Source organism: Cucumis melo, chromosome 4, assembly GCF_025177605.1.
Source record: "Cucumis melo cultivar AY chromosome 4, USDA_Cmelo_AY_1.0, whole genome shotgun sequence".
In the NCBI taxonomy this organism is placed as follows: domain Eukaryota; kingdom Viridiplantae; phylum Streptophyta; class Magnoliopsida; order Cucurbitales; family Cucurbitaceae; genus Cucumis; species Cucumis melo.
In genome coordinates this window covers 27,445,584-27,516,231 of record NC_066860.1, presented here as the reverse complement: position 1 = coordinate 27,516,231, position 70,648 = coordinate 27,445,584, and the positions used below count along the sequence as shown (strand labels likewise).

At 33.3% G+C, this 70,648-nt stretch overlaps 7 protein-coding genes and 1 long non-coding RNA gene across 10 annotated transcripts in view; 5 read left to right on the top strand and 3 right to left on the bottom strand.

The window, feature by feature from the left end:
• LOC103502685 (GDSL esterase/lipase At5g14450-like) overlaps positions 1-3,225 on the bottom strand; it is a 4,173-nt gene extending 948 nt beyond the window's left edge. The window contains exons 1-4 of the mRNA XM_008466712.3: positions 2,036-3,225; positions 1,708-1,917; positions 1,059-1,231; positions 250-523 (exon numbers count right to left, since the gene is read on the bottom strand). Coding sequence (XP_008464934.1) covers positions 250-523; positions 1,059-1,231; positions 1,708-1,917; positions 2,036-2,264 — 886 coding nt within the window. The 5' untranslated portion in view covers positions 2,265-3,225. The remainder of the gene's footprint in view (positions 1-249; positions 524-1,058; positions 1,232-1,707; positions 1,918-2,035) is intronic.
• Positions 3,226-4,275: 1,050 nt separating this feature from the next.
• LOC103502686 (GDSL esterase/lipase At5g14450-like) lies at positions 4,276-6,942 on the bottom strand. Its single transcript, XM_051083336.1, has 5 exons — positions 6,553-6,942; positions 6,165-6,367; positions 5,894-6,079; positions 5,328-5,601; positions 4,276-4,563 (listed from the first exon to the last, which is right to left on the bottom strand). The coding sequence occupies exons 1-5, from the start codon at positions 6,815-6,817 to the stop codon at positions 4,307-4,309; spliced, it is 1,185 nt and encodes a 394-aa protein (XP_050939293.1). The 5' UTR covers positions 6,818-6,942; the 3' UTR covers positions 4,276-4,306.
• A 17,744-nt stretch (positions 6,943-24,686) lies between these two features.
• LOC103502687 (uncharacterized) lies at positions 24,687-28,576 on the top strand. The gene is made up of 5 exons (XM_008466715.3): positions 24,687-25,008; positions 25,516-25,613; positions 25,769-26,062; positions 27,972-28,059; positions 28,168-28,576. The coding sequence occupies exons 1-5, from the start codon at positions 24,692-24,694 to the stop codon at positions 28,244-28,246; spliced, it is 876 nt and encodes a 291-aa protein (XP_008464937.1). The 5' UTR covers positions 24,687-24,691; the 3' UTR covers positions 28,247-28,576.
• A 4,544-nt stretch (positions 28,577-33,120) lies between these two features.
• On the top strand, positions 33,121-35,559 carry LOC103502688 (uncharacterized). The gene is made up of 2 exons (XR_540627.3): positions 33,121-33,527; positions 34,254-35,559. It is a non-coding gene; the product is annotated as an uncharacterized LOC103502688 (long non-coding RNA).
• A 4,065-nt stretch (positions 35,560-39,624) lies between these two features.
• LOC103502689 (E3 ubiquitin-protein ligase RGLG1-like) lies at positions 39,625-44,390 on the top strand. Of its 3 annotated transcripts, none has more exons than XM_008466718.3 (11): positions 39,625-39,966; positions 40,689-41,008; positions 41,282-41,507; positions 41,598-41,711; positions 41,805-41,902; positions 42,595-42,674; positions 42,757-42,862; positions 42,975-43,102; positions 43,203-43,380; positions 43,813-43,869; positions 43,950-44,390. In XM_008466718.3, exons 2-11 carry the CDS (start codon positions 40,739-40,741, stop codon positions 44,028-44,030), a joined length of 1,338 nt encoding a protein of 445 aa, XP_008464940.2. In that variant the 5' UTR covers positions 39,625-39,966; positions 40,689-40,738; the 3' UTR covers positions 44,031-44,390. The 3 variants fall into 3 exon arrangements, with proteins under 3 accessions (XP_008464940.2, XP_008464941.2, XP_008464939.2); XM_008466719.3 differs by having other exon boundaries at positions 39,776-40,155; XM_008466717.3 differs by lacking the exon at positions 39,625-39,966 and having other exon boundaries at positions 40,062-41,008.
• A 4,894-nt stretch (positions 44,391-49,284) lies between these two features.
• Positions 49,285-53,867, top strand: LOC103502690 (pentatricopeptide repeat-containing protein At4g35850, mitochondrial). Its single transcript, XM_008466720.3, has 13 exons — positions 49,285-49,442; positions 49,538-49,676; positions 49,768-49,930; positions 50,041-50,106; positions 50,204-50,301; positions 50,478-50,595; positions 50,681-50,890; positions 51,193-51,269; positions 52,144-52,237; positions 52,555-52,620; positions 52,701-52,778; positions 52,919-53,020; positions 53,483-53,867. Exons 1-13 carry the CDS (start codon positions 49,418-49,420, stop codon positions 53,573-53,575), a joined length of 1,329 nt encoding a protein of 442 aa, XP_008464942.1. The 5' UTR covers positions 49,285-49,417; the 3' UTR covers positions 53,576-53,867.
• A 1,385-nt stretch (positions 53,868-55,252) lies between these two features.
• Positions 55,253-62,180, top strand: LOC103502691 (PH, RCC1 and FYVE domains-containing protein 1-like). Its single transcript, XM_008466721.3, has 10 exons — positions 55,253-55,382; positions 55,594-55,844; positions 55,942-56,028; positions 56,588-56,677; positions 57,094-57,180; positions 57,285-57,386; positions 58,309-60,384; positions 60,463-60,609; positions 60,968-61,386; positions 61,539-62,180. The coding sequence occupies exons 2-10, from the start codon at positions 55,797-55,799 to the stop codon at positions 61,717-61,719; spliced, it is 3,237 nt and encodes a 1,078-aa protein (XP_008464943.2). The 5' UTR covers positions 55,253-55,382; positions 55,594-55,796; the 3' UTR covers positions 61,720-62,180.
• Positions 62,181-62,875: 695 nt separating this feature from the next.
• On the bottom strand, positions 62,876-70,171 carry LOC103502692 (rhomboid-like protein 20). Its single transcript, XM_008466722.3, has 8 exons — positions 69,990-70,171; positions 69,785-69,885; positions 67,101-67,241; positions 66,858-66,924; positions 65,089-65,240; positions 64,901-65,002; positions 63,774-63,896; positions 62,876-63,378 (listed from the first exon to the last, which is right to left on the bottom strand). The coding sequence occupies exons 1-8, from the start codon at positions 70,012-70,014 to the stop codon at positions 63,214-63,216; spliced, it is 876 nt and encodes a 291-aa protein (XP_008464944.1). The 5' UTR covers positions 70,015-70,171; the 3' UTR covers positions 62,876-63,213.
• Between the last annotated feature and the right edge of the window lie 477 nt (positions 70,172-70,648).

The following is a 70,648-nucleotide window of genomic DNA, read 5'->3' as shown; positions in this document are numbered from 1 at the left end:
ACACAAGAACATATAATCCTAAAGTCCTCTAGTTCATTATTTCACTCTAGCTATCCATCCGATAAAATAGCGAGGAGGACTCCTTTTCAAGATAATACAAGGGATGAGCATAACTAGGGGTATTTCTATTCTTTCATTCCTCACCTCACAATTCTAGGCAATGACTCTCAATTCTTTGTTTGCTGGAAGAAAAACAACGAAAATGTGTAGCAGAAAGTGTTATTGATGATTAAAAGAAGGAAGAATAACCTTGAGTTTTGCCGTTGCTGATTAGAGCATACTTGGCAGCATAGACATCCACATAGGTAATGGCAGCATCCGGGAGCTCTGCCCTAAGCTTGTCCAATTTTGCTTTGAGCTGATTATTTAACTCCATTGAAATATCATTTTGAGCCTTGATACAACCATGCTCATCAAGGATGCCAGGGGGAGGGTTCAGATTGTAAAATTGGTTGACTGGGAGGCAACCAAATGGCCCTGTATTGTGTATCCAAAATGATCTCCCTCCTAGCTTGTATATTCTCTGTAATGAATCAAATGACAATCAGATTTCACATTCTCAGAAATAACAACAAAACGAAACTATGTTCTTCATCAGTTTGAGCTTGCTTTGATTACAGGGGTGCAAACAGAGGTATCTTTTTCTGGTAAAAATCCAGGCTGAACGACTCCAAACCGAGATTTAATTAGGTTCAACACACGTTTTGAGTAACTGTTTTCTAGGGCTCATCTCTCTTATTTTTTTCCCACAAAAGACTTCTCTAAGCACAGTCAGAGTTTGTTTCTCTTCCTCTATTGCACTACCTACAATTGAACTTTTTACTATTAAATCACTGATTCACCCAAGATTAACTTAATATTATATCAACACAATAACACTTACCTAAACCTAAACGAAAGAAAAAGAGAAATCTCACCGGTTTTTAAAACAACTCTATAAAAGTAGTTTAAAAACTAAATAGCCGACACCAACATATGACCACATGGCAGACAACTCGTATCAAGAATGACAAGGAAACAGCTCTGTGAGAAAGAAGGGTGAGTTTTCTTCTGCTTACTTGAATTGCAGAGGCAAACTGGTTAACGATGTCAGGCAAAGCAGCACGAAGTTGATCAATGCTCAGCTTTCTAAACCCAACAGCTAAATCATTCTGCCCAATATCAAAAGTGTAGAGTGCTTTGGAGTAATCCTCTGGTCTTGTAAGTTTCTCTCTGTCATATGGGTTCTTGGCTAAAATCATCAACAACAACAAATTTCAGTATAGAAAAAGAAAAGGTCAACTTACAAATTACGATTTTAATCCCGAACTTTGACAGTTGTGTCAATTTAAACTTTAGTCTTTTCAAAACGAAACTTCAATTGTATTGTTCTATTAAATCTACTTCATTAATACCACTATTTAGTACGTTAACAATTAATTTAGAATGGTGACTTGACATGCTTATTGGTCAATGACCTAATTCCACCAAGTAGGTTGGCATAATAAAAAGATTTGATATGTTGACTTTACAAAAATAGCAAATGTTAACTATATTTAATTAGAATAACAACAAGGGTCAATCGTTTTAATTTAGAACACTACCCCATCCAAATAGTATACACTTGGATAAAATCATCAGTCTCAATAAAAGCTAGTTCACCACTAGATTTGTCACTATATCACATACAAAATTAAGTAAATGATTGAAGTTATGAGTCTTTGAAACCTTGATTGTAGAGATCATTGGAGCGAGCTTTGAATTGTTCAAACTGTGTAACCTGCATATCAAGAAAAAACGGACTAATTCCATATTCATAAATCGTTTCATTCGGCTTCCGTACAGTCGATCCCCCGGTAGCGAAATTGGCGCCGTGCCGGAAATTAGCACCAAGCGAATTCAGATAAGCACTCAAATACGGCAATCTCAACTTCTCGGCTACAAAATCATCAAGAAACCCCAAATCAACATCAAAAATCCCACTCGGAAAGTCTGAAAGAGAGAGAGAGAGAGAGAGAGAGAGAGAGATAACCGGAATCAATGTTACGTCACTCACCGATGAAATCAATGATCAGACGACCATCACTATCCCTTCCGGATGGCTTGTTGAAGAATACATCACCATAGGGCCATCGAATGGGCTCGAAAGCAGCGGAGATGGCGCCAGTATCGGAATTCGAATCACCGAAGTTGAAAATCACTGGAAAGTTACAGTCCGGTGAAGCCAGTGCAACGAAAACATGAAAAACCAAAAATGCGGACAGTGCCGTCGCCGAAAACTCCATATTTGCGCTGCAAGTGATTTCTGAAAGAAGGTTTTAGAGAATATGTAATATGTTCAGGAAGTTTTACATTTATATATTACATATACTGAGTCGGAGCTTCACATTTGCCCACACACACACACACTCTCTCTCTCTCTATTTGCACATTATCTTGTTCGAAGTTCGAAGGTCTGGTGTTGTGCGGCCATGGCCAGAGCTTCAGTAGGAGTGAGGGGGGGGGGGGGGGGGGCGGGGGGAAAAAGTTTTCTTGACGTTTTGTAATAATGTCGGTGGGAGTGGAAAGATTGGGTGGATGGGACCGTTTGATTGGGATGGGGATCGTGGGGCTGTGATGTGAAGTTGGGGAATCGAGGAGAATATTTCAGCGGTGAAAAGGGATCGACGTGTCACGTGAGTGGATAAATAGATATTATTTAATGGGGCCCACACTTGTCGTTTTCTCAACGACAATCATATCGCCAGAAATCACTCATAATCTAAAAATTCATGTTGAATTAAGCCTTTTAATCCCAGTTATAATATTAAATTCTATTTTTTATTGTTTTCATTTTTTACGTTTTTTATTATTAGTAATTCTTGATTTAATGTCTCTTCCCCTCTTAAGTTTCTCTCTTTTTCCTTGAGAATGGATACTAACGTTTTTTTTCGTTCTAAGGTTGAAGTTTAGTTGGGTAGAATATTGTTTTTGTTTGTATGTTTTGAAATTTATTTAAGACTGATGTCTTAAATCCCACCACTTTTTATGACTGATGTCGAGCAACTTTTAACCGTCATCTATGGAGATCGTGGTCAAGCAACATTCGGTCACCATCTTCGATGACCACTATTATGCCCAACCTTCAATGACCAACCATCTCTGCACGACCACTGTCAAGAAACGTCCGCCCAACGCATCCGAAGATCGCCATCAGCCATACCTTCAACAAAGTCGCGTCAGTCTGCTACCATCTCCAACTATTCTCCGACCACCACCACATCCATCAACTGCCACTGAAAATTCCTTTTATAGCCATATGAATTTAACAAAAACACTTTTATTTGATAAAACCTAACAAAAACTTTTACATAAAAACATTTTAGAAAGAGTTTAGTTTAATAAATTTTCACCAAAAGTGTTTAATTAAAACGGAAAAACAATTATTTAAAATATTTTTCTTTTCTAAATCATTCCATTCAAAAACATAAAATTAATACATCAATTAATTTTAAGAATTTAACCTTTACCAACCACCTATTAAAGTACATAACATTTAAATATTATAATCTCAATCTTAGTAGAGACTTTCGTATTTGAGACCCTAAATAGACAACAAATATCAAATTGCATTCATTATTTTTTAATTTAACGTTTTCCATTTTTTAAAATAAAGTATAGTTGAAAATAGTTTTATAAATTGAACTCCAAATATATTACTTTTTTAAATAGTTTTGTTCTATATTTGTCATCTAAAATTTTTTCTCACAAAAGTTCTCTTTCTAATTCTTTTTCTACGTATATGTATAATTCGGTTGACGAAATATCTACCTAAATCTAAATTTCTCTAGTTCAACAATTTTAATATAGATATTAAACTATTAACTTTTAATATCGTAATAGTTGAATATGTTGAATTATTAAGATTTATTGATCATCGATAAGACATGATAATTTGGTAACAAACCAATCACTCACTCGACGTTGAAAATACATAGTAAAATAACACAAACTAGTAATTAATGAACAATAGGTTCTAAAAAAATATATATTTCACATTACCCTTAATAATTTAAGATTAAGAAGAGAACATAGCTTTGTTTATTTAGTAAATTAAAGGGTGATTTCATTTTTCTATATTTTCATTCTGAATTTCAAATTAGCAAATAATTATAATTCAAATACAAATATAAAAGATAAGGTACTATATTAACATCTCTTAAAGTTAATTTTAATTTGTTATGAACAAAGCTTGTGTGAAAGGTGTGTATATGTTGTAAAGGAGAGATGTTAGGCGTAGAAACATGATCAAACGACATGGTAGGTAGGCGTAGGCGTAGAAACATGATCAAACGACAGAAAATGAAGGACAAGCGTGGATGATGGGAACTTGGGGGTCTGAAAAGGAGCCATCAACAATTTGATTAGCAATCCATTGGTTTGCTGCTTCGGTATAGTGGACTCCATCCCAACTTATAAATTTGGAAGGATCTTTACAAGATCCAGCATACACTTCGCTGCCATTTATGATTTTTTTGTTGCCGCACCAAACATGATCAACCCCCTCGTGATATCCACAACATATTGCCCCCTTCTCCATAAATCCTAAAGTTAACACACACACAAAACAACTATTTTATTTTAATATATAACATAAGCTATACACACACAGTATTTGATACCATAAATCATAAAATTTTGTTATTCAAATTTCAACCTCATCTACATTTAATATGTCCTACAATTTCTTTTAAACACATATATCTAAATCCATACACTCCCCATCTTGTGTACTACATTTTTGGCTTACAATATTCTTTTTAAATTAATAAATCTATTATCAATAAAGTTAAACTTGTAATTTAATCTACAACTTATTATTCAATTAAAATATTAAAATAGGAAAAATATCAACCTTTACTTTAAACTATGGGGTTTGTATTAATTTATTAAACACTAACTAGTAATCATATTAATTTAAATTTAAAATTTTGGGAGTTATGTCAATTTATGTATCAATCTAGACCATGAATTTTTCAAATATATCGATTTAAAGTCATAACTAAATTGTATATCAATTCAAATTATCTATTATGTTTCTTCAAATACACTCCTGAAAGTTGAATGTTTAAAAGTCGGTATGACATTTATAAAAATTTAAAGTTTAATTTAATATATTTATAAAATTTGAAGGTTTAAATTAATATAATTATTAGTTTAGGGTCTAAACGATATAAATTAATAATTACTAAAAAAATATAAATTATTAGTTTAGGGTCTAAATGATATAAATTAATAATTACTGAAAAAATATAATCCATTTCATATATATATATATATATATATAAAAGTTGTGCAAATAAATTTACCTTCTTCCTTTGCATTAGCTATGAGTTTGATCTTAGCTGCGTACACATCCACATAAACAATGAAGGCATCTAAGAGTTTTGCTCTTAACTTAACGACTCGTTCTTTAAGCTGTCTATTGAACTCCAAAGCTGCGTTGTTTTGGTACTTAACGCATCCGTTTTGATCCAAATCTCCTGGGTTGGGTTTGGAAATGCTGTGAATCGCAACCGGAATGCACCCAATGGGCCCTGTGTTGTGTACCCAAAATGCCCTTCCTCCTTCTTTATATAAATCCTATCAATGGAGGGTAAACTTTTAATTTTCTAAAGGTTTAATTTACATTATTTATTTTCTCATTTTCTTTTAAAGTTAAGAGACAAAGGTTAGAAAAATACTAGCATGCTGAAAATTGCTCGATTATATTATTGTCGTGGCTAAACTTATTATTTAACTTTTTGGACGTTTGATATTGAAGAATAATAATAAAATAAGTCAAAGTAGAATGATGAAATTGATATTTTAACCAAATAACAAATTACATTTCTTAAAAAGGAAAGTACGATTCAATTGACAAGAATTGACTTACTTCAACAGCGGTTGCAAATTCATTGATGATATCAGGAATCGCTTTTTGAAATTGGTCGTTCGTCATTTTTCGAAATCCAGCAGATAGATCGTTTTGGCCAATGTCGATGGTGAAAAGAGCCTTTGAGAATTCTTCCGGTACTGGAAGACTGCTTCTAATGGAGCCATCTAGTGTTGTAGTGTGCAACTCATAATTATTAAGAAAAATCACATGTATAAAAAGATAAGGTAAAAAAATCTCATAAAAAAAATGTTGAAACTCAACCTTCGACATATCGATCAATTGTGCGATTTTTAAATTGACGAAACTGGACGACTTGAATATCGAGTGGAAACGGACTAACTCCATTCTCAAATACTGATTCATTCTGACGTCGAATTGTGGAACCACCAGTTGCAAAATTTGCACCATGTCGAAAATTCGTTCCGATAGAATTGAGGTACGCACTTAGATAGGGCAACTCTAGATGCTTAGCTACAAAATCAAATTCAAATTAACCTCATCTTAGTTAATTACAATAGTATAACTACCAAAATGGATATATATATATATATATATATATTAGAATAAATATAAATATAAATATAAAAATAAAATGAGTTATTTTCAAAATCAATCAAAATAATAATAATTTGTATTTTAAATAAAAGAAATAGAACCGAAGAAATCGATGATGAGGCGGCCGTCGCAGCCCCGACCGGCGGTTTTGTGGAAGAACGTCTGACCGCAGGGCAATATGGTAGGGTAAAACGCGGCGGAGATTCCACCGGTATCGGAATTGGAATCGCCGAAATTATAAATGGCCGGAAAATTACAAGCTCTAGAATCCACCATTGAAATCAGAATAATGGAAGCTACAGTAAATGCCAATTGAATCTTCATCGTCATCTTCATCTTCATCTTCATCTTCATCTTCATCTTCATCTCGAATCAAATAAATTAAAAAGACAAACTGTCTGTCTTCTGAGGAATGATTAATGGGTGGTTTTGTTTTGGAGGATTTATGGAATTTATTGTTTATTAGTGGAGAGTAAGAGATCCATTTTCTTTGCTGGGTTTGATTGAATTGTTTAATTGGTGCAGTTTTTTATGATTCAATTAAATAGACGTTTTTGTTGATAATTAAAAATGTAATTAATGATTCTTGGTTTGAAATTTGTGAAGTGTTGTGTTGGATATGATTATTGTAAGTTGAGGAGTCCGAGATTGTTTCACCCGTTTGGTCAAATGGAACGTATTTATTTATTTAATTTATCATTGGATTACCAAATAATCCTTTATATATATATATATATATATATATTAAAATATTGAAAAAAAAATTAGTTTAAATTATGTAGAGAATATATATAAATATAACCATTTTTTATAATCTATTAGTTATATATAAATGCAGAGAAGACGAAAATATTTTGTTATATTTTGGTTCATTTTACTAAAAAAAAACGTTTAAAATAAATATTTTTTTAGAAAGACATAAGAAAAAAAACCAAAGAGAAATGGTTATGAATAGCAAAATATTAAAATTATTTACAAAATATAGCAAAAAGCTAAATAAAAAATCTAATGAGTTTTGCTATATTTTGTAAATAATTTCAATATTTTGTTATTTTTGAAAATGTCCCAACAACAAATCTGTAAAAGCTTATGGAATATTTATTAAATTTTTGTCATACCTTGATTGTATCATTGACATTTCTATATTATCACGAAATCAAAAATGAATCGATATTTTATCGTAGCATAAAAAATTCATGAAAACAACAAAAATAGGCAACAAAATGCAAATGGTGTAAATATCTTAATTTGTTTAATAATCTTTAACATGTTATTTACTAATTTTAATGTTGTTTTAATAATTTTCTTTAGTAATATTCATATTCAAATTTTGTCAATATTTTGATGTAGGTTTCTATAAAGTTAAGACGTTAATATTCTTCTTCACATTTTAATTATAATAATCTATATATTAGACCAAATAGACCGTTTTTTAGAGAATTATAATAAATGACAAAATGATATAACTATTTTTAAAACACCGATGAACATATATGAAAAGTTTGTTGTATTTTAATTATAAATATTTTTGGTTATTTTACAAGTTTTTTGTTTTTATTTTAAGAAAGTTCATTTTATAAATAACTCAATAGTATACTTAAGAGCTCGTGGTCGAAAAGTAAGTTAAAAAGATTACAACACTAAATAATGTGACAAACTTGATGTTCCTATATTTGAATATTTTAAGTAAACCATATCAATATTTTATTTTTAATTTAAAATATCATTTTGTCCTCTTTACTTTAAAATTCATTACCGTGTTAATTTATTTTATTCACCGAGCCTGTTTTAAAATTGCTTTGGATGAAGCACATTTAACTATAGTAAAACTATTTTGAAATTTTTTATTCTCTATTATGTTTACTAATTTGTACCCACATATTAATAACAAATATTTGAATATAGTTCTTATATATATATTTATAATAAATCTTAAACTTAGCGATTATTAGTTATTATAAACTTTTCTATAAAATTAGTTTCTACTGGTCCTCTCTTCCGATAAATGTTATAAATATATATTTATATTATGTCTTTTTTGTTTCTAGGAGAACTATCGTTGTAATTGTGTTATGTTTAAATAATAAAAAAAAAAAAAAAAAATTTCCATTTTTTAAACTCCAAAATAATAGAGGCCAAAAGTGGTATTTTAATCTTTTTTATATTTAATTTTTCCGATTCAAAAGAGTAGTCTATTGTTCAGTTGAAACTAATAAATAGAATGGTTTATTTTATTTAAAAAAGTTATTTAAGTTTAAATTTTTTAAAATTATATTTGTTTAATTATTTATTTTGATACCTAACTTCTAGTAGGTTATTGTTATATCGTGAGTAAAAGATATTGGATTTTTAAAACTACACTAAGAAACGGTGCTGTTAGTCACTGATAATTCTAAAGAACATTATTAAATCAATTATACTTAAATACATTTCAATATGTTATTAATTATCTTTATGTATCACACTCTCATCTCATACATAAAAACAAAACAAAACAAAAAATATTTGAAGAATGTAGAAAGAATAATTCGTTGTATGAAAATTTGTAAAAGACGTTAGTGCATAAGGATGCATGCAACTTAAAATGCACTAAAAATATTTTTCTTATAAAAATTGACCGAGTTGATAAAAGTCAATTTAAATAAGTAGTATAAGAATTTTTTTAGTATTTTATATTCCCACTTAGACTATATAGTACAAAAGTAATATCATTTTCTCCACCATAGAAACTTCCTTTCATGATCATAAATGTGACTAATTTATATAATAATCAAGTGTATGTGCTCCAACATATAAAGTTTATCACATTGAGGAGCATGTAAAAAGGGGAGACAAAGCAAGTGCTCATTTTCAAAGAGAGTAGGATGAGTGCATCCCATGCTTTCAATAAGTGTGGATGGTTAGGTCTTCACAAAGTGGGTCAAATCTAGTGCACTCTATGCAACAAAATGCAAATTGCTTTTCTAAAAGGCAATCGAGCAAAAGCATGAACTCATGCTAGGATTGATGTCCCTTTATTATTGTCCTTTTTTTTTCTTCTTAAAAAAGAATGGTCCAACGAAGGGTTTGAGATGTGAATCATAGACCTTGTAGACGTTGACATAACTTTGCGCTAGTTGAACTATGTTTACTTTATCGATTGATGCCACTTTAAAATTGAGTAAAAGAATGAAGTTTGACAAGTTATTAATGTAAAAGATGTCCGATGATTAACCACTTTTAATTTATGGAGAATGCAATTCTTACTGTTAATGTATTATTCTAAATTGTTGGTGGATGATTTGAAGTGTTCGTTATTTAAATACACAATGATTTGTTTTTCTTCAATATATTACACAATAGGGAAAAAAGCTTGAACCCATGACCTTTTATGGAGGTAAAGATATCTTAACAATTGAGTTAAATATTCAAGTTGGTTTAAGAATGATTAAGACGTCTTGACAACTGGCATATCGTATGTGTTAACAACTAAAAGATATGTAATTCAAATCATCTACCTTAATTATTGTGCTTTACACAAGATGTTTTGATAGTTGCAGTTGACAGTTTGTTGAACTTTGGCATAAATATATGTTTTAATTTCTTTCCATCAAGCATTACTCTCATCAAAATTTTATATTTTATCAAGGTAAAAACAGTTAGGTCTTTGTTCTCCATCAAAATTCACAACCCTACTAATAATCTTAACTTCAATTATACAATGATTTTAGCATATAGAAATAAAAAGTATCATTTTAGGTCAAGCTTCATAATCGTTTAGTTTTCGTTTTCTTTTTTAGCTTTTAAAATGAAGCATCTGACCCTCTAAATACCTATTTCAATTCTAAGGGTGCATTTGGGGGAAGGGTTGATTTAGGGAAGAGTTAGTGTTAAGATAAAACTAGTGTTAAGTTAAATCTAGTTTTATCATAACTCTTGTTTGGGGGAAGGATTTAAAAATGTAGTTTTATGATAATATGTGTTTGGGGGAAGGGTTAGGTGGGAAGAGTTAATGGGGATTTTATGATAAAATGTGTTTGGGGGAAGGGTTAGGTGGGGAGGATTAATGGGGATTTTATGATAAGATATGTTTGGGGGAAGGGTTAGGTGGGTAGTTTTATGAGAATTTTATGATAAAATGTGTTTGGGGGAAGGGTTAGATCGGTAGTTTTATGGAAATTTTATGATAAAATGTGTTTGGGGAAATTGTTAAATGGGTTGGGTTAATAACTTTTTTTATGTGGTATAATATTTTTTAAATTAGATTGTAAATATTATAAAAAAATTATTGCATACTTTTTTACGAAACCCTCGAATCCGTCTTATTGCAAATAATTTGCTGTATGTGTAATGTTATTAAATTAGTACATACAGTTGTCCAAATTAAAATTAATATCTTAACATATTGTGAGAAATTTATTACAATTCATTTTTTAGAAAGACAAAAAAATTATTGAATACTTCTAATCGGCGATAGCAATGTCCTCCTATTTTAAACCTACATAAATAGCCATTATAACGCTTTTGGGAAATTGTGACTATTTTCCTTAATTTAAAATAAACATTAGCAAGGACGAAGATAAGTTCTTTACAATAGGAAATGCATAAATAGTGAACATCATAGACAAAAAAACGTAAAGAAATAATAAGCAACCCAAGTCCGTAGAAACATAAACTATCTCTCTATGTCTCGAAGGAGGACTCTACAAAATCCCTCCCTCTCATCCTCAGGCATGAGTACGAAACCCCGAAGGTTGTCCATACAAGACAAAAGATGCCTTTGCAATAACGCCCTATCCAAACTCGTAAGTTCTGGCATCTCACGCGATATGCGGAAGAATTCCATGCACACATGGTTGTCATTTGCAAGGTTGCGTGCAGGCCACTCCGTAATCTGCCTGAGTTGCTCGTTTGTTTGGTCGAGCACCAGATCAATCGCTTCAACATCGAAGTCTTGCTGACTTCCCCTCTTCCTCTTGGATCCACTCGATCCGGTCCTACCCTCTGAAGCGTGAGAAGGTTGGGATGCACGTACATCGTTCTGCGAGAGGTCAATCCCTTGGCTGTACACGGGCGGGAACTCCTCGTTTTCATCCCTCATTCAAATCTGTCATATCCGCCACCAGGCTCATTAGACCCGACGTCCGCGAATGTCTCAGCGAACCGATCGGTTGCCCTATCGCGACCGAAGACATATGTAAGTTCGTCGTAATATGGTAATGGTTTGTTCAGGAGTCCCTTCGCTGCAGGATGCGCTGCGGGCAAAAAAAATATCACGTATGAGTACTGATTGAAAATTTGTTAAGTAAATGTACATTGTGAACGTTGTATGACGTTTAAATTATTTTCCTTACCCTAACCCAATTATCAAATAATTCCTTCTCCGCAATGATACATTTCTCTTCATCGTTCCACCCAAAGTCACTGCACGCTGGACCCCGCATTTCGGCAATGGCCTGGAATGTTCGCTTCAGTGTCTTAATTCTACAATCAATTACAGTTGTTGCTCGGACCTGACATCCATGTAGTTTCTCCGCCATCATGCATACCAACTGCGCAAGGTAACCTGGGCGGAACGTACCATTATCTGATTTCCATCCCCCCATTGACACCAACTCCATTAAACATTCCACAAGAGTGCCCTCCTCCTCCTTCGTCCAGACATGTCTCAGGGCACGATTTGAGGTTGACATACTGAGAATGAGAAATTAGAAAAAATACATGGAGTACGTAAGTAATTTCACAATTTGACAGTAAAAAAAATGCATGATACAAATTCATGGCACGCGTACATTTCATATGTAACACCCCATATTACTTTTTACAGTACATTTTAGACATAATAGAATTTCAACCCAACAATCGAAAACTTGTAATGTAAAATTGTCTTAGCTAAGCGTTACACAACTGTCAATCGGTGAACATTGATTTGGCTAGGTCGTCGCGCCACTGAGACCACTCGTTTGTTGTCTCAATGTACTGAATGTCTTCTGAAGTGGTGGTCGTCGCGTATGTGGAGTCCCCCTCATCCTCGTCGTCAATGTCCTCGTAATATGTCATTTCCCTGTTGATCAAATTGTGAAGTAAGACACATGCTAGTATGGTGCGACACTGGACTTGCAGGGGATAGTACGACTTTCCACGAAGAATGGCCCAACGACCCTTGAGAACACCGATTGCGCGCTCAATAACATTCCTTGCCGAGGACTGCTTCATGTTGAAGTACTCCTTTGCATTTGTTGGCGCATTTGCAGCACCACGCCACTCTTGCAAATGGTACCGCTGGCCTCTGTACGGGGCGAGAAACCCCTCTGTGTTTGGATATCCCGCATCGCACAGATATAACATCCTGTTATTAAATAGTTCTTTTATGACCTTTAAATAGGTAAGTAGGAAGCGACAGTGTTTTATTATAAAGAAGATATACCCTTTGGCACTTGTAGTCCATTTTCTCATGAAAGGGTATCACGTAGGATCCCCGAGTTTGCTGCGGATTCTTCCCAACCGGCGAGGACATAAACGAAATCCCCTTTCGTGTCACACACCCCCAGAAGGTTTGTGGCAATTTCCCCCTTACGCGTTCTGAATGTAGGCCGATCTCCTGCGGGGACGTTGACCTTTATGTACGTCCCGTCTAACGCGCCAAGGTAATTCTGTAGGTTGAAATAAAGACGTTCAAATAAGTGCGACGTACGTAAAGGTGAAATATAGTGAACTTCTATGATTCCCACCTCGAAACACTTTCAACGTTGATCATTGCAGTTACTTGTTACCGGAACAGGTCTCTTTATCAACTTCTCGTACAGTCGAAGAACAACCAACAATACGATGTTAAAATATCGAGATACTGTCTCACCGGACCGTATAAATTCCCGTTGGATGACGCGGTTCTTCACGTCATGAGCGAGGACGTGCAAGAACATTGTTACCATTTCCTCAACATCGACAATCTCAGTCGACGAAAGACCAGCCACATTTCTAAGTAAATGGCATAGAATTGTGAATGTTCGCCTATCCATCCGCGTGCTCTGCCGACACACAAGATCTGACTCGTGTATCATGCGAAAGTAAGCAAGCTTCCTAATTCTATGGCATGTATCAGACGGTGTATGTGGGAGACGCTTATTGTTGTTCATTAATAGCTCCAACGTTAATAAAATCTGACGTTGGGCCAACGTGAATGCAGTTAGGACTCCAATAAGTGTTTGTTCATCCATTACAATGTATGTAAAGTTTCCTAAAAAACATGTACTAAGTCAATTAGTACAATATCGATATATATTGTGAAAAGATCCATAAACTTAGTAATATCCCTATTTACTAAAACCATAAACATATAACAAAAAAAAGTAGATTATGAGTGACTAGAACATTGAAAATGATACATAAAATTAAAGAAGTTGAAAATGGAAGACATGTAATTAACTATTTCCATGATACATAACGTACGTACTCGAGACGATAGTATTTAAAAAAACCGAACAATAGTACTTAAAGACATATTTTCCAAGTTTATGAATTGTGTATTCCCTTAATATAATTTAATTAGTATCAAAATTTGTGATTATATTGAAAAAAACACTATTAGTAAAAAGTTGTTCATATGGAAATTTATGATGATATTCAAAAAACACTATTAGGGAAGGGTTGTTATATGCAAATTTATGATCATATTCAAAAACAATATTACTAAAAAATTTATATGCAAATTTATTATCATATTGAAAAACAGTATTAGTAAAAAAGTTTTTGATATGCAAATTTATTATCATATTTTTACCGAATTAAACACTTGTTTTCAAAAGTCAATAACATTACTAAAATTATTTATATTACTAAAAATTATTAGTAATAAAGTTCAAACTTTCTACTTATAAAAAACATTGTTAAATGTACTTATTAGGTAGTAGAAAAGATTTTATATTTTTTAAATTACGAAGTGTTGTTAATTAGTTTGATAGTTAATACGAATTGTTCTTAATATTTAATTGAACAATTAATTCAATTTTTGTTAAATAGAAAATGTTGTTAATTAATTGCATATTTTGTAAATACAAATTGTTCTTACTATATACAAAAAAAAAAATAGTTAACAAAGAGGAAGTTAATAAGATACAATATTTAACAAAATTAAACAAAATGTTTTATATACATATTATAAACCGAAACAAAATGTTCATTATAAAATTATACAAAATCGAAAAAAATAAATACAAAAAATACAGTAGAGAAAGCCTACAAACGGTCATTACAATAGTACCTCTTCAAATAGTAAACTCGTGAATCGCGACGTCCTACATAAGACAAACAAGATGGTTAATATTTGTACATAACACACAATATAGAAGGTATGAAAAAAAAATATTACATATACATACCTTTTATGACGACAAATGTTACCTGAAATGCACATTGAATGGGGAAACCGAAACAAGAAGTTTATTTTTAAATTCATAGCCTCAGAGTTTTGATTCCATTCAAAATAATGAATGGAATTCCATCATAGTTACAGATAAAAAAATAAAGGACAGAAAGGTATAGAAAAAAGATCACAAAAACATAACAGAAAAGGAGGACAACAACCTAAAAGAAAAGGAGGACATAAACATATACGAAAAGGAGATCAGAAACATATAGGAAAATGGAAATTAAAACATATATGCTAACACAAACAGAGAAAAAGAAAAAGATAACTTACAAAAGATAAGTTAGAACCAGAGAGAGGATACAAAGAGAGACAAGAATGCAGTGAATGAAAAGAGGAAACGTGGTTATATATAGGGGAAAGATGGGGCAAGTTAAGAGGACTTTAATGGACCTAAACTAAAAAAATAAAGACCAAAGTAATGGACTGCAACCTATTTATCAATAAAAGACAGGGAATCTTTCTGCTACAACTGACATAAAGCATAACAAAGTCCAAATAGTCAAAGCCTATATACTGAAAGCTATACCAAAACCATACACTAAAAACAGATGGAAGAGACAACACTGGAAGGTATACAGAAAGGAAGACCAATACAGTATGAAAATAAATGAAGAATGTAACAATACATAGAGATAAGAATAGAAGAATTGTAACAAAATTTGTAAGAAAATAGTATGTCAAAACCATACAATAAAAACAGATGGAAGAGACAACACCGGAAGGTATACAGAAAGGAAGACCAATACACTATGAAAATAATAGAAGAATGTAACAATACAGAGAGATAATAATAGAAGAAATGTAACAAAATTTGTAAGAAAATAATATGTAAGAAAAGAATACAAGAATAGAAGAATTGTAAAAAAATAGAAGAATTGTAACAAAATTTGTAAGAAAAGAATAGAAGAATTGTAACACATGGCCGGAAAAGGTAAAGCAATAACAGAGAGAAAACATCACAAGAATACAGAACACACGGCCGGAGAAGGTAAAGCATTAACACAGAAGACATGGGCGCAATAATACAGAACACATGACCGAAGAAGGTAAAGCAATAACACAGAAGACATGGGCGCAATAATACAGAATACATGGCCGGAGAAGGTAAAGCAATAACACAGAAGACATTGGTGCAATAATACAGAAGACATGGTCACCAAAGGTAAAGCAATAACACAGAAGACATGACCGCAATAATACAGAACACATGGCCGAAAAATGTAAACAAATAAGACAGAAGACACAACAGAATGCAAAGAAATACATATATTCCAAAAGAAATCAGTTTCAATTCAAAATTGGAACTCATCATCGGCTTAAAAAAAAGTGGATTCAAAACTCCAATACCTCCCTACCAAGCTCCATCGGCATCCAATGGCAGAGTGAAGTTTCTGTCTTATCAGTGAAGGAATCACCAAATGCCAAGCGAAACACCCGGCCGCATAATGGAACCGCGAGCGGCAAGGAGTAAAGAAGGAGCCAAAACCCTAGATTCCAAAAGGAAATCGTATTCGGAGCCAACGACGTTGAACAGTCGGCTTCAACAAACACAGAAATCCTTTCGGGAGTGAGAGAGATGGATGAGAGAGATGCAGAGAGAGATTCGGCGTAACGAAATCGGGTTTCATCGCAAAAACGCAACGGCGAAATGGATTAAAGGATGAAGACGAAACAGAAAGTGCGGGTTAGGATGGTTGAGGGAGAAGACGGCAAAACGAACGAAATGGATTAAAGGATGAAAACAAAACAAAACAAAATGGAGCGGAGAACACAGAACGAACAGAAATCCTCGATTCGAAGACGAAACAAAACAACATGCAGTCGATTCCTTGAGGGAGATGAAACAAATGGAGAAGACGAAACAAACGAAGGAAATGGATTAAAGGATGAAGACAAAACAAAACGATATGGAGCGGAGAACACACAACGAACAGAAACCCTCGATTCTTTGAGGGAGAAGACGAAACGAAACAATACGAAGTCGATTCCTTGAGGGAGATGAGAGAAAGAAGAGAAAAACAAAAATATTTTCGATGAAGAAGGGTTGAGGAGAAGATTGAAGACGGTTTCAACGTGGAAATGGAAGATGGATTGAGGGGAACGACGAAACCGGATTAACGAAAAGGGGGAAGACGCGAATCGGCGTTAGAAGCGGCATACGAAAACGGGTTAAGGAAACCCTAAAACTAGGGTTTCCTTAACCTTCGGTCCAAACGGGGGTTAGGGTTGGGCTAACCCAAGCCCACAGTCCCAACCCTAACCCCAAATGGGCCCTAAATCTCTTGTTTTGTAATTTACTTTTTACCAACGTTTTCAAAATCCAACGACAAGTTAGGGGTGTAAACAGGTTGTTGGGTTGTATTTTTCTTTTTTTTTTTTTCATTCTTAATGTTTGTACGGTTTAAAATTGTTGTATGACATCGATAAACACTCACATCAAAAAATTCAAACATCTATAAATTCAAGTTTCAAACATTCAACATTCCAAACATTATCCATAATAAATAATAAAATATCTATAATATAAATATATATATATATATATATATATATATTATTAATTTGGGATGGACTGGGTTGACCAGAATTTTTTAACCACCAACCAGAGACCCAACCTAACTCGACCCATATTTTAAACTAACCCAACTCAACCCATATTAGTCCGGGTTGTTGGATTGTTCGAGTTATTTTTACACCCCTACGATAAGTTTTAAAACTTTAAAACTTTAAGGTGTGTTTGGTGTTAGTGTTAACACTATGGGGTTAGGTTAAGTTAAGCCTAACACCCGTTTGGATGTAGGGTTATGGAAACCCTAGTTTGAGGGTTTCCATAAACCCGTTTTTACCCCTCAAATCCCTCCCTCTTTCTCTTTCCTTCTACCGAAAATTCTCCCTCTTCACTTCCCCATTCAACGCGTCTTCACCCATCCCTTCAACCCGTGTTGGCTTTTCAATTTCCCTTCCATCACCGAACAATATGGCACTTTTTCTTATTTCTTCTTGTTTTTTTCTTCTTCTTCTTTTTGTTTCCCTTCGATTCAAAGTTTAAATTACTCCCTTCAATTTCTGACTTTTTTTTTCTTCTTCTTCTCCGTATTTGTGTATTTTCCTTTCCACGACGTCGTTTCTGTATCTACATCTTTATTCACCTTCTTTCTTACTCTCCGAAACCTAAAGGGGACTGTTTGGTGCGCAAGTTCAGAATCAAATGCCTAGGAATTAAATGTCTGTGGGCTTATCTGATGAGGTTTTGATGCCTAGGAATTATAAATGACTGTGTTTGGAGTGTAGGTTTTGGAAATCTGGGTTTGTGCATTACTTGAAAATTAAATCTAGGTTTCTGATGCAGAAAGAATATCTTCTTTACATGAAGATATTGAAGATTTAAAAAAACAGCACAAAGAAGATTTGGACTGCTTGAAGAAGGGACAAGAGGAGATTGTTCGTTTGTTACTTTCACTGACAGAAGTTGTAAATCAAAAATTTCCGCATAAATGTGAAAGTGAAAAACAATCTCAAGAGCCCTTGAAAAAAATTCTCCTCCATCAATAAGTTTATAAATGATTGATGCTGATGTTGATAGAGAGAAAGAGGTAAAATTATTAAAGAGTCTAGTTCTTTTACTTTTATTTGTTCCCAAGACTATTATGTTTGTGAGTGAAAAGTCTATCAATGATAGAATTGTATCAATGATAGACTATTCTTTCTATGATTTAAGTCTATTAGTGATAGGGTTCTATCAGTGATAGACTATTCTTAGATCTCAATTGTGATTCAAACGTCTATCAATGATAGGATATTGACAGTTTCTATAATTCTTTTTATTGCAATACTAATATTAATATTTGTAAAAGATTGAAGATAACGAGGAAATCGAGGAAGATGATAATCATTGTGAAAATAAGTGAAAAATGGTGCATGACACATCAAACAAAGTGAAGGTATTATAATAATCACATTTTGTTGTTTTATGATAGACTTAATGTGTATATGTATAAACTCTAATTCAATATTATTTTTTCAGGTTGTTCAAGAAAAGGAAAAAGTGAAAATTATGGAAATAGCGAAGAATATTGAAAATGCTAGGCCGAAGAGACAACCTAAACCATTAAAGAAAGTGTTGGAGAATGTGAAAGAGCAAAAGAATGCAAGAGGCAAGAAGAATGATTCTCTAAAACCAACAAGACATTCTCCTTGAATAAAGGATCTTGCACCTAGTTTTGATTTGCAAATCTCTCAATAATAAGTAGATAGATATTGTAGTGCAGTAGTTTTGTTTATATTTGTGATAGAGTTCACATTGTTTTGATGTACAAATCTCTCAATATTGAGTAGACGAATATTGTAGTGCATTAGTTGTTTTGTGGATGTTTGTAGTACATATGTTGTTAGTTGATTTTACCATATTAATGAAGAAAAATGTTGGATTAAAACATTACAAGTTTTTTTTTTTGTCTTTGTTTGCATTGAGATTAGTATTTATTGAACCATTCCTTTCATCAATTATCCCTTCTAGTTCCTTCAGTTGTATATTGGTTTCTATCACTGATAGAAACTATTGGTGATGACTACACAATAAAGCCTATCGTTGATGGAAACTATCTGTGATAGACTTTATAGTGGATTACTTCATATTACTACTTTACAATATAGTCTTGAGAAAAAGGTAGATTATTATTGAAAGGTTTGAACATTTCCTTTCATCAATTATCCCTTCTAGTTCCTTCAATTGTATATTGGTTTCTATCACTGGTAGAAACTATTGGTGATGACTACACAATAAAATCTATCATTGAAACTATATGTGATAGACTTTACAATAAAATCACTTTTACTTTTATAGTCTTGAGAAAAAGGTAGATTATTATTGAACGATTTGAGTCAAACAAATAGAAAGTATTTACTAAACACACAAAATAAATGTTCTATATGCTCGAGCTAAAAGATTATTATAAAAAACATAATATCACGTCACTATAAAAATGGTGGAAATCTGCAATTTCTACGATTGTGACCAGCACGATGACAATGGCTGCATCTTGAGTGACTTTTCTTCTTGCCAATTGATAGTATTTTTTGTTTTAGAGGTCGTCCTGCTCGACGCTTGAAAGTTGAAGGTAGTATGTTCATGTCAATCCCAATAGACTTCCAATTAGCATGGTTCCCAACCGGACGAACTGATCTAGTATAAGTTGAAATCAAAGTACTTAGACAAAAAATACTTGGAAACAAAAGAGTAAGTATTCATATTACGCCCACGAATAACAGCAAGTGTGTGGGCGCATGGAATTTCATCAAGATCCCAAATGCAACAAGTACATGATTTGCAATCTAATTGTACAATAAATCGTTTTCTTCCATCAATCACTTGAAATTCAACATCATTAATAGAATTAACTTGAAAAAAAAAACTTAGTCAACATATATGGTCTATCACTGATAGAATCTATCACTGATATAGACAATCACTAATAAGAATCTATCAGCAATAGAGTCTATCATTGATAGGTCTTATTATATTACCCACTAATTAAATAAATAAACATTGAAACACAAAAACTTAACGTGAAGCTTCTTGAGTTTTGATGTTGTATTCATAATTCACCCTCAGCCCAACTAGTTAAAACAGTTCTCATACAACATGCAACTTTTCTCCGATCATAAAACCAATTTTGAAGTATTTGTTTGATAGAATCGAGTAATGCTGCAACAAGAAAATCTCTAGATTCTTTTAGAACTGCATTTAAGCTTTCTGAAATGTCTGTAGTCATCATTTGATATTTTTTCCTTGTACAGTATCCTTGAGCGCACTTTTCAAAACCAACCTTACTAAGATAGTCTTGTATACTAGGATACATAGACTCCCTCCATCTCATATTAGTCTCAAAATCAACAACTGTATATGCTTTTCCACATTTAAAAAAGAGCTTATCAATTATAGGATCCTTATATATCAACTTCAAACTTTTTAGAAGGTGTTGCAAACAAACGCAATATTCAGCATTTGGAAAAACATTATGAACACTTTTTGGAAAACTTAAACGTCGATCAGATATTATAACTAAATCTTTCTGATCCCCTAAACTATTCTTAATATTCTAAAAAAACCATCTTCAGGATGCATCATTTTCATATTCTACAATACTAAAGGCCAATAGGAAAATTTGATTATTACCATCAATTGTTGAGACTGTCAAAAGAGTTTCACCATATTTAGATTTCAAAAATGTCCCGTCAACTGATATGTTAGGCCTACAATATTTCCATCCTTCAATGCATGCTCCAATAGCCATAAAACAGTACTTAAAATGTCCCTCTGTATCAGTTTCATAAGCAGTAAATGAACCTGAAATAAAAGAAAATTATTAATATATGTACACATACATATACATCAAAGACAAATAACATGTTCTTTTACTATAAGTCTGCCACTTATATGGTTTATCACTGATAGACCCTATAGTAAACCACCATAACATCAGTCGTCTGATGATATGCTCATTTACTATAAGGTCTATCATTGATAGAACTTATCGGTGATAGACCATATCATTAAAAGCTTGATTGATGATATATAAATTGTAAGAATAAAAACATACCTGAGTTAATTTCTTTAAGTTTCATAAAAAAGTTTGGAATCAAGGCATAAGATTCTTTTGCTTCACCATTCAAAGAATTCATAACAAGTTCATTTGCCCTCCACGCTTTATAGTAGCTAACATTTACCCCAAGTTTAGTACGCATGTGAATCATAATATCATTTGGAGTCGGACGGTCAAAAGAACTAAAGTCTTTTACAATACAATCACTGATCAATGATGAAGATGCTTGAATAACATTTATGGAGCAATTGTGATTAGCAATATACTTCCTTAGTTGCCATAATTCCCCACCCTTGTAACGAGATGCACAGAGACATACCATGGACAATTATCTTGGGAGGACTTAAACTCAATAGATTTAGAATTTGATTTCACAATCTTCAACTCTCAAAGTTGTTCTTTATAGCAATGTAGTAAAATGACTTTGATAGTAGTTCCTTGCTAGCAAACAAATCCTTTTCTTTCAAATCGAATGTAGAAGACAAGCTACTAACATGAATATCCGTAAGAATTTGAAAATCATCATCAATGGAAGAAGAAGGCAACAAAGAACACAAATTATCCATCCCACTGTCAACAACACTAGACCATTCTAAATCCATATTAGAGACATGAGCAATAGCATGGTCAACTAATGGATATCTTGTAATTTTCCCTTTAACTAAACTTAGAAACCAAGTAACATCTTTATCTTCGTGAATTTGAACCATAGTTTGAATATCAGTGATACCATAATCCAATAAGATTGACAATTGTATTGAAGAAGGAGATGCATCAAATCGAACTTCTCTTAATATCAAACTCATTAAATTGTCAAAACACATCATCTCATCAACTAATACGCCTGTAGTCTTGTAATTCAAGTAACTATTTGTATCATCCCACTGTCCACTATGAAACATTACTATTGGAAGCTTAATCATAATTCAAAATTACTGCAGAAATTAAAAAAGAAATAATTATCATCCTAGTATTACATTGAAATATTGATAGAAGACAAAGTGTCTATTAGTGATAGACTTGTATCATAGTGTATAAATGATACACTAGGATACAAGTCTATCGCTATCATTAATAGACATGTAATTCTTTTAACCTAAAAACATGAAATCAACAAAAAAAAAAAAAATCTACAAAGATTCGAACTGAAAAATTATTAAAATTAGAGGAAACACCTAAATATAAAGATTACAAAGATTCAAACAGAAAAACTAAAATAAGAGAAAACAACTAAAAAGAAATATCAAATCTAAAATCTTTAAAAAATATCTGATTACATACCAGATGATTTAACGAAAGTAGGAGAAAATCATAGACAATAAGATGACGACTGGTTGGAGGCGGAAGAAGGTGTGGTTGGAGGTGGAAGAAGGTGTTCTTAACGTGGAGAAAATCACACAAACGATGGTAAAGATGGAGAAGGGAGAAAATCGCGGAGAATATATCGGAGAAGGGAGAAAATCGTGGAGAAGAGGAAAGATGGTGAAAATGGAGAAGGAGAAAATTGCGCTAATTTCCTTTTTAAAACGAGGGCAATATTGGTATATATTTAAAAAATCAAATATTTTCTATATTTGCAAATTGTTTAATAAATTGACATATACTTAATATTTTATACCAAAAAGGTTATACATTATAAAATCTCTAAAAATAATTGATGAGTTGCATTACATTGGAGTGTAAATGAATTGGGTTGGGGAGATTTTTTGGACCAACCTAAAAATTTGGGTTGGTCTAATTAACAATCCAAATCTTCAACCCAAACCAATTTATTAGGGTTGGGTTGGGTTATCAACTTTTTAAGTATATTATTTATTAACTTAAAATAATTAAATCTGTCTACCGTACATTTCAATAACTAAAATTTCATAAAACTCAATTGTTAAATATCAAAATTCAACGTATCTATTACAAACTTAAAAAAAAACTTCATAATAATATTTATAAGTTGTAATATATATTTTAATAATGTTAAAAATTCAGATTGAATTGAGTCAACCAAAAATTTAAAGTATGTAACCCGAATCCAATCCAAACCCAAAAAAATTATAAAAACTTCCATCTGACCTAACTCAACCCTTACGATTTATAAACAATTGATTTATTTGACGTAAATAACATGTTGTTCACACGAGACTTCGGAAGAAATTTGATTCGTGGAGTTGAACTTGTGTTGATGTTGTATTTATGTTGATTCGATGCGATGTGGTTCGATCTCTAGAATTTGATCCTCTGATTCTCTCTCGGCTGGATGCTTACACTTGATTTGAGGAAGCGAAGCACGTGATGTTCTTGAAGTTGGAGTCTTGGAAGAAAGCTTGTATCTTCGAAGAAGCTTCAATTTTCGATGATGTTCTTGAAGTTGAAGACTTGGAAGAAAGCTTGGATCTTCAAAGAAGCTTCAATCTTCGAAGGTGTTCTTGAAGTTGGAGACTTGGAAGAAAGCTTGGATCTTCAAAGAAGCTTCAATATTCGAAAATATTCTTGAAATTGGAGTCTTGGAAGAAAGCTTGTATCTTCAAGTGCTTCAATCTTCGAGGGTGGTCGACTTCAGGAATTGAAGAGGCTTTTATCTCTTGAGAGAATTCTCTCTGTACCTTCTGGAGTCAAGGGTTTTTATGGACTTGACCCTGTTCTAGTCATTTGGGTTATATTTTATTTTAGGCTAAATTAAGCTTTAAGCTTATTTTTGTGTTCAATTGAATTTTAGCCTAACTAAATAATATTTAATTGAACCAAAATAATTAATTTGATTCAATTGTCATAATAAAGACACCTGACATCATTAGAATTGTCCAATTTGTCTTTAAATTTAATTTGGGAACATGTCAATTTTTAGTTAATATTAAATACAATTGTTTTAGTAAATGATGTGACAATTTGTGATTGGTTCCAAAATTTCTTATTCAACACATGTTAAGCATATAATTTCAATACTTTGTTCGGTAAAAATATATACATACACAAATCAAGAGCTTTAGACTAAATTTGTGATTACACAAAAATAGTAGGAAAAAGATTAAAAATATGAAAAATTATTTTAAATTACAAAATTATACATATACGATCGTTTATAATAAATTAATCTAAATTGGTATAGGTATTTATCATAATACAGAAAATAAAAGCTAAAATATATTACCATAAGGTATAAAAATATTACAAATATTAATTAATTAAAAAAATATATATATAAAATAGAGTATTTGAGAAAATATTTATTTTTGTGTGATGTGGTTTTGTTTTAGGGAGGTTTTAAAACAGCCCCCAAAGCCCACCCGATACCCCCTTTATCCCCCAAATCAAAACCCATCAATGTCGACGAGTACCGCCGAGGAGACGGTGGAAGGGCTGCACCTTCTAGGGCAACCGACCTTCACGGAGCTCGACAATGGCCGCTTCCGCTGCGTTGAGACTGGTCACGAAGTTCTTGCCAAGGATAAGGACTCTTATTCTCGGACCAAACGCTGCCGTCTTGGCCTTGTCGATTTCGCTTTGTCCCGTCGGAAAGCTCCTCTCAATATGTTCGAGCAGGACCCTCTCTCTCGGTACTCTAAACTTATTTCCTTTATGTTCATACAATTCATCATCATCATACTTGGAGATTTGTAATATGAGAAAGGTTTAGCTCGGTGAACCCGTTGATTTCCTGATTTCCGTGGAAATAAATAGAATTTTCATGGAAATATAGCTTCTGGTTGATGGATTGATTGCAGCTTCATAATCGATAAAGTTAGGATGAAATCAAAGTCGAGTAGAGTAGTATTTATTTGATTGCTGTTGGTGATTTAATGAGCTTCAATGTGAGCTCCATTAACCTTGGAAGTTGGTGATTTTGGTCTTATTGAGTTTGACATTTGTCTTTTCTTGGTATTTGAGCTGTAGTTATTTAGTTATTTTTTAATGATTTTCCCTTTCTTGTCTGTTATTTCATGTTCAGTTGGAAATCAATGGATCAATGGCATTGGCTTATATTATTATTATTATTATTATTATTATTATTATTATTATTATTATTATTATTATTATTATTATTATTATTATTTGTTCTGCAGTTCGAAGCTAAAATGCAAACTGACTGGTGATACGATCAACAAAACAGAGGAACATATATGGAAGCACATCAACGGCAAACGATTCCTCAACAAATTAGGTTTGTACTTCTCAGTTTACATGGATTGTCTATTGTAATCTTTTATTCTTACCGATGATGTGCTCATGACAAGTTCTGATCTTGTCGTGCTCAAGAGACAAATTGCTGCTGGTTGGTGCGATTAAGTGTTGACAAAGTTTGTGTTTATATTGTAGAGCAAAAGGAGTCAGAGAAAGATTCAATGGCTAAATCAGGAGAGCAGCAAAGCAAGAAGAAGGCCGCCAAGGAGTTGAAGCCAAGTACAGAAAATTCAAAGAAGAAGAAGAAGAAGAAGAAGAAGGAACAGGAGGAGACTATTTCTGAAGCTCAGGAATGCAATGGGGAAAGTGATCCGGAGGATGCCTTCTGGATGCCTCCAGTAGGGCAACGTTGGGATAATGACAATGGAGGAGACCGATGGGCTTCAGGATCAGATTTGGAGCATGAAAGTGATAAAATCATTGCAATGGGTATGTTTGTCAATTTTGCAAACTTCACAGTATATTTACGTTTAGCTTTTCATTTAAGTCACAAGCATGCAAACAAGGAAATGTAGTAGCTCATTGAATGCAAAATCTGGAATGAGTTAGGTAGTACGACATCAAGTGTGAACCTGATGTATATTAAAAATGGTTTAAACCTTTATATGTTACTCTCTCATTATTTTCTTTTACATGATAACACTTGTAATTACTTGTAGTTAGTTACTTTCTGTTTAGTAATTGCAGATGTTGTGGTTGACCATAGTTGTTAGCTAGTTTGCAGCTGGTTATCTTTTGTATATATATTTAAAGGGAACTTCATTTATTGAACTAATAAGAGCTAATTATTCCCTTTAATTGTGAAATTTTCACGGTAAAGCAGGGAGTTAGGTTGGGGTTAATGGTTGTGGTAGAGAGATCTCTGGAGTTCTTTCTTGGGTTTGGTTTTTGACTTATGGGATTTGGTTTGGTTTTAGGTTGCTTGCCTTTGGCTGTTTGGATATCTCCTATGCATTTAAAAGGTAGGAAACTGTGTTTAGTAAGGAAATCCAAGAATTATTGATTGAGTTTCTGATATAGCTCTATTAGTCAACCATAAAAAAATTTGTTTAAGTTACTCTGTGGGGCAAGGCTTACATTCTTTGGGTATTGGTGGAGTTCTTTGGTGATTTTAAGGATGGCTCTCTCCTTGTATGGATGGAAAGCTACGATTTTCAAGATTTGAGAGAGCACTAACGACTAACCAATTATTTTAGACCTCTGAGAGATTTTGTTCTTGTCTGCCACATGATGAGATTTCAGTTGCCACACTGAGCATTATGCCATTGATGTTCCAGCTTAGGATGTTGATAAAGCAATTAGGGACCCTTGTAATTCTATTAAAGCATGTTTTATTGCCAAGTCATAGAATATATTTCCAGCAGTTAGGGAGCTTGAGCTTTTCATAGAATATATTTCCAGCAGCTAGGGAGTTTGAGCTTTTCCTGCGTTGTTATTTGTTTCTTCTAATGGGGTATGCACGTGTCTGATTTCTTCAGCATGGAATTCAGTTTCCCCTTAGTCTACTTCCTCTTCTAAGTTGGCCTCCACTTTGGGGTGGGTGGTTTTTGGCTGCATGATTTCGCTGTTGGTGAGAAGAATTGCGTCATTCCCCTTTTGTTAACTTGCAGATCCCCTTCTCACCAAAGAGAAGGGAACATATAGGATTGAACCCAGGCTTTTGTTGCCCATGATTAGGTAGGGATGTACATAAAACCTCGATCAATCAAATCAATTGAAAGCGAAACGCAGGGTGTTTGCTCCACCGATAGGAGTTAATATGTTGGAGTTAGGAAGTTTGTGTTTGAGGTAAGATGTAGTTCTTAAATATTCGTGAAAAGTAGATTAAGAGGGGAGTTGTTTATGCTAACTTAAGAAGTTGGATAGGAAACAATTACATTGGTTGATTGTAAACAAATTAGATCAATGGACTTCTTTTTTCTTGGTAGAAAACAATTACTTTGATTCAGTGAAATGATATGGAAAGAACTCATCTATAAAGATTACAAAAGATTTCAGGAATATAAACATTATTAATTTTAGCATAAGGGTGATCCTACCAAGAATTCCAGCTATAAGTGGAAGCTTAGCCCAAGTCCTGGGTTCAAGCCTCTAGGTAGAATGTAAAAAGTGAGAAGAACTCTTTTTTTCTATCAGAGGTCGTTGATGCTGCAGATATAAGCTTGTGGAAACTGCTCACTTTCTTTAATTTGATGAATTACTGTCTAAACGTCTAACCTGTTGGATGGAAAATAATTTTTCACCCAACCCATAGGATCTCGTGTCTACAATATCTTGATTGGCTTTTTTATGGAGTGAAAATTTTACTTCACTGAAATTGGTTTTCTTTCCACTTCAGATGACGAGGATGATAAAGATGAACACGGTGGAAACAAGTCAGATGAAGATAAACACCATGAAAATGAGTCAGATGAATTGTCTAAGCGGTATGCAAAAGAAACCATTAGCTTACATATGCATCACTTTTGTCGTTCTGTCCGAAATTATGTCAACTTGTCAAGTCTCATGTTGATTACTGAATTTGTTGATCACAGTACCAAAAGAATGTCGATAGAGATTGGACCCAGCAGTTTTGCTTCAAGAAAGAAGAAGAGTAAGAAAAGCTCTACGTGAACAATATTTCTTCTCCCCAGCAATCCTACTATATCCAGGTTGCTTGGGCATGCACAGACGCCTCCACTCGCAATATCCGGTATGCTGCATCTTTCATTGGTGCCGACTTTTCCACCTTTAGCTTCTGCTTATTTAATCACCTTTGTTTTATCATCTTCCGTAATGGTTTTGCTCTTTTCTTAGCTTTAGCCTGATTTTCTTGATAGCTTTCTGTATAACAAGCAAATTACATATTTATTACATTTCTCACTCTCTGTCCCTATTCTTTCGACTGTAGAGTGATTCAAACTTTACAATATTTTGGTTGGAATACATTATTTTATTGAGTAATTTTGAGGGTCAATAACTAAGAATTGAGATAGATTGAAGTACAAGGAATCAAGAACTACGAAATAAACGAGTTCAAGGCACGTGGAACTTTCCCTCCTTCGTCTACCTTTTGAGTTTATGAAACTATGAATGAAGATGAGATGTAGTCGGTTATTAAATTATGACTTGCAACAATGAAATTGTGTAAAAACTGTAAATTGTAGTTTGTTGGTACATTTTCTCTTTAAAAGATTTAGATACTAAAAAAAAATGCAAGAAATTTGAATATTTTATCGACTGTGTATGTCAATTATTGTGATATAAATGTTTGAGATTTTGAATATGTACATGGTATTTAATATTTGAAAACTAGGTTTAATAGATTTATAAATTAAATTGTTATTAATAATAAGAATATTTGTTTTTACAACTCTAGCTGTCCTATGAATGTCTTGCTATTGGATAGGGATGGATATCGGATAGATTTCTTACTCGTGTCACAAGATGCTTATGTCCCGTTAAATAAAAATATGGGAAAAATACACTTTTGGTCAATTGGTTAATTTAAGTTTAGTAATTAGTTTTCATTTTAAAAGGTTTCGCTCTTACTATTAGGTTTCCAAATTGTATATTTTTATCCTTTTGTTCTCTTTCTATTTGGTATCTAAAGTTTTAAAATTGATTTTTCACTAAACACATACCTAGTGTTAATATCTATTAACTTTTTACCATTGTAGACCATTAATTATAAAATTTCAATTTTTGTAATTTACTTTTAATTAATTTAATTTATAGTCTAAATCAAAGATCAAAAATAAGAATTTGCAAAGTTTGAAATAAAAATAAAGGTAAAATATTGAAATATGAGTACCAAACCAAAGCAAACTCTAAAATTTATAAGTAAAAAAGCGCCCTTTTGTAATCTTAGGGACTAAGTGGAATTAAACTTAAAACTAACTTGTAAAATTATAGCATTAAGGACTAAATAAATAATTAGATTAAGAACTAAATAATAATTATACCCAAAACTTATGATAATAAAAACACAACATCGAGATTATATTAAAACGATATGTGAGAACGACGTCGTCTTGACCTTCTTCATCTCTCATCCCGCGTATTCCCCACCGAACTTCTCTGTCAGCCCACCTACGGTTCGGTTAACCGATTTTCCACCGCACCGGTTGCCGGAATTTTTATCACCTTTTTGTATTTCCCCAATAATAATGGCTTTTAAATCCGATCTTATGGCTTTCGATTTTCATCTCTTCCTCTCAAAGAAAACCCTACGAATTGCTAGATTCGCTTTCTTGTTTATTTTTTGCCACTGTTCCTCAACCCTAACGCCTCTCTCTTCCCTCTTCACTGGTTGCTCCTCCGGCTGCCGGCCGCCGTTTACGCCGTCATTTTTTGCCTTAAGAAGCCGCAAAAATTCTTTTTCTTTGAATTTTTTTTTGGCCAAATCCTACGTATGCATGAAATTCAGTTTTGAAATTATATATATTGACTTATTTTTCGTTGCTTTGAAGAAACAAAACTTTCCGACTTCAAAAAGAAAAATGAACACTCTGTTTTTTTTTTTTTTTCATGAAAAATTTATTTGAATCGGAGTATTTGGGTACTTTTTCTTCAAACTATGTCAAGTAGTCAAAGAATAAAGAAAGGTAGAACAGAAGTTTGGAGGTTAGTTCTCAATCTCTAACACTAGAAAGTGTGTATGGTACTTTCTCATCAAGATTTTAATGACAGTGACCAAATTTGGAATTTACTACAGTTAGAACCGCTAGTTTCAGGGAATCGTGGATTTGACCCTCTCTTGTTTCTTTTGACAAACCAAAAATCAATTGAAACTGAGACTAATGCCATGTTTACCGATATGAAATGAAAAGTATGTAATCGTAATGAAATTCTATGGATGGGTCAATCGTAATGGGTGAAAATCGCAATTAATTGGATTGTTTTCACACTTTTCCATTATAACAGTAGGGAACAATATCTTACGTAATTTTCAACAGAAATTGGATTGAAGACTGGTAAACAAAATCAAACATAATCAAATGGGGCTCACTTTTTATATTATGTCTGATTTATTATGTTGCTAATGGGTAAATGTGACCTAACATTCTATTTTACATTGACTGAAACAGAAAGTGATGTTAATTTTGATTGAATCTCCTTCTTAGCCTTAGAATTAGAGATAATGTTCGTTATCTACTCTCTTCTAATGATTTAGATCCACTTTAATAAGCTTTTCAAACTCTTGTAGGGAAAATCATGAATCCTCCACCTGCAGTCAAGGTTGAGGTTGCAAACATGGATGAAAATGATCAAAACGATGGAAAGAAAAAAGGGAACATTGATGATCCTTATGATGTTGAGTGTGAATATTGTGGTGCTTTATACATCAGTCATTTAAAGAGAAATAGGATGGAAGATATGGAAGCACATACCGAGAACTATGCTTCTGGTCGGCCTTGTTGTGGTGGGGCAGAAGATGGATATAAAGAGAATTTGATTTTAGAAAGTGAGGAGGAGGAAGAGGAAGAGGAAGTTGAGAGTGTAGGTGAGAACAGTGGATTTTTTTATTCTGAAGTTGCAAAAATACTAATGGCAAAAATGATCATGATTGATAAATTGCCCCTCAAGTTTGTGGAAGATGAAGGGTTTAGAAGGTTTTTGGAGCAAACTTTGTGTAAATATGTTCCACAGTTTGTCATTCCCTCTCAACCTACATTAGCTAAGTATATATTGGAAATATACCAGAGTGAGAAACAATCTCTGAGGAAGATTTTTGGGGAATAAGGTCCTACAATTTCTCTCACAATTGATACGTGGACGTCGGATCACGACATAAACTATATAGTTCTTACTGGACATTTCATTGATGTCAAAGAAGAAGATTCTTAATTTTTGTCCAATTGAGAATCTCAATGGAGAGACTATTGGAAAAGGAGTAGTATCTTATTTGATGAAATGGGGTATTGAAAAAATATTGATTTTCACCATAAATGATGGTAGTTCAAATGATGCTGCCATTGCTTATTTAGTTCACCATTTCAAGAATATGTTGGTTATGGATGGTAAATTTATGTACGTTAGATGTTGTGCCCACATTATTAATTTGATCGTATGTGATATTATGGAAGATTTTCATGAGTTGATATCAAAGAATTTGAAATGTTGTTAGGTCTGTGAGATCTACTCCTGAATAATTTAGGATCTTCGAAAAATGTATTGCAGAGGAGAACCTATCTAGCAAGAGTGTCGTGTGCCTTGATTTTCCAAATATGTGGGACTATACCTACTTGATGCTTGAGGGAGGGAGCAGAGAAATCTGAAAAAGCATTTGAAAGACTAAAGATCTATGAGAAGGCTTAGTTGGAAGAGGATATTCCCGCTAGCAAAGATTGGGAAGTTGTCAGAACACTTGTTCCGTTTTTATCGCCGTTTTATAAAGCGACTTTAAGACTCTCTGGTTCTCTTCATGCCCCTTCAAATGTGATCTTTGATGAGATAAGCACCATCCAGAATTACATAAAAAAGTTTTCTTCCAATTGTGATGATCTTGTTCTCAAAGACATGGCAACAAAAATGCAAGTGAAGTATGGTAAGTATTGGGGGAGTAGTGAAAATACCAAGTACTTGTTACACACTGCCATTGTTTTAGACCCTCGTTACAAGTTGAAATTTATGGGATATTGCTTTAGCGAAATGTTCGAGGGCAGTGTGGCAAAAGAGATGTATAAAAGGGTTGAAGATGTTTTGAGGCAATTATTTAATGAGTATAGTTTGTCTGCAGCCAACAATGCCTCATCTACTCAAGGCGTGACCTGTCCTTCAAATGCAGGAGAAAGTTCTACAAAAACTGATGTTACAAAGGCTTTCCGTTTTTACAGATATGTTTGAAGCAATGTACGAGGATAAAAATCTTGAGTCAGCCTCAGAGTTGGACATCTACTTGATGGAGTTGAGAACTTAATTCTTTACCAGTAGTTTTTTAAAATTTCACTTAAAAAATAGAGTTGGTCCCTTTTATAAAATTAGTTGAGTGTTGATAGTCATAAATTTATTTTGTAGACAACAAAGAAAAATTATACTGCATAATGAAAATTAGATAAAGAATGATAATAATAGTTGTACTAACGATTCTAAAAATTAAGGAAATTAGAAGATTGAATCAATTTTCATAATCTCACTTCTCTATTTTCTCTTTTTTTTTCTACACCTCTCCTTCTACTTCTACTTCTACTGTTGTGTTTGGAACACATTCTTGAGTTTAGGTAGATTTTTTGAAATAAAATTGAATTTATTTGGAATACATTCTTTCAAGCCATAAATTAGACTATGCTTCGATTAAAATTTCATAATTTACTTGGAACATTTCCTCTCTTGCTTCATTCTTTCTTCAATAGTTACATTTCTTCATCATGGGCAACAATGTTTAAGTATATATTTAATCACAAGTTGTCATGTGACAAACTTTTCTTTCGTAGAAAAGAGATTTATTCAAAAAAAGTAAACTAAATGAAATCTATGGAGACTTGACTTATAGAGGAAGGTGAACTTAGATAATAACATTAGATTATGAATTTAAACAAAAATGCTAAATATTCGAAGAATATATACAGATATGTACAAAGAAAATTACTTCTGATTGTTGCCCAAAATTAATAAGGAAAACGGCACCGTTCGTTTTGACATCACCAAAACGGTGCCGTTCTGCTTTTTCTTTTTTGGCCACACTGTCCCTCTCCGTACTTCTCGCTGGCGACAGTCGGTCGGATTCACCCGGCCGACGTCGGAATTCTCCCCTGATTCCACCTCTAGAAATAGTAATGGCTTTGGAACACGGCCCTTCGAGTTTCATCTAATGGTCTCAACAAAATCCCCAGAAAGTCCTTCTCCGGTTACACGTCTGTCTTTTTTCTCCGCTGTTCACCGCTCGAGGCAGTCGCCGGCATCCCCGATTTCTGTAATTATCTGCTCCCTTGCTTTGTTGTTTATTTTCTTTGGTCTCCAACTGCTAGGAAACGGCTATTTTGTTCCCTAAGAAGTGTAAGGCGTCTTCTTTGATTTCCATTTCAGTATTGCTCAAATCCCAAGTTAGCATGAGAATCGATTTTATAATTAGTTTCGATAATAGAAACTCATCTTTTTCTTTCCTTTTTTTTTCCCGCTAAACCTTTTCCCTAAACCATGTGGAGTATTTAGAGAAAAAGAAAGAAACAGAAGTTTGGAGGTTACCAAAATCTCAAATTTGAAACTTACTAACATTTTAACGTTCTAGTGTCGGGAGACATGGATTTTGTTCTCCATTTTGTTTCTTTTGAAGAATCACAAATTTGACATTAGGTTTGTGTTTTGATTGGTTTAGTTTCTTGGATTTCAAACAAGAAGGATAGGTTGAATAAGTTTCGAAGGGCCAAGAGTTGACTTACTGATCAGTATGTACATAATAAATAGTTTAAAAGGAACGAGTTTAATTCATGATGGTTTGGACACCGCCGTAAGATTTAATCTCCTATGACTTATCTTGTTAACCAAATGTAGTAGAGTGAATTAGTTGTGCTGTGAAATTTGTTGAGGTACACACGAACTCTCTAGATAATAATGTCTATGAAGAGAATTTGATTTGATTTCATTGCATACACTCTATTGATTTATTTTCACTCTCATAAGTTGTTTCAAACTTTTGTAGGGAACATCATGCAGATGAGGTTTTGGTTGTGAATGATGATGAAAATGTGGATGTATCACTATCAAATTCGACTACAAAAAACCAAGGATGCATCATATACTAGTCTTTCAAAGAGAAATGGGATGGAAAATGTGGAAGCACATCCCGAGAACTATTGCCATAACGATAAGTATCCTTTTTGTAGCACTTATTCTAATAAAGCATATGAAGAGAATGTGATTTTCGAAAGTGAAGATAAGGATGAGGAAGAGGAAGAGGACGTAGGAGAGAATTCAAAATCATTCGACTCATCAGTCAGTTGAGGTGTTTTTGATGCAAAAGTTGCAAGAATACTAATAGCAAAAATGATCCTAATTGATAAATTGCCCCTCAAGTATATGGAGGAGGAAGGGTTTAGAAGGTTTGTGGAGCAGACTCTATGTGAATATGCTCCAAGGATTTAAATTCCCTCCCTACCCACAATAGCTATGGATATATTGGAAATATACAAAGAAGAGACAATTTTTGAAAAACATTTTCGCTGAACAAGGTCCTAGAGTTTCTCCCACAATCAATACTTGGAGATCAGATGAAGATATGAACTATATAGTTCCTACCGCACATTTCATTAACAACGATTTGAAAATGCAGAAGAGGATTCTTAATTTTCATCAAATTGAGAATAACAAGGAGAGATTAGGAAGGGAAGTTGAAAAATGTTTGAAGCAGTGGGGTTGACAAAATATTGACGTTGGCGGTGGATAACACTTGACACTGTCATTGCTTATTTAGTTAACTGGTTCAAGAATGAGTTAGTTTTGTAGGGTAAAAATGTGGATGTTAGATATTGTGCGTATATTTTCAATTTGATTGCATGTGATGTTTTGAAAGATTTTCACCAGTTGGTATCTAAGATCCGATATGTGGTTAAGTTTGTGATATCTTCACCTGCACGATATAGTTGCTTTGAAAAGTGTGTTAAGGAGGAGAACATATCGAGCAATAGTGTTTTGTGCTTTGATGTTCCGACTCTTCCAACTAGGTTGGACTCCACCTACCTAATGCTGAAGGAGGCAAAAAAGTTTGAAAAGGCCTTTCAGAAACTAAAGATCCATGACTTGGCTAATGTGAATGAGGATATTCCCTCTAGTAAAGATTGGGAGGTTGTTAGATCACTTGTTCATTGTTTATCATTATTCTATGAAACGAATTTAAAGAATTTCTGGTTCGCTTCATGTTCCTTCAAGTGGGATCTTTCATGAGATTCGCTTTACCAAAATTTCATCAAAATACATTCTTTGAGTAATGATAATCTTGTTCTTAATGACATTGCAAGAAAGTGCAAGTTAAATATGATAAATTGCCCCTGTTCTTGACCCTTGTTTCAAGATGAAATATTTGCATTATTGCTTTAGTAAATTATTTGCGGCCAAGGAGGCCAAGGAGATATGTGCGAAAGTTGAAGATGTTTTAAGAGAATTATGTAATGAGTACAGTATGTCCATTGTCAAAAATGATTCATCTACTGCTATCATGGCCCATAATTCAAGTACTTGAGAAAGTGCTCAAAATGATTCAGAGTCCTGTTTTAAGGAGTATATTGATAAATGGGAGAAAGAGTTTGAAATTGAAGAGTCAGCTACAGAGATAGAAAGATACTTCTTGGAACCACTTGAGAAACGAGAAAATTTTGACGTATTAAAATGGTGGGAAAATAATTGTGAGATTCAGTGTTCTTAGTAAAATTGCTCGAGAAATATTAGCGATTCCAGTATCCACTGTTCTTTTGAATTTGCATGTAGTTATAGTAGGAAAGTGGTAGATTCTGTGTTTTACATCGACTCCAAATTTAGTTGATGGTCTTGTATATGCCTGTACAATTAGCTAAAAAAGGATGCTACGAGTATTGATCTTCAAAAACAGCTTGAGGATGTTATTCGTATGGAAGAAGTTAAGGAAATTTTAGCTAATGATCATGTCTATTAGGATGTTATCATTTGTTATTTTTTTCTTTTTTCTTTATTGTTTATAGATTTTGAAACAAGCTTGAAGGAAGCATCAACCATGGATATGGGTTCAATGCTTCATCAAAAAGATGATTAGGAAGTATGTGGTTTAACTATGAACTCCTTAAGACTTGTTATTTTGTTTGTTGAAGTTCTTGATATTGGATTACTGTACTGTGTGAATCGTTGGACTTCATTGTCAAGTTTTCTACAATATCCTTGATGTGATCCTTCAGAATTCTTCTTTCGTGCTTGGACAAGGTGATCTTCATTGCATGTGAACATGTTCGAAAGATATGTATTCTAATCTCGATGGTTGAAAATTTATTAGAGCATGTTACAACAATATATCTAATAATTTTAGATTCTTAAATGTACGAGAGGGAGTATAAAAACTATTATGAGTTGACTTTGTGGTAAAAAGAGACGTAGTCTCGTTCATGATGGTCGGTTTATGATGGCTACCTACCTAGTAACTAATTTCAATTTTTGTTTGAAGCATGAAAAAGAAATATTTTTTTTAAAAAAGATGATAATAGTAAATTTTTGTGATGTATTTTTAGATGGTGTTATAGTGATCTTTTCTTACAATTTATCCTTACATTCTTAGTCCATGCAAAGATCACATTAAAAAAAAAAAAGAGGACATAAAATAAAATCAAATTTTAAAATTAAAAAGAACAAAAGCACAAACAAAAAAACATCAGGGTTAGGTAATTCATTTGGTCTTATTTCATGTGACATGTTTTTCACTTATTCGTTTACTATTCCATATAATATTATATTTTTTTAGGAGTTTTTTTAAAAATAGAAAAAATTTGACAAACATTTTACACTCTACCAAACAAAATCCGTAGATAAAAATTTACTTTATTTTATCAAATATTTTATTTTTTTATAACTTCTTTATTTTTCAATAGATACAATAGACCAATGACTTTGATAGATATCGACAGAAGTATGTTAGTAAAATTTAAAATTTTACTATATTTATAAATAATTTTCTTAGCAGATTTGTCATTAAAGTATAATCTATTATTTTTCTTTTTCTTCTTTTATAATCCATTAAATCGATTTTGAATTTTGAATTTTGAATTTTGAAAAAGAAAATTGATTGGGTAACAAATGGCATAAAATTGTTGTAGGACTTTGATTCTTAATAAACAATCTAAATAAAAAGGTGAGATGTATGTATAACTCTTTTTAAGAAAAAAACTTGTCAAATTTTTTAATGAAAGGACGACTCATTCCCTCTCTCTTATATTAGTGGATGAACTTTCTAGTTTTATTATAGCAAGTAGATAATTCAAATCCTTTAAAATTTACCTAACATATATTTAATATAAACATTTGATTTTGTTGATTGGATTTGTATTCCTTTTTCTATCCAAAAAAAGAAAAAGAAAAAGAAAAAAGAAACAAAAGAAGTGAAGAATAATGGTCAAACTTGATTTTGTAATTATTTGATGTAATAAAGATATTTCAATCTTGAAAAACTAATGACACTTGTAATGAAAATAATTAATTAGAAAACAAAACTTGAGGATGAGATTTTGCTTGTTTGTTAAGTATGGATGAGATTCAATATAATCCACGTAACCCCTTGCTTAGTTGGCTAAACAAACATGTATGTCATGACACCTCCCTTCCACGCGTCCTCTTCCCATTACTTTCTAATAGCTACCAGAAAATTTCGAATACTATGGATTACGAAAGTATTACTTCATTCGTTTATGTTATAAATTTGTTCCAATATACCTATATTAATATTGAGATAGATATTGATTTTGTTTTTTTTTTTTTTTTTTTTATATATGGAATATTGCTTTCAATTAAGATATTTTTTTAATACAAAGATGGTACATTTTTCATAATTTATATTTGAAATATCACCAATATCATTCCATTTTTTTCAATTTATTCCAAGACAAGGGTTCCACAATCTCCGAGTCAAAATCAAGGAACTATTCGTACGTTGTTGAATAGAAATAAGGAAGGCCAATCTTTGAGAATTTTGTCAGCATCGAATTCTTTGCAAATGGATCTATTCAACGATGTAAAAGATTATAATGTCATAAAAGAATCGAGTAAAAAGGATCCTCTAATTGAAATTAGGAATTCGTTAGGACCTTTAGGGGCGGCCCCTCAAATTTTGAATTTTTATTCATTTTATGACTTAATAACTCATAATCCGATCTCCCTAATTAAATATTTGCAACTTGACAATTTAAAACAGACTTTGAAAGTACTTAAATATTATTTAATGGATGAAAACGGGGGGATTTTCAATTTCGATCCTTGCAGTAACATCGTTTTCTGATCCTTTTCTACCCTGATTTGACTTTCAAGGTTCGATGGGAGTTTACACAAGTCAAGCAAGTAAAGAGAGTTTGAGCGTGAAATTTCTCTTTTATAGACTTCCAAATCTTTGACAAGAAAACTTCCATCCACCCATAGGCGACCCCGTGGGTCATTGACATCTTTCCCATGGTTTTAGTTCCCCGTATTTTCAAATGCCTGATTTTGCTACGATCTATGAATGATCAAGAACCACCTGAATGCGACTTCTGCTTGAAAACTAGAAAAGAGGATGAATGATTTCGAGAAAAAAAGATGAAAAGCTCAAAAGGTAGCAAAAGTAGTCTAATTCAAAGAATCAAATAGTAGTAGCCGCATATCATATCTTTCGTATTTCTGTTCTATACGTTTTTGACATACCCTCATCAATAAAGGAAAATCCCATTGGCTTTCCTTTCTTTTACAGGCTACCAACTGCCAGCCCAGAGGATGGATTCGCCTCATCATCTCGCCTTTCCTTTCACCTAGCTTTTAAAAGTGTATTAGTGTAAGTTTGTATTCACATTTGTAACAAATGGAGGAAGTTGTAGTAGTAATATTATTTTGCTTCGGTTTAGATGTCTTATCACTATAGCAATATGATGTGGGGTTTTATCAACTTTAAAATATTAGATTTTAATTTATAATTTATCTTTTTAGATTTTTAGATTTTAATATAATTTAGAGTAAATGGATTTGAATTCGAAACATTTTCGTAGGTCATTACTTGTAACCATTAGAATATAGAAATAAATTGAGTTAGTAAGTTTGAAAAATGAAATCAAATACTCATGATATGGATAAAAAGAAAAATAGCTTCACCAAAAAGTAAAGTATAACAACCAACAAATCATATTTTATAATAAATTTGAAAGTGTTTGAGTGTTTTTTAATATATAAACAAAAGTATATTTGATACCATATGATATGATATGATGTGACATTGTATTTATTTATTTAATTTAATAAGTGACGTGCCGTTACATTTATGATTAACACGAGACTGATTCCTTTTTTCTTTTTCTTTATTTGAAAGAACAATCAAGAAGATCCCGTGGTTCATTCAAATGCCGAAACTGATTGGATTCCATTGAAAATTATTTTCTTTTCCGTTCTCAAAAGTCTTCGAATCCCACTAATTTCAGGCAATAGTTCAGCATTTCTTTCCTGCGAAACCCCACTTTAATGCTAAATCAAGGAATCGTTTTACCAGACTAACGAATTTCAAGATTCCCGTTCGAACAAACAACTCAAAAATCTGTTCCACTTTCTAATAATTTTCTTTTTTCGATTTGATTTTATTGTCTTCGTTGTGCATTTCTCTTTTGAAATGGAGTGTAATTTTGTCAATTGCCCAAAAGAAGAAGCAATTTGGAGAAATTGAAACGATGGTACGGATTTCGTTTTCGTGCCTTTTCGAGATGCTTTTCAGCTTTTTAATCGGTTTCTAGGAACTGAGGGTTGAAGGAGAATCTTGTTCATTGGATTTTTCTTTTGGGTTATGGGGTTTTTAAATGGCGTTTGATAGTTTTAGGAGTCTGCCACAGATTTGAAGTGATCGGGTTTTTGGTTTGCAACTTGTGAGTTTGAAAATTATTCAGCCTTTTTTTTTTTTTTGTTTGCGATCATGATTGGAAGTTGTCAAATGGGTTGAATATTTTGAATGTCGAAGTTGAAAATATTTAAGAGTCAAATGAAATCGTGTTGTTTATTAGGATCTTAAATCTCTTTTCTCTTTCGTAAATTTGTTTTCCTCATCAGAATACTTTTATATTTTGAGAACGTTGCAAATTCATTTCCGTTCTTCAGCCATTTTTGACAGACGGCGGCTCTATCTTGTTTGAACGTTCCTTGTTTTGTTTTCATACCTTTGTTTGGTTTTTTCTTCTCTTAGTCGGTAAAGAAGCGTGTCGTAATGGATTACACAGCTAGCTATTTTTTTAAAATATAAAGCTTAAAATCTTCTCTGGAACTTCATTTGCAAGAGAGAACAATCGATACTCTTTGGCTTGTTGAACTACTATTTCACCCTTTTGGATATACGGGTATCTGCCTTTTAGCTGAGGATTCTGGTTTATTTAGGCTGATTTTATTGCCTTCATTTCTTCATCAGACAAGAAGAGATTCTTAAGATTTGGAAGAATTTGTTAGAGTTTGAAATTCATGGGTGCTGCGAATTCGAGGGAAGAACCTTCGGCTTTACCGTCATGGAATGGTGCATATGGTCAATCCCCCCCTTATGCTCAGGAAGCATATGCTCCATCCCCATATGGTCAAGGAAGTCAGAGTTATGTGCCACAGCAATCATATTCCTCGCCACAGTATTACCCTCCTGAAAACTACCATGGTGGTGGTGCTGCTGCTGCTGGTAATGGAAAAAAGTTTGATAGAAGATACTCAAGAATTGCTGATAACTACAAATCCTTGGAGGAGGTATGATAAAATGGAATATTTCGAATGGGGGAGTTTTCCTTCAATATTAAATTTAAGTTAAACTGCAAGAATAGAATGTTAATTAGTTGATACCCATTGTTTACGAGTGAGTTCGTTTTTGTTGTACCGAAGGACCGGTACATGTTCTTCGCTTAATGTAGCTGTTAGGGCGAAAGTAGTGTTGTTTGTTGTGTTATAGGAAGATTGACGTCTGCATTTTCATAATTATGTTCTGCAAACTTCAAATAATGAGGTGAAACTTGTTGTCTGTAGGTAACAGGAGCTCTTGCTCGTGCTGGGCTTGAGTCGTCCAATCTCATTATTGGAATTGACTTCACAAAGAGCAATGAGTGGACCGGTGCAAGATCCTTTAACAAACGAAGTCTTCATGACATCAGAAATGGACCCAATCCATATGAACAAGCCATATCCATTGTTGGAAAAACGTTGTCTGCTTTTGACGACGATAATTTGATTCCGTGCTTTGGATTTGGAGATGGTAAATTCTTCGATTTTCCTTGTTGGCTTTACTGGTCTTTTTCGAATTTCCGAGACTGCTTATATTACAAATTTCTCATGTAATTTGCAGCATTTACGCACGATCAAGATGTCTTTAGTTTCTATCCAGAAGGGAGATTTTGTAACGGATTTGAGGACGTGTTGAATCGTTATAGGGAAATTGTTCCCCATCTACGTCTTGCAGGTTCTAGAACAAACATACTCATTCTTATATTTCATTAAAAATTATTTCGTACATGTAATGGTTCTTATGAGGTCGTTTATTATTATATAACAGGACCAACTTCATTTGCACCTGTTATTGACATGGCAACATCAATTGTGGATAAGAGTGGTGGCCAGTATCACGTTCTGTTGATAATTGCCGATGGGCAGGTACTAATACAGTTCAAAAGAAATTTGTTTTGTCAATTACAAAACCAGGTTCCTATGCTTAGGAGGAAATTAGAATTTAGTCCCTATGATTCAAAATTTAGTCCAAGGTTGGAATTTAGTCTTCATGATTTTATAATAAAACATCATAAATAGTCTCTATGGTTTGATAAACCCCTCATAAATAGTCTACCATTTTTCTTTGATAGAAAAAATGACTTTGTAAAAAAATGAAAATGTACACAAGAAACCATGCAGCACAGAAAAAAAAATCCCTCTAAAGAAAGGGACTTCAACTATCTAAATGGTGTCTATCGAATAAATAATCTTTACCATAGAGACTATTTAGTAGGATTTTATCAAACCATAGAGATTAAATTCTAATTATAGATTATATGGACTAAATTCTAACTTACTACTAAATTTATAATTTAATGTTTTTCTTAAAAAGAAAAGGAAAAAGAAAACTTAACAATAAAGAAAACTTTTAAGATTTATGATCTCAACGATTGAGCTATGATTGAATTTGGACCTTTGAAATTGAAGGGACTAAAATGGAACAAGTCCCAAGTAGAGGGGACAAATGGAGTTGTAACCCACAAAAAAATGATAGAGAAAAAAAGTAAAAAGAAACTCATTTTGATTGAGAATTCACATCTGATATCTTATCCCGAAATGAAAAATTAATATCTCAGGTGACTAGAAGTGTGGACACCGAGCAAGGGACGCTAAGTCCACAAGAAAAGAAAACAGTTGATGCCATTGTGGCAGCAAGGTGAGCATGGGATTTTTGCGGTATACTTTTTACTTATAACACTCTAAACAGTTTGTAATAATTTTATTTGTTTTCATTTCAGCAATTTCCCTCTTTCAATTATTTTAGTTGGTGTTGGGGATGGACCATGGGACACAATGAGAGAATTTGATGACAACATCCCTGCTCGTGCCTTTGATAATTTTCAGGTAAGCAGAGGCACTTAGTTACCTTACGTTATAAAAAAAATATGCTTGTTTATCCTATGACTGGAAATTTAATAGACTATTTTTTTTCTTTTTGGTCACCATCTCTCTTTAGTTTGTGAATTTTACCGAAATCATGTCAAAGAATGTTCCCCAGTCTCGGAAGGAAACAGAATTTGCACTTGCCGCTCTTATGGAGATTCCTTCTCAATATAAAGCCACCTTGGAACTTAATCTACTGGGGTAAGAAGCGCTTATTCCCCCAGTTATTTTAGTAGGAGATATTTTCAAAAGGGAATCATCAACTTTATTGTCACAATCACTTTATTCATTCTTATCACAGGACTCGGAAAGGCAGTGCTCCCCGAAGGATTCCACTTCCTCCACCTGTTCCAGCATCTTTCAATACACCAAAACCTCCTCAATCCTACAATTATGAGCCAAGTGTGCCACCGTATCCTGTGAATAATAATCCGATCGAAACTGTTCGTTCGGTTGATCTTTCATCATACGATGACAAGGTAATGCTTTGTTTTTCATGATGTGTATTTGTTTGACCACTGCCCCAATGTGAATGTGACTGTTGCGACTAGTTCTTTCTGTGTAAAGTCAGTTTTGGATGTTTATTAGAGCAGTGAAAAGTTCCTAATATTGATCAGTTAGATTATCTGAGGTGATTCGAAATTCTAAAAGTAGTTCATTTGAGTATAATAGCTCAACTGGTGAAATGCATTATAACCTCAATCTAATGGGTTGGAGTTTTGAATGCCTGCCGGGCCACTGAACACATATTGCCGAACTCCAAATAGAAATGTTTCACTTAAAAAAATATTTTTATCAAAAGACGTGTCAAAATTCATATAACGTTTGTATATTGACATTATCATGTCCGTTTCCATTGTTCCTTTTCGAGAGTTTTTATCAATAACAAAAGCTCGGTTTTTTGCTCACAGTTGTGCGGCATTTGCCTTAGTAACCCAAAGGACTTGGCATTTGGCTGTGGACATCAGGTATTCTTCTGCCCTTCAACTTCAAAACTATTACTAAAATTTAGATTCTTTACACTAACAAACGTGCTCGTCAACCACAGACTTGTGCCGAATGTGGACAGGATCTTCAAATATGCCCGTTCTGTCGTAGTTCAATCCACACACGGTTAAAGCTCTACTGACCACGTCTCAACTTGCAACCGAGCCATACCAGTCGAAACAATCGTGTGGCATATCACTTGCGATATCAAACAATATCTTTGCCCTGTAGATTTGAAAATGTAGGCTACCAATTCTATTCATACCTTTTGTTACTGAAGGAGATTTTTTTTTCCTTCAAAGTTTGGTGGTTTGAGTTCTTTTGGTCCAGTAGCCAAACCTGTCTTTGCTATTTATTTACAATGGTGAAGAGGTGTTGTAAATGAAATTTGGCCACTGGAATTTGATTCTTTTCTTTCTTAAATTCATCTATCCAAATGTCTTTTTGTACATAGGAAAACATATAATGCAGTGTAATGATATAATTATACTTTTTGGCTTTATTTTTATTTAATTTTTTTTTTTGGTAATTACTTTACTTTTTTAATTATAGCTGTGCATATTTGCAATACTCTTTTGCCACCTTTGTGTTGGAGAGATTATGGAAGGGTGCTCTGATATATCTAACGATTTTGAGGGAGAAAAAACAATAATTTTACTGTTAAAAATCACTGAGTTCTTGAACTTAATTTTGGCTATTAACCGACTCCGGTGTCGCCCGGAGCATGCTATGGAGCAGCCCTTGTCTACGAACCTTCGAACCATAAATCGTCCTAGTGGGATTGAATTTAGGAATGAGTAAAAGTGATTTTTTAAAAAAAATAAATCTTAACCACCTTTATTGTTTGTTTGGTGAAACAAATTCTTTAAATCACTCCATTTCCATTTCTTAACATCACTGAAATCTCCTGTTTCTCTTAGCTCTTAGATTCTAACACAATCAATAGTTAAATTTTAGTAATCTTTTCAACTTTTGATTATATGTAGTATACTTCGTGGATGGTTAAATTGTTTTTACTAAATCTTTTCAACTTTTGTTATAAGTAGTATGTGCGTTTAGGAATTGTACACTATTAAGTCCAACTACCGATACGTTCATAGACGTGGAGGATTTTTGAACAGACAGTTGGCTGTTTATTATGTCGCTTTCCATGCTTGTGCGAGTCTCAGGAATGTGGAGGTATCATTTCATGCTCGTGCGAGTCTCAGGAATGTGGAGGTATCCAACTCATACTTTCGCGGTATCTTCATTTATGTTATTAGATAAACTTATTCAGATTAGCTTCTCTTTGTTTCATTTATGTTCAACTGCATATATGATTAGTTGAGTCATTATGCTATTTTTTGAAAAAATCTATCATATATTGTGTGTAAACTTCCTTGTCATGTATTCTCATATAAAATATTTTTGTCTGTTATCAAGTGATGGAGACCATAATGGATATGTTAAAGAAGGATGGAAAAACTCCTGAAGTCTACATAGCAATGCAAGTCGTGAGGTAAAGGGTTCAACCCAAAAATTAAATTCTGCTGTCTATAGGATCCAAGCAGTTTAGAATTAATGATGTGTATAAGTTCTTCAGAATCGTACATTTTCAAGGGTGAAAGTGGAGATTTGATAGCAAGTTTTGAACTTCATTTGAAGAATTATGAAGTTGGATTGCAATTCTTTTGTGAATATTCTGCTTGTTAAATTTTTAAAATGTCTATCTTAGTCCTTCAAATTTTAAAAAGAACTCTTTTGACCATTACTTGTTATATTGTTTTCAATTAATTAATGACATAATTTTAAGGATCTATATTAGGTTAACGTGATTTAAATTTAAACAAATTGATGTTAGAATGAAGAAAAAAAAAAAACAACATGGTAATATTGTTATAATTATTAGATCCTATAATAGACATTTAAAAAATTTATGGACTAAAATTTATCAAACTCAAAAGTCTAAAAACTAAGTTTAGTGATTGAAGCGAGTCTTTTGAAATGGATGACTATTTTTCAAGGACACGAATAAACTTTGGACAGAAAGTGAATCAAATTTGGCCAACATAAACGTGTGAATGGATTGAGGGAAAACTTAATCTTATTTCTCGATTTAGTTCTTCATTTTCAAATCTTGTTTATTGCTCCATCGTCTTGCTTTTTTAATTGTTTCACTTGTGAACGTTTTCTTTCGATTCTTGAATCTTGGTTTGGCTGTATAGGTAGAAAGAAGAGGTGAGAAGAAAAAGCTGAAAGAATTGAAAAACAAAAATATAGGAAAAGGAAGACAGAAGAAGGAAAACACACACAAACTACATAAAATGGAAAGGAAAGAAGGAAGAAAGAATTATAGCATTTAGGATTGAAGTGGTAAATTCAAATGCTTTTTAGTTAATTTTGGTTTGACCCTTCTAGATGAACTCTCTATGCAATTTTTTCAATCAAATTAGTAAACTTTGAATCAAAATAATATTTATATTTATTTACATCTATGGTAAATCAAGTTAAATTATTTTAATGGAAGACGAGAAAAAAAATATATCACTAACGAATGTTTTACGAATAGCATATCTCCCTATGCTACAATAGAAAGTTTAATAAAAATAATTTTAACTGTTCTAGAATCACTTTCACAAATTAAAATTAGTTGAAAGGATACAATAATCCATCTCCCTCGTCATTGAACTTCATAAAGAAAAGAAAAGTTCTCACATCATAAACTTATACCCGAACTAATCCCTCACCAACTAACTATCATTCAAAATCTAAACAAAATAGTAAAATAACTATTGTGTGTGCTTGTATTTAATGATATAATTGTTCGAAACGCACCTATTGATGTGTTAGAGGTTGTTGTGGAGCTACGGGTGTCGTGTTTGTACATATATCTCCTTTCTTAAAATATACTTTTAGTTCTCTTTTTAGAACTTTCTTCTTAGAAGCACAAAACACGTTTCATATCTAAATCATTCCTTTTAGAGTTATTACAGTAATTTATGTTTGAAGTTTGGATTATAATAACATGTGATTATGATATAAAATATTTTAATTTGAAAATAAAATATTAAACATCGTAACAAATAATAATAAAAAAATGTGTGACATGATAAGTACTATAATAAATGAAGAGTTTTGAAATAATATTTTCTGTATCCAAATGAGAATTTCTAAATAATATTTACTGTAGCTAGTTGTCCTTACTATAATCTTGCACAATCCTCGTCCTAAATGACCTCTTGATGTTTTAGAAGATCCTAAAACTTAATTATTTTGGATTTTTATTGGAATATGTTAATCATATTCATAGAAGTTAGGATTTGGATAAAAATTCGAGATTTGAATTCGACAATAGATGGTCTTAGCATTCCATTACATCCCTCGCTAACGGTTAAATATTGAGAAAACCGTCAAAATAGCAAAATATTAGATAGCAAATGGTTAAACATTGAGAAAATTGTCAAAATAGCAAAATATTAGATAGCAAACAGAAAAATAGCAAATTCTAAAAATAATTTGATTTATAGCAAAACTGCTGGATAATTTTTTTGAATTTTTTATTTACTAACAAAAAATTTATAAATTCGATTTAGTCCAAAATATTTTATTAAGTTCCTTAAAAATATTTTTTTTTATGGTTAGTAAATAAGTATATTTTATTAACCTACCTGAAATTATTTGTTTGAAAAATTTAAGGAAAGTATAAATTTGAATATATTTAATTTGTTCAATTTATTTTATTGTTTATTTATTTTTTCTTAATTTAACAAAATCAATTTATGGGTTAAATCAACCAGGTTTGATTGTGTTTATTTTCGGTAGAGTTATCATGTATTTGTACATACTACATGACAATATTATTCTTTCCATATTAGATCCACAATATTTGACAGAATGTATAACATATATTGCTGACACAATTACATTATAGTTTACACTTTTAAATAATGCGATAAACTATTCGTTCTATATCACGATCATATATTCAAATATTAATATTTATTTACTCATATAATCATATGCTTTTCAAATCTAAAAAACTTACCATTAAGATGAATTTGTTACAAAACCAAGAATAAGAACGATTTTCTAAATAGTGTAATTGAATCATAATAACGGTTGTTTAACTAAACGAACCTTAAATAACCAATAGAATTAAGATTTTTCAAACATGGTAAATGTCGAGTATGAATAATGTTATAAACAATAGATTTGGGACATACGCAAAAAGGTAAAATATTTGGTCATCAAGATGGAGTATCGTTCTCCTAAGATAATTCATATATTCCAAATACAATGTATTTGAATAGCTAAAAGATATTGAAAATAGCTAAAAAAAATTAGACAAGATTTTGCAAACAACATTCAAATTTGGTAAATTTTAACTAAATCTACTATTTTAACAAATATATATATATACAATATTTTCAATTTTGTTCTATTTTAAACAATTTATTAAATAATACACAATAAATATTTTTAATAACAATTTGAATTTAAATTTTAAATCCTCCGCTAAAATAATGTCAAATATAAATACAAGATTTTCAGTTTCTTTTATATATTTTAAACAATTTATTAAATAATACATAATATATATTTTTAATAACAATTTGAATTTAAATTTTAGAATGGTAATTATAACTCAATGACATTTTTGCAATTGTTTGAATCTTCTCTTTTTAGGTTTTATTTGAAAAAAGAAAACGAGATTGGGAGAGAGGGGACAACCGACGCAAGAGAGAAACATTAGAGGGCCAAAAATTTTCTTGCAAAAAAGAGAGGTGAAAAGTGTGCCAGACGGAGAGGAAGACATTGAAGTTTCAATATAAGCGACGGCGAGTTATTTCGAGCAACATTTGACGGCGTCCAATGTTGGTCGTGGGTTTGCAGAGTGTTTCACGGTGAGTTTCATCGTAGGTGTTCTGTTTTTCAGTCATGGTTCTTCTTGGAGTTTGCAGTGAGTTGTTCGACTCATAAGTCACTGGTCAGAGGAGTTGACAAAAAGAAAAATTCGTTGATTTGCGGCAAATGTATGAAGACTTCGAAGGGTTTGAAGGGGACGAAATTGAAAAGTAGCTTCAATCGTTTCTGTCTGAACACACACGATTTGAAAAAAATATAAAACGGCTACAAAAATTATGCGGAGCTTCGATGGTAATAGGTGTTAATTGTGTGTTGTGAGTTTTATTTAATTATATGGTATTTGGAGTTTATTGAACAATTGTAATTACGATTAAAGTTTATTACTTAGGTAGGGACATTTAAGACATTGCATCTCCAATTTTCGTTTAAGATTTTTGTTGTTTTGCTATTTTATAAATTTAAAAATAAATGAAATTCTTATTTTATCATTCGAGTCGTGGGTCCTTAAAAATTCCATCGGACCAAGTTGTTGGGCCAAGGCGTGTAAGCTCGAACCCATCTTGCACCAAAAGAAGCCCAACATCATCGAACTCGCGCACAAACGGGAGGGTTTTGGTGAGAAGCTCGTAGGAGAAACAGAGTGAGCTTCATTTCTCGTCGCTCCGTCTATCGATTTCAGTGTCAATGAAGCTCCTTCAATCTGTCGCCGGTTCTGCTCCGTCACCATGAAAGAAGTTCTTCAGTTCTTTATCTCCGTTCATTATTTTTAGCTTACACGTTCCTCGTTCTTCCATTTATGTTCAGGTCAAAGCCGCTCGCTTGTCCGTTTTCTTGGACAGCGTCGATCTTTTGCTGTTTCTACGGAAGAGTACAGAAAACGGAATTACGCTGATAATGTTTCCGAGTACAAAACCGTTATTGCCTCCCTCACTTCCCAGAGAAGGTCTTCTTTCTTTCTTTGATTGATTGATTTGTTGTTCTTTTTATTCGTGGGTATTTAAAGTGGTTTGTTGTTCAATACGTTTCTGGTTTAGGTACTTCTCATTGAGGGATGTGTATGACGATATGATGTTGGATGGAGTGCAGCCTACAATGGACGTTTTCCACTTACTGATAACTGGAACCATGAAAGGCGCTCGTTTCCAACATGCTTTTTTCTTCAGGGATGAAATGAAGGCCATGGGTTTGATTCCTGATGTAGGTAACTTCTTGAATATCAATTGAGTCTTTTTGGCCATGCTTTCACTATGCTTGGCTCTTCGGATTGATCATTACCTTTTTTCTGTACTTGCATATATGTTTTGCAGGTTAGTCTGTATAACATGCTGATCTCATTATGTGGTAAATGTAACAACTCTGAAGAGGCTGTCCGGGTAGGTTTCTATATGTTTTTAAAATGTTGTTTTGGAAGTTTGAAGGAAAATCTGGACCCGTCTTTTAATTGTCAACTATTGTATATTTAAATTGAAGATCTTAGATGAGATGAGGAGATATGAAGTGAAGCCAAATTCACAGACGTACATCTGTCTACTTAATGCTTGTGCAGCTGCTGGTAGATTAGATCGCGTGTATGCTACTTCTTTCACAACCTAACCTTTTATCATTCAGCCTGCAAGGGTTATAGTCGTGTTTATTGATTTATGTCATGTATAAATGGATGAGAGTAAAGTTCTCACCAGTAAATTCACTTATTTTCTACTTGATTGGTTTAATAGTTGTCTGACATTTTTTATCAATATATTAGGTATACGATTGTCAGAGATATGACTTCTGCTGGCCTTGGCTTAAACAAGTTCTGCTATGCTGGACTTATAGCTGCACATATGAACAAGAAACCTGTGGCAGATGATTTTGCTACTAAAGTAAAAATCATCTCAGCTGTTCTTTATGTCCTTGTTAATGTGCGGTTTGTGATATATCAATACAGTGCTACTTTTCTATGATTAGGTGGTTGAATTTGTTGAACGGTCAAAGGAATGGTTATCGGTTGATGCATCAAGTGTAACAGCTGAAAATGTAATGATGGGTGTTTCAGAAGAGGAATTGTACAATATTCCGACTGCTGAATATGTTCATAGACGTGGAGGATTTTTGAACAAACAGTTGACTATTTATCATGTTGCTTTAAATGCTTGTGCAAATCTCAAGAATGTGGAGGTATCTAACTCATAATTTCACGATATTTGGATTTATATTATTGGATAAACTTAATCAGATTAGGGTCTCTTTATTTCAGTTATGTTCTACATATATGATTAGTTGAGCCATTCTGCTATTGTTAGGTCTCCTGATAATTAATAACATTATTTCTTACATAGTAGATGCCATCTATTCTCCTTTATAACTTAATTTTTATCAAGTGTTTTCATATATTACGTGTAAACTTCCTCATCGTGTATTTTCATATAAAATATTTTTTTTGTTTCTTATCAGTTTTTTCTTTCTTACAATCTAAGTAGGTTATGGAGACCATAATGGATATGTTAAAGAAGGATGGAAAAACTCCCGATGTCTACATAATAATGCAAGTCATGAGGTAAAGGGCTAAGTCCAAAAATTAAATTCTGTTGTCTCTCAGTCCAAGAATTAAATTCTGTTGTCTATGGCTCCATGGCTCCATGCAGTTTCTAATTAAATGTCAAGGCATAGATCAATTTGATCGGACTATTGCATTCATTGCATGGGAATCACTCATAATTACCCCACTAGTAGAAAGTCAGCAATTTTGTTTGATTGAGTTGGTTTTCTTTAGCTGTTCATTAGTTTGCTTCTTGTTTTGATGAGAATGACCAGGGCCATAAATTTTAAAGATCAGCTTGTTATATGATTATAACTATAAAGTATGTGTAGATCTAATGGAACTACTGATTTGGCCTTGTTTGTGCATTTGTCTGCCATTGATTAAGCTTAATCTAACATGATCGCAAGTTGAGTGTTTTTTTTTTGTATGGATTATGATACACTAGTGATGGGTGCTTGCGTTGGATTGATTATGTTACTGTAGCGGTTCCTGTGATCATTCACTTTTTGTCTCTAACATGCGCTGTTTAGTAGCTTTTGTATGGGTGCTTTCTTGTATTTTCATATACTTGTCATGTAGCTTTAATGAAAGTTGTGAGGATTGTACATCAGCACTAAGTATAGGTTGCAGTCGTGTTGTTTCATTAGTTTTGACATCTCATTTGTAGGATTCTTGGTTATTAGAATTCCTACCCACTCGGTGATTTTTTCTGTTCTTCTATTGAAATCACAATGTAACCCACTCCATGTTTATTGGAAGAAGTGCTAATAGTCTAATACAGATTTTCATCTAAATAGATGTGTAGAGTTTGAGGCTTAATTATAAAATTGATTATTTAGGACATAGGATGGATGAGTTTTTCTATGATTTGACAGTTAACTTCTAACAGGTGCTATCTACATTCTGGAGATATTGATCGTGGTCATAAAGCTTTTGAGGAGCACTTAAATTCTGGGGGTTCTGTAGCAGCTGAACTCTATTCAGTGAGTTTGGACCAACTATGTTTCTGGCTTCTGCTTTTACAGCATTAAAATATTACTCCATATTAACTGTTCTTAACCAAAAAGGAGATATCCTTATATATATATATATTCTACTGTCCATCTACACGTTTTCTGCTTTCTTTGGAAATTCCTAAAAATCTAGAGAGACAGTTAACTTTTTCCAATATATTTCATCTTCCTTGCAAAAGAGATTGCTGTAGTATAGACACTTCAAACGAACAATATGAGAGTCTTTATTAGTAAGCATTCAAGGTAACTACTGCGGATATTTAGCTATGGTTTTCATTTGGCTGTAGACGCTTGTGGAAGGAGCCATGATTGGTTATACACCAAAGGGAATGCAATTGGCTCAAGAAACACTGGTAACTTCCAATTTCTACTGAAGTTACAATTGAAATTGACTTGATCTTAGTAATGCGATGTTGATTATTGCTTATTGCAGGAAAACATGAATTCCAGGGGCTTTTTCTTGAACGCCAGATTAGGAAGTGAGCTCCTCCTTGCAGCAGCGGGTGAAAAGGTAGGCCGACGGTTTATTACATTTTAGTTCACAAGAGACCATTGTGGGTAGCAATTGGCTACTTCAAAATTCTTACATTTATTATTTCGAGGTCCATATGATTCAAAATATGAGTTTAATTTTTTCATATTCCCATGCAGACTGGTGGTTATACAACTGCCAATTATATATGGGACCTCTTGCAAGCTCGACAGATAACTCCTTCATTCGCTGCTGTGGACGCTTATTACAGGGGATTGAAGGTACTTCTCTCTCCATGATCTTTAATTCTTTTGTTATGAAATTTGTTATTCCTGTGTTGATGTTTGATAATTAATACAAATATTATTATGGGTTGGCTTAGTGGTACAAAGGGAGACATAGTCTCAATAACTAACTAAGAGATCATGGGTTTAATTTATGGTGGTCACCTACTTAAGCGGGTTGTCCCGTGTCAGTCATTCACTGATATAAAAAAATGAATATTTGATAATTAATACATGCAACTTCCCTTTACTAGTAATTGAGGTCTGGTTGAGTTGAGATTCGTCAAGTAATTCCATTTTATTCTTGTGTATTCGTGCAACTAGCTGAAAGACAATATACTGACCATTCAAAGTGTAATTACAACATTTGATTTTAAATGGTTTGCTAGGTTGAATCAAACCTTAGGTCAAGTTCTCTTATCATTTAATAACGGTGACATTTTAAATTTCAAAATGCAGGATCGTGAGATTCCAGAAGATGACGCTAGGCTTTTATTAGTTTCTCGAATCCACGAAAATCTTCGAGCCAGATTTGGTGGCGACCGAGCATAATCTAAATCAGATTTGGTGTCTCCACATTGAGAATAATTTATGCTCCAATTTTAATTGATTCTTCCATCAGTTGAAGGTATGCATTATGATGTGTATCCAACGGTCTATAGGTGTTTAAGCCTTTAGAATTATGTATTTTGAATAGTGAAAGTGGAGATTTGATAGCAAGTTTTGAGTACTTATTTTGGCCTAGATTTAATTTTAATTTTAGTATTACTTTCAAAGAATTACAAGTTTGGATTCCAGTTTCTTTCTTTTGTGTATATTATTATACATAGTGGTTTAAGTTTCATTATTATCCCCCCAACTGTTTTTGGTAAGGTCTATTTTGGTTTGTAAATTTTTATAATTCTATTCTAGTCTTACAAATTTTACAAAATAATGGCCGTTGTTTTTTTTAATCGATCAATAACATAATTTTAAGTACTTCAAATTTTATAATCGATTAATAACATAATTTGAGGTATGTGTATTGGTATGTATCGGCATAATTTGCTGTTAATTGAAAAGAATAATATAGCAAAGATTACTGGCATCATTGTTATCATTATTTAGTGCGCTCCGGATTGAAATGAGTGCTTTTTGAACGATCATGTATAAAATAAAATATTAAAAAGCTTAAAAGTATAGTGATTAAAAGATAATATTAAAAATTGTTTTACTAAGGCTAAAACGTTGAATTTATTTATAAATTAACAATTTTTTACTTTCTATCAACCTACCATCTATTATGATACTATCTCTCATGATACAAATAACCATACATCGAGATAATTTAATTATGTTTTGTAAATTAATCTGTAAAATTAAAACATATTCAGTAAGATAGAATGTTGTGCAATGTCCAGGTAATAAGAAACAAAGACGTAGTGTGGTAGAGTATTGTAATCTACCCACTACAACCTTTAGATTTTGAGAGAATGAGAAAAGAAAATACAAAATAAGTATAATAATATTTGAAAGTGCTACTCTCGTAAAAACTTTGATTTCTTCTATTTTAGTTGACAAACGATTATTTGATTTATTTTCATATTAAACAAATTTCTGAAGGAAAAATTAGTTTATCCAACTCATTTTATCTAATTCTAATTCTGATGTAATCTTATTCTGTCTAATTTATAATTCACGTTAAAAACAACAATTTTGTGTATCTATGGGTCAAATATCCCCTAATAGTTTATATTAAATAAAAGTTTTAGTTGAAAAGAATCTAATTCTAAATTTTTTTAAAAAATTTCATTTTACCGGAACTCTAATTCACAATAAATTATATTAAATCTCATTTTATCTGATAGTTCAAGTAAGTAAAAGTTTTATTTTCTACTGTTGTCTATATGAATATTCTAATTGCGAACACTAGTAATTTTCTATCTAAAAGGGATATGAAGATGGAAATTTGTTAACATTAACCCAAAATATATATATATATATATATATATATATATATATATATATAACATTATTTTATCTAACTCTAAATTCACATTAAATAATAACAATTTTTATAATAATATATTTGATGAATTATATATATTTGATGAATTATATATATTATTGCATGGAATGAAGAAAATAATAATGTGTTGTAATAATGAATGAGAATGTGAATCAACGGATAGAAGGAAACAATAGTTATAATCCAACGATTATTAGTTATGTTGTTGATTAATGGCTTCCAAAGCGAGAAAATAGTGAAAACGATTCATTAATCCACATGCATTCTATTGGATTATTGCAATTTCTTCTTCTTCTTCTTCTTCTTCTTCCATTTCTTTCCTCAATTCCATTTTCCGGTTCATGATTACAGGTAATAAATCTTTACGTTTTTCCTCTCTCTTTGGATTTCTTCTTCTTCTTCTTCTTCTTCTTCTTCTTTTGCATTGCCGCCATTATTGATGGATTTTGATCCATTTCAGTTTTTCTGTAATTCGATTTTTATTTATTTATTTTTCTGAATGATGATGATGATTATGATGATCTATGAATGTTGTTGTTGATGTTTCCATTGAAATTATTAGTGTGATCGTGGTTGTGGTGGTTGTGGAAAATAGAGCATCAAATCGCATTTTGATGAGAGGTCACAAGAGAAGGAAGCAGCACATGCATCTATGAAGAAGATTGGGGTACGCAGGTCGCTACCGCACTACCTGATGCAATTGTCGCTTGTCGACATTGTTGTGCTTCTTCTTCATGCGGTTTCCCCACGATTTTCTCAGATGGAATGGCAGATCCTGCTAGTTATGGGAATCACGAGCGTGACTTTGAACAAGTCAGTTTCTTTTTTCTCCATCAAAATTTTCCCTCTCTGTTTTGTCTCTTCCGTTCTTCTAACACACCTATTTCCATTTGTTTTTGTGATTTTCAAGGCACTTATCGCTTTGAAAAAAGGAACTCAACTAATTAAGTATAGCCGAAAAGGAAAGCCTAAGCTCTGTCCATTCAGAATCTCTACCGTGAGTTATTATTATTTCCTTTCTTCATACACAACATGTTTATTACTCAATTCCCTTAGTAACAGGTTTGTTGTTTTCTGGTGTTAATTACATGTATAATGCAATTTCTTGTTAAAATTTGTAATTTACTCGGTTCTGTTATAAATGATGAACAAATAGTTTATTGAACTCTTCAAAATCAAGAACACATTGCCTATTGGTGGTTAGCATCACACAAACTAACATTTCACTTTTTGGATTTCTTTTAGTGGAACAAAATTTTAATGTTCTCAGAAATTATGCCATACGGAAAAGTTGTGAATAACTTTCCATGTACATTCCACAAATTTGTCTTCATTTCTCCAAGGACTTTCGTCTGGTAGCTTCATCAATAGTTGAAGATATGTATTCCAGATTTTGGGTCATAGCAGGCTCAACGTATGTTTGCCACATTCGAAGAGTTGAGGGGGCATAGACAAAACTAATTAACCTTATACATCTGCTGTCACTTCCTCAGGCATTAGATGTCATAGATTATGTGTGTCTTCAAAATTTTAATTTTACTGCAACTAATTTTCAGGACGAAACGACGCTGATCTGGTATTCACATGGAGAAGAAAGAACCCTGAAACTATCAAGCATCTCGCGGATTATCCCAGGACAAAGAACTGTGAGTTAAAACTACACCAAAATGGCTAAGAAGTCGAATATGTATACCTATGATTAACTATAAGGAACACATATAATGTAAGATCTTCTTGAGGCATGGCTATATTCTTCTCTTGGAATATGTATTGTATTTAAGTTATGCTTTATTTGGAATTTCATTTATGTTAGAACCCTATTCAGTTCCAGGCCTATGAAATTTTAGAATTGCATTTAGTTTTGTTATTAGTGAATAAGACTTCCGATTAATTAGCTTTATCATCTTCCAGCAAAAATCACTTGGGTTCTTTGCCTGCTATATTTCTTCTCCTCTAGTTCTCTTAGCTTTTGTCCATATTACTATGATCGTTGTTTTGAACTTGAAAATAATAGTGATATTTCTCCTACGTTTTTCCTCCTCTTTTCTTTTTCCATTTACAGGCCGTATTCAGAAGGTATTTGAGGCCTGAAAAAGATTACTTATCGTTTTCATTGTTGTATAGAAACGGGGAACGGTCACTTGACTTGGTTAGTGAAACTTAAGGAATTATTCAAATTTCAACTTCTTATCTATAGCATCTCTGATCGGAGAGTTATTTCAATGATTTCTGTCATCTGTCATCCTTTTATAGATCTGCAAGGACAAAGGTGAAGCTGAAGTCTGGTTTCTTGGCCTTAAGAATTTAATTTCTCCAAGACCACATCATGGACGTACTAGGAGTGATTTTTCAGATGTGAGTTTTTTCATTGCATTCTACAGCCATTCATTCCTATTGAGCATTGCCTTGTTTTTACTTTTTTTTCAATTTTATTTTTTAATACATTGGCAGTTAGATTTATTATTATCTTTTTTTGGTATTGTTCTTGCATCGATGTTGAATTCACATGAAAGACGGCATTAAGTAGCTTTAAGTAGCTTTGCAATTATTCAGGATAATGCAATAGCACAATGGTTTGACAATTCACATAGATAATCTTACTACAGAAAATTATGTGATAATTGCTATATAGCTGGAGCTCAATGCACCATACCATGGATGATCCTCTAATACACTCGAGGATGAGTTTAATATTTTCCCACACTATCCACATGTTGGAGATTTGAAAGGCATCTCGTTGCCATACCATTTCTAGCTTATAAAAACTATGAATAAGAACTAATGAGCCATAGAATAGAAGTGTGTTTTCAAAACATTTAAATCACTGATTGACCCAAAAGTGGATAAAGGCATATTTTATTATATATCACCAACAAAAGCATATCTACAATTTCTTCCATTCCTTGATATTTTATTTGAAAACAGTCATAATTTTTTATTCAATTCCTATGTTATAATTCACGGCTCCCAGAATAAAACCATGTTAAAAACTTGAAACTAGCAGCCCCTAACATTTCAAATTTTATATTGGTTGATCTTTCATTTTCTATTTTTTTTTCCAGTTATGGAGTAATTATATGTTTTACCCAAGTTGCTGAATATGATAAATCTTCCAAATTTGGGCATGTGTTTTTTTGCAATCTTGATTCCTCACGATATAATCATAGACAACTTGGGTTGGGCAGTAAACACTTTTTAGCTGGTTATCATGTAGCTAAATTTTCTAAGCTATCCTATCAAAAAAATTTATTATCTACTATTGATCATTATTTTCCAGGTTCAGGATGCTAACGACTTCTTTCAAAGTAGTCGACCTTTTGGTGCAACTTTAGAATTTAGTAACAGCTTAGCTCGTGGAAGGGATTCTATTGATTTAAATTCTCGTGAATCTCCTTTGCATCTGGTAAGTTCAGATGTTGGTTCGGAACGTGCAAATATGCAACTAAGAACAAGTGGTGGAGATGGTTTTCGCAGCAGTGTATCGAGCACTCCTAGTTGTTCAAGTGGAGGATCTGGACCAGATGATATTGAATCACTAGGTGATGTTTATGTATGGGGAGAGATTTGGTCTGATTTAGTTTTACCAGATGGAACTTCAAGTCAAATTCCAGTTAAAAATGATGTGCTCACTCCAAAGCCATTGGAGACGAATGTTGTTCTTGATGTTCATCAGATTGCTTGCGGTGTCCGACACATTGCTCTTGTAACGAGGCAAGGTGAGGTTTTCACTTGGGGTGAAGAATGTGGTGGACGTCTCGGTCATGGAATTGATAGAGACTTTAGTCGACCCCATCTTGTTGAGTTTCTAGCAGTTAGTAATATAGACTTTGTAGCTTGTGGTGAGTATCATACATGTGCCGTAACCTCTTCAAATGATTTATACACTTGGGGTGATGGTATTTTTAATTCTGGAATTCTTGGTCATGGTACTGACGTTAGTCACTGGATACCCAAAAGAGTTGTTGGTCCGTTGGAAGGGCTTCAAGTTTTATCTGTTGCATGTGGCACGTGGCATTCAGCATTAGCAACTTCCAATGGAAAACTATATACATTTGGTGATGGAACATATGGTGTCTTAGGCCATGGTGATAGGGAAAGCATGGTATATCCAAGAGAGGTGCAACTATTGAGTGGACTTAGGACCATCAAGGTTGCTTGTGGAGTCTGGCACACTGCTGCTATTGTTGAGGTTATGAGTCAAACTGGTTCAAATATGTCATCTAGGAAGTTGTTCACGTGGGGTGATGGTGATAAATATCGTTTGGGTCATGGAAACAAGGAAACTTATCTTCTTCCTACTTGTGTTTCTTCACTCATAGACTACAATTTCCACCAGTTGGCTTGTGGACACAACATGACAGTGGCTCTTACCACATCCGGTCACGTGTTTACCATGGGTGGTACTGCATATGGTCAGCTAGGCAACCCAAGTTCAGATGGAGTTATTCCTTGCTTAGTGCAGGATAGATTAGTTGGTGAATTTGTTGAAGAAATTTCTTGTGGTGCTTATCACACAGTTGTTCTAACATCAAGAAATGAAGTATTTTCTTGGGGGAGGGGTTCCAATGGAAGATTAGGACATGGAGATGTAGAGGACAGGAAAGCTCCTACACTTATAGAAGCTTTGAAGGACAGACATGTTAAAAGTATATCTTGTGGGTCAAATTTTACTGCAAGTATATGTATACATAAGTGGGTTAGTGGAGCAGATCAGTCCGTTTGCACTGGTTGTCGTCAGGCATTTGGTTTCACAAGGAAGAGGCACAATTGTTATAACTGTGGGCTGGTGCATTGTCATTCGTGCAGCTCCAAGAAAGCTTTGAAAGCAGCACTTGCACCTACCCCAGGCAAACCACATCGTGTATGCGATTCTTGTTATGCCAAACTTAAAGCTGCTGAGGCTGGCAACAACTTTTCTGTGAATAGAAAATTGACAGCCAATCGTCGTTCAACGGATTACAAGGAAAGATTTGATAGAGGGGAGGTGAGACCCTCTCGCATTCTATTGTCCCCCACTACAGAACCTGTTAAATATCATGAAATTAAATCGGTTAGACCAGGGAGTAGACCAACTTCTCCTTCTATGGTTAGAGCTTCTCAGGTCCCTTCTCTTCAACAACTGAAAGACATTGCATTTCCAAGTTCGTTGAGTGCTATTCAAAATGCTTTGAGACCTGCATTGGTGGCACCGCCGTCACCACCACCAATGGGCAATGCCAGACCTGCGTCACCATATTCAAGGAGACCAAGCCCTCCACGCTCAACTACTCCGGTGTTCTCAAAAAGTGTTATCGACTCTCTTAAGAAATCAAATGAGACGTTGGTTCAAGACAAATCAAAGCTTCAAAGAGAAGTATTAACTTCTTTCCTTGTAAATCCATATTTTTGCTTGGTTTCATTCATATAAATCTCATCCTTCCTTGTTTGTCAGGTTAAGAATTTGAAGCAGAAATGTGATATTCAAGGTGCAGAAATTCAAAATTTGCAAAAGAATGCAACTGAAGCAGCTTCATTAGTTGAAGAAGAATCCTCCAAGTGCAAAATAGCAAAGAAACTAGTTACAACAATAACAGAGCAGGTAATCCAAATATATTAACATTTGAGTTACTTCATTTTTTGTTCAATAGCTTGTTTAAATAACTGAAGAGAGTTGTTTTGATCTCATTGGTAACCTCACTAAGTTTATTTGCAGGTTTGTGAAAAATTGTTATTGTATTAAATAAGACAAGCAACCTTCTTAGCTCTTAACATATCAAATTACTAAATTTGCATCCTTCAGTTGAAAAAAGTCAAAACATATTTGTACCGCAAGAGAATGAAAACAGTCATCTTCTTAAGTTTTTTCATGACAAAACCACATGAGATGTATTGCTAACCGATGATTCAAATATTAGTGAGGCATGATGATTAATGTAAATTTGTTCCATTTTTTTTAGTTGAAGGAAATGAAAGACAAACTGCCACCTGAGATATCGGATGGTGAAAATTTTAAATCCATGTATGCCCAAGCTGAAGCTTTCTTAAATATGGTTGAGACATCGAAAGCTTCATCCTTGCCTACGAGTCATGAAAAACCTAACAATCTAACTGCACTCAATAATGGATCTACTCCCTCACTTGACGATTCTTCAAAGAGGATAGAAGACAATTTAGATGGTTCAGGAAGGAAGGACTTAACGCAGGAGAATGTAAATAGTCTCCTGGAAAGTAAGAAAACTTCAGAAAATGGCTCGAGATCTCCATTATCTTCGACTGAAGGTGAAAAGCAAGTCATTGAGCAGTTTGAACCTGGTGTTTATGCAACTTTGGTTGTGCTTTCAAATGGTACCAAGATTTTCAAACGCGTTAGATTCAGGTATTTCATCTAGAACACACTACAATGTAAATCTATAGTTTTGGATATATGAAAACCATTATCCAAAACATTTCATTTAATTAGGTCTTGATCATCATCATATTGGCACATCCCATACTTTAGTTTCATTTCTTTTTCGTTTGTGTTTGCAGCAAGAGAAGGTTTGATGAGCAGCAAGCAGAAGATTGGTGGAGTAAAAACAAAGACAGGCTGCTTAAAAGATACAACCCATCAACAACAAGCACAAGTGGCTCTACGCCAACCGGTTCGCCTAAAATTCAACCGGTAGTATCATCTACCGAGGAAAGCAATGAAGTTCCACCAGCCCCATAAATTGGATGTATAATAATCCAAAGGATTGCTTTAGAATAGCAGCATCAGGTTTCTAATAGATCTTCGATGGATTCGTAGATTTTCTTAGCAACAGAAGGCAACAAGATCGAATCGAGAAAACTCAAGTTGAAAATAAGGCAAAGGTAAACGGCAAGTTCCAAGTCGAAGAACCGTTTCTTCTTTCATTTGATCTTTTTAATTCATTCATTTCATTTTGAGCATCTCCTTTTTTCGGATGCACAACCACTTTCTTACAAGTTTGTGATGATGTTTACTAGAAATAGGAAAACAAGAAAAAAAGGCTCTAATTTTAGTGTTGTACTGATTGATTTGGCCCTTCCCTTTTCATTTGGTGAACTTACAACTTTCATGGCCATTAATTATATATATATATATAAATATAAATAGCTTTAACTTCATAATCACTGTGGTTCTAATAATATGGAACTTGGACTTCCCATTCACAAACTTTAGGAATTCATGTATATTGTTATTTCAACGATATTGGAAAATTTATGTAAGTGGACGAATTAGTTTTTAATATGTTGTTTGCAAGTACATAGCTTGGGTTCAAACTTTTGGGTAATTTATTTTGCTATATTTGAAAACAATCTTTTGTTTATTTAAAAATTATTTCTTTTTTCTTCACATTAGGATTGGTTCAAAGGAATAAATTTTGATTAACAAAATAATAATATAATTCAAGTATTCATTTATTTAGTAAATTCTATCATATTTGAAACTTTGAAAAACAAAAAGAAAAAAAGTTCATTATTAGATTTGCGGATTGATATTTAGAATTCTCCAAATCTCCTCACCTTTGTTCCTAAAACGAACTTTGATTAGTAAAATAATAAAATATAAATTCACGCATTCATTAAAACAGTATTTGATGTTAATTATCAAATCTATGATTGATATTTAGAAATAGTCTGACTCTCGATTCCAACTTAATTATGATTAAACAATATAATAAAATGATCAATATTTAGAACATATTTTTAGGAATTAATAATAGAGGTACATATGGGTTTAAAGAAAAGAAAAATTTAAGGATTGCAAGGGACGGAATAAAACGTTTATACATACACAAAAGTAAGAAGAGAAATTGTATTGTTTGCTTACTAAATATAATAAAGATTAGGAGCCAAAAAAATTGTGTAAAAATCTGAAATTTAGATTATAACATAAGAATTCTGCACATTATGGTTCCATAAACATTTCTACTTGATGTTTTGATCTTAGTAGTAAGACGTACAAACTAAGCAATCTTGTGTAATCGGACATTAATTATCAAGAAAATTTGAGAGCTACGGTAGAGAGGAACACAAAAGGGAGACACCTTAAAGAGTTCATAAAAAAACAGCTCGGTGAGTTCCTCCAACCATCAAAACTCGTTTGTCAGCAAATTCATCAACCCTCGATACTCAAATTTGGTTGTTTCTCCGACCTGGGACATCAAAGTTTTAAAATTACCCCTCAAAATTCTTCAAATTAGTGCGATTGTGATTCAAGAAGTATGTTTGTCGCAATGTTAACGTCGTTTCTGGCTTGCACAAGGGCCTGCCTGGCTGAGTTTCTGTCAAACCCCATTGAAACAAGTGTAGCAATGGCGTCTTCTGGTGGTTCTGTGGCACTTGGCGCCGAAGGATAGTTCCTCTAATAAAATTATAAGAGGAAATAATTCAGTTTTTAGTATAATTGAAAATGGAGGAGTCAAACAAACCTCGTAGTTATTAACATAACGGTATGTCAACTGAACCATCTCTCAGTTTGGCCAAGAGAAAACAATCCAGTTTAGAGGTTAAAGTATCAACTTAAGTTCTTCATGTTTTCCATGTCACCGATATATTCACTAATTACAACTATAAAGATTAGTCAGCAGATTATGCCAATAATAGCAATGCCTATATTCTGACGACTATCGGGACACAGTAAGTTCTCGTGCTTAAAACCTAACAAGTCAAATTTTCTTCCAAGAGTCATTTAAGCTTTCATCAAAGTATGTTTAGAGAAATCAACACCACATAGAAGCATTCGCCAAATGTACTAACCTCAACCGGGCGGCTCATGAAGGATGGCATGTTTCCTCTAACATCTCTGTTTGGGGCTGCTGGAGGATTCCCCGCAGATGGCAAAGAAAGTCTTGAAAAGAATGAACTGATAAACTCTGGAAACTGTAAAAGCCAAATAATAAAAATATTGCATTTTTAGAAAACTAGAAGGGCCTGATTGAAAAGTAAGAGAACATACATGAAACTGACTCCAAATGAAAGAATGAAATCTTCACGCAAAACATCGAAGTTTCGAACATCAGGATATAATAAAGGATTTTGGAAAGGACTCGTGTATATATGAGGTTGTCTGTCGATATACAAAAGACGAAACTTATAGAAGTAATTAAGTAAGTTGGGCACAGAAGAAAAGCCTGTCGTTCTTTGTTTTCTTCTTTCTTGCAGGTAAGAAACACCTTCATTCTTAGATTATAAAAAGGATAGATGAAGCAAAGCAAAAACATAGTTTGCATCATCAACTCATAAATTGAGCATAAAGAATCTTGTATATGCATGCAGTGAAATAATGGCACCACGGAGAAACGCATCAAATAATCATTTTTCATCCTTTAAAATATATTTGTGATTGTCAGACAATAGAGAAGACAGGCTATTAGCCACCTAACCTTTAATTTCCACAGTTTGAACAGATACCCATAGCCCAAACATTTTTTTTAGAAAAGGAAATGATAATTTTCATTGATGCAATAAAAAGAGACTAATGCTAAAAAGTATAAAAAATATGAAACATTCAATTAAAAAGACAAATAAAGACACAAGTCCACAAATCAAATAAGATGAAAAACCTACAACTAAGAAGCATCAAAAACTTATAAAGAGAGCCCCCATAAGAAGCTAAGAGACTAACCGAACTAAAACAAAACAAACCAACAAAGTGAGGCATCAAACCAAAAGGTCCAAAAAAGTTGACAAGAACGGACAGAATTACACCAAAAAGCTTTGAAAACGCCCTCATGAGAGGAAGGAGACCGAAGGAAAATAGGACTTTAAGCATCTCTGATGGAAAAAAATCTCATCCTAAGATAGATCTTAAACAAAAGAATTATAATTTCAGAAAGAAAAGAAAACTAAGAAACCAATGTGTTTAAGCAAAATTTGAATTTAACCTTGGCCTTGCGGATGCCAAATACATTCAACCGATATAAGGAACCAGCAAGAATTCCGCATATCCCTGGTAAGATGGATCTTCTCCACGAAGACAGAAGGAGCTGCAACACCAACAATAAAACTAGCTTACACAGCCAAAGAAAGTAAAGCAGGTATCCAAAAGAGTATAAAACAAACAGTCCTTAACCTGAAGACCAGCCAGATATATGAAAGACTTGTCAGAGAAACGAACTCCAAATACACGGAACCGAGTTGAAACAGGAATATCAAAGAAGAAGGGTACAAAGGAAGCAAACAAAAGACCATAAGGTCCAGAAGTCACTAGATTTGCTGCAGGATCTGCTCAAGAAGAAATAAAAATACGTATTAACTAAATGAAAATCATAAGCATGGACGTGTTCAGTTTATAAGCATTGTTGGAAAGAGCACGTGTGATTGCACGCTACAATCATCAAATGCTTTAAAATTGTGTTCAGTTTATAAGCATGGTTGGAAAGAAGTTAGCTAGAATGAACTTGTATCGAGGGAGACATGACCAAAAAACAAACTTAATGTGTTTGGATCACACATTAAGATCCTGAGTCCTTTGGTCACGGCTCCCTCAATACAAGTTTGTTTTAGCTAACAAACCACATGTTTTCATACGTTTTTTTTCGTGTTCTTTCCTAAGGAAGAGTGGTCACTCATACTACAAAAGGTGACTTACAGAAGAATCCGTCCAAAGGATTGGGACTCCTAACTCACATCTTTCCCCCACGCCTAAAGGAGTGGCCTTTGAGTAAATAAAGAGAGGCCACGTCCACTACTTCTAAATTGAACAAAGAATGACGAAACCCAAAAGAAAAAGAATGGAAGCTCCCTGACCAAACTAAGAAGTTATGATTCAATTTTTTTTTTCTTTTGGTAAAAAACCTTTCATTGAGAACAATGAAGGAATATGCAAGAGTACAAAAAACAAGCTGAAAAAAGGTCCACAACTAGCTACAAGAATGGTCTCAAATCCAAAAGAATTAGGCAACGTAGAAATTAAAAAAAAAAACCCAATTAACGAACACTGATAAAGACACATTAGACCTCACTACTTCCCATATCTCCAACAACTTCTCCAACCTCCTAACAATTTTACTATTCCTCCTAAGCCACGGTCCATGCAAAATTGCACAAAATCAAGCTAGCCAGAAAGCTTTTCTTTTCTCATAAAAGGGAGAACTCACAAGGGCATTCATAAGGATCCCCACCATCATAGAAAAACAATCCCTATTAAGCATCACTGCCATACCAAACACCCTACAAAGCAAACTGCAACCCCATAAAAGACGACCAAGATGCTCCTGACAATAACAAAACAATTAGGCCACAAGACAAAGGCAGACAATCGATAAACACGATCCTACGTGTTCACTCTACCCCAAGACTCCCACTATTTATACAGGAGGGAGGAGCTAAAATCTAGGAAGTAGTGGGGGAGTGGTCCTAGTCGAGGTTAAACCGCCAACAACTCATTTCTCCAGGACCACTCAACATGTCCAATGATTTCCTACCTTTTAGGAGAGGACATGCCCACTAACTCCTATATTTCTGCTCCAATATCCCACGTACTAAATATTGGACACCACTACCCTATTTTGTAGGAAATAATGAAATTTCATTTCGGTTTTCTACTTGAGTTTACACAATAGATGAATAGGTAGACTCATCAAAAAGAAAAAAAAAGGAGTAGACCACGCACGATTGCCAATATACCCAACTAACTCCCCAGCAAGTGAGCTACTTGCTAAGAAAAACTTCTGGTCCTATTTACAAATATTAGGGGAGAAAAAGTATCGATAGGAGGGCAGTTCAGAGCTACAAAATGAAAAGTAAAGGGATGGACGACAAAAAATAAACAATAATTAAGCATGGGTTAAAATTATGCTAGCTGCCAAGCATACTAGTATGTTAAACGAAAATGCATACCTTTAAGTAATGATATCGCAAGGACCTCAAAAAGTAAGGAGGATATTATTGAGAACAATATAAAGACCTGTATCACAATGGAATATTAATATAGATCTATTTAAGGAAAAAACACATATCACTAAGGAAAAAGGACAATTAGAGTTTTTTTGTGATCCGTTCATTTTAAAGATCATGACTGGTAGCTTCATTATGACATATTTTTAATGAGATCTTGCAGCATGAACTGAATAAAAAACTTACCGAGTATTTGTTGGAACCTATTTGTCTCTCAAATACTCTGAAGTAATATAGCAGAAACAGTCCGAACATCAATTCAGGAGTAGACGAAAAAGCAAAAACTGACATTACTAACTTCCAGAATCGGAGCTTCACAATCACATCCTGCCATAAGGATGACAATTAACTGGTGAAAAGTCTACTCCCTGGTCTATACCAGGCAAATTAAGGGGTAATCTTTACTATGGAAAAGGGATAAAATAAGTCGAATCTAAGTCCTACATAATAGGAATATATCAACAAAGATGGAATAGAAGCAGTCAGAACGATAAAAAATAATATTTCTACAAGTGGATCCTTTACCATAGCTCATTTGAACTCATATCCCTTCCCAAACTTACTTTGTTCATTCACTCCCATACCCCCCCCCCCCCCCACCCCGGGGTTTGACGAATTGTATCTCTCCCTTCCCCATTATATATTATATATTGGAAAAATATTGATATATACCTTTGAACTAATAAGTTAAACCCCTAAACTTTCATAAAATGAACCAATTTAGACTCTCATAGTCTTAGTTAAGATTTTCTTTATAAATCGTGCATGCGTCAATTCCAATCTTGTTAAGTTGACATTTGAAAAGATTACACATTTAGAACTTATGCATGAATGATTTTCAAAGATAACCTTAATTTTTTAATCAAACCAACAAAACCTGCATTCTATATATAAGAATGCCTAAACAAAAGAGGTCCTCTGTATCAAACGTGTAGAAGTTAAAATCCCTTAGAAAACATCTAAAACAAATTCCTCCGTCGCAAAGATTACTTCAAGAGAAAGAAAAGAACAACAGGTCGCAAATACATGGAGTCCATGGAAAAATCAATCACCACATCGAAAGGTTGATACCATAGATCTGGGAGTAGATCCAAAGGTGAGAGCAAGGAAGGTGGCAAGGCAAGCGGAGACGACCGACGGAGCAATGGAGGTGGCAGGGAAGGCCGAACCGGAAGTTCTAGCCTCCTGAGTGGCGACAGAGGCGATGGTGAAGATGATGGCAATGAGAACCATGAGAAACTTTGGAGATGAAGGTCATTGGTTCAGAGGCATTTGGTGGTTAGGGTTCTGGCGAGAGAGATTGAAAGAGGAAAACTGGGAAGGACCCTTTGGTTGGAAATTCAAAGATAATCTTAATAAATGGCCTAAATTGATTCATTTTGATAACTTAGGAATTTAATTGCAACTATTATAAGTCTCACATGATGCTTTTTGAATGAAATCTGAAGGAGTGTGTATATTGGGTACACTTAAGAAAGTCCCGGGTTTAAACTAACGCAATTGTTAGTATGTTTTCATGGATACAATTCAAAAGTTTAGGGTATAAATAGATTTTCCCCCCTATTTTTAATAACCAACCTTACATTGAGAACAAATGAAATAATAGAAATGGAAAGGGTCAAACAAGAGGAAAGTCATAGTAAGCAATTCCAACCAAGCAAAAGAAAAACCTGAAGCCAATGGAGATACATGAAACTCAATAAGGAACCAAACATAGTTCAAAAAATTGTTGATAAGAAAAAAAAATCATTTATGCATGAAATTCACAAAAGAATTGTTGTCTAATAAAAATCTTTAATTTCTCTCCAACCAAATTTCTCATAAAATGAAAGCACTGCCTGCAAAAATCTTATTGGAAGTTTCCTTGAAGCATGAAGCACCAACGCTCTATTGTCTTGATCTATCCTTGAATGCTTCATATTTAACCAATCTATCAGCCTTCAAAAATCGGATATTTCCTCTTCTAGTAAGCTCCTTTCCAGTAGAATCTACAGCTTCTTGTCACCAAATCCTGAAAATCTTTGATTGCAATTCCAATGTGTACAGCAGCACGTAATAACACTGGTACCCATTCAAAAGCTGCCCATACACCCAACTATCCTCTCAAATTTCAACTTTATTGATATCCCACCATCTTAATTTCAAAAACTTCTCAAAATTAATTCTTAGCTATTAGATGAAAGACAATCAATGATAGTTGATACCAACTAATTTCATTTTTTTTTTTCAAGACAACCTGCTTCTTGCATTCCAAATTTGTAGACAATAACTTTGTGCCAAATTTCCTTTCTTCGTCCAAAGAAACTTTGAAACTATTTTTCCATCTACACTACCTTCCCCTCTCTAATATTCTAGTTCTTAACCCATCTTTTTTGATGGGACATGATGTATGATCTCATTAGATGACTTAATTAGAAACTTACATTATCTATACCAGGCTCCCGGAAACGTGCATTATCTCCTGATAGGTACACCTATTCGTTCGATAGGCTATTCACATGCCGCACAACCAACCATAAGGCAAAATCTAATACTCTTTCCACATTCAACAACAAAGAAATTACTTAAAGAAAGATATAAACCCAACTAGAACCTAAAAATGGCAGGTGGCTACTATATTCAAATCCAAAAGTGCAGCGATCAATTGCACTAAGTCCTCACACACATAAGGAAAAAAATCAACAAGGCCAATTCGGTCTATAATCGAAGGATTGAAAAAGTAGCTGCCAGTCAACAGATGCAAGCACAATATATCAGGGAACTGATAATCAAACATCGAAACAAGCAATAAGGGGGTCACGTTAATGAAAGAAAGAAAACCCAAAATCGGAGACACCAAAATCAAACCAGAGGGAGTGGAAGAGAAGTACCTGATAGGACAAACCAAGCTTAATTGAACGGCCTTGGATCCCGAAGAAAATGGTGAAAAGAGCGGAGGCGATGATGAAGGTCCGGGTGACGGGAGCATTGTCTGCGGACACAAAGGTAGAGGAAAATGGATCAAAGTTGAAAGAAGAAATTGAGGAGTAAAATGGTTGGTTAAGGAATCGAAGAGAAGAGTGGAAGAGAACGTACTGAAACCGGAGGGGCCGCCGTTCATCGTCTCAGAGAGGAAGGAACGATTCTCTGAGACGGTCACAGCCTTCTTCTTTCTTTCTCTATTTGATTTTGATTTCGATTTGTCGTCTTCGTCTGTTGGGAACTTGAGAGTGGAAATTCGATATCTCTTCCTCTTCCCCCCACCTCCCCCCCCCCCCCCCCCCTACGGTTGGAAACTACTATTATATATATATATATATATATATATATATATATATATATATATATATATTACATAAAATACCCCCAAATTTATACTTTTTACAAAAATATAAGAATCATATCCAAAAAATTTATCAATGGAGGTATGATCGGAATTTAACGTTAATATCCAATGTAATTATACTTCGTCTTCTTCTTGAATGGTCTCTTTTTTTCTTTTTTCAGTTAAGAATGAAAATTTTGTTGATCATTTCTCGATTTCAAGTTAGCTTATTTGTGGTGATAGTTAAAAAGATATGATATGTTTTGGGGTTCCTTTTTCTATTTTGTGATTCCTTTATTCTTCTAAAGTTTGAAATGAAAATTTGACTCCACGACTTTAGAAATTTGAGGCACCTTGCTATGGGCTTCTGTCTACTTCATTTTGTGATCAAGTTTTGGGCTTGGCCTTATTTGGACTTTTAACATATTAT

Coding starts and splice junctions, on each gene's coding strand:
- LOC103502686 (XM_051083336.1), bottom strand. CDS start 6,817: ATGAAGATGAAGATGAAGATGAAGATGAAGATGAAGATGACGATGAAG. Junction 5,602..5,893: donor AATTTGCAACCGCTGTTGAA/GTAAGTCAATTC, acceptor CTCCATTGATAG/GATTTATATAAAGAAGGAGG. Junction 4,564..5,327: donor AGCTAATGCAAAGGAAGAAG/GTAAATTTATTT, acceptor TGTTAACTTTAG/GATTTATGGAGAAGGGGGCA.
- LOC103502687 (XM_008466715.3), top strand. CDS start 24,692: ATGTGGTTTTGTTTTAGGGAGGTTTTAAAACAGCCCCCAAAGCCCACC. Junction 25,009..25,515: donor GAGCAGGACCCTCTCTCTCG/GTACTCTAAACT, acceptor TTTGTTCTGCAG/TTCGAAGCTAAAATGCAAAC. Junction 25,614..25,768: donor ACGATTCCTCAACAAATTAG/GTTTGTACTTCT, acceptor TTTATATTGTAG/AGCAAAAGGAGTCAGAGAAA.
- LOC103502689 (XM_008466718.3), top strand. CDS start 40,739: ATGGGTGCTGCGAATTCGAGGGAAGAACCTTCGGCTTTACCGTCATGG. Junction 41,903..42,594: donor TGATAATTGCCGATGGGCAG/GTACTAATACAG, acceptor TTAATATCTCAG/GTGACTAGAAGTGTGGACAC. Junction 43,103..43,202: donor TTGGAACTTAATCTACTGGG/GTAAGAAGCGCT, acceptor TTCTTATCACAG/GACTCGGAAAGGCAGTGCTC.
- LOC103502690 (XM_008466720.3), top strand. CDS start 49,418: ATGAAGCTCCTTCAATCTGTCGCCG. Junction 51,270..52,143: donor ATAATAATGCAAGTCATGAG/GTAAAGGGCTAA, acceptor AACTTCTAACAG/GTGCTATCTACATTCTGGAG. Junction 52,779..52,918: donor TTGCAGCAGCGGGTGAAAAG/GTAGGCCGACGG, acceptor ATTCCCATGCAG/ACTGGTGGTTATACAACTGC.
- LOC103502691 (XM_008466721.3), top strand. CDS start 55,797: ATGGCAGATCCTGCTAGTTATGGGAATCACGAGCGTGACTTTGAACAA. Junction 55,845..55,941: donor ACGAGCGTGACTTTGAACAA/GTCAGTTTCTTT, acceptor GTGATTTTCAAG/GCACTTATCGCTTTGAAAAA. Junction 60,610..60,967: donor TTACAACAATAACAGAGCAG/GTAATCCAAATA, acceptor CATTTTTTTTAG/TTGAAGGAAATGAAAGACAA.
- LOC103502692 (XM_008466722.3), bottom strand. CDS start 70,014: ATGAACGGCGGCCCCTCCGGTTTCA. Junction 69,886..69,989: donor CGGCGGCCCCTCCGGTTTCA/GTACGTTCTCTT, acceptor TTGTGTCCGCAG/ACAATGCTCCCGTCACCCGG. Junction 63,379..63,773: donor TCATGAGCCGCCCGGTTGAG/GTTAGTACATTT, acceptor TAATTTTATTAG/AGGAACTATCCTTCGGCGCC.